This window comes from Echeneis naucrates, chromosome 20 (genome assembly GCF_900963305.1).
Source record: "Echeneis naucrates chromosome 20, fEcheNa1.1, whole genome shotgun sequence".
Lineage (NCBI taxonomy): Eukaryota > Metazoa > Chordata > Actinopteri > Carangiformes > Echeneidae > Echeneis > Echeneis naucrates.
In genome coordinates this window covers 5957475-6029563 of record NC_042530.1, presented here as the reverse complement: position 1 = coordinate 6029563, position 72089 = coordinate 5957475, and the positions used below count along the sequence as shown (strand labels likewise).

Sequence of the window (72089 nt, the reverse complement as noted above, 5' to 3'; positions counted from 1 at the left end):
TGCCTACAGAAGGAGCCATCAGTGTGTATGAAGTGTGATATTACATCGTCTGGAAAAAGACATAATGGAAGCTCAGTCCAAAAACATCCAGGAGCATTGTTGCGTGAGAACATGTACAGCCAGTGTTTTGGTCTGCATGTGAAATGCTAGCAACATGGCTAACATTTTGGAGACTTTAATATTTAGTGGGAGGGTGTCCCTTAATAAATATACTATATTAAGTAGCAACAGAGCAAATGTGAGCTCTTGATGCTGTCGAGTGGTCATATTGAACTAAATCAGCTATCTGGTGGCTGCAGCTTGGATAGACGCAAAAGAAGTAATCATCTTCTCACATAAAGCAAATGTGTTATTTCCAAAAATATCAAACTGCTCCTTTAAAGTCGCATTTCATAACAGCACTATACTTGTTAAGTCCAGATTCAACTCAAATTGGCTGCTTATAGAGCTGAAACAAACGGTCCAGTGACTTTTACTTCTACGCACTAACCAAGTAGTCAAAAGATATCAAGAGTTGAAGTGAAAATTATTTAGTATTAACTGCTTCCACTTTGATCATTCGAGCACTGACATCTTTTATTTTATTGACACAGGTGCAAAATGGAGCGGCCGTCTACGCAACCTGGGGGACACTGGCCGCTCTGCTGAACCTCAACATTTACTTACAGTTTCAGACAGGAGCAACTAGATGTAACTGTGCAATATTTTCCCTGGTGCTGCTTCTGATGGCGCTGTTAGTGTGGTGAGCCTCTCCTGTTATGTCTAATGGAGGTTATCTCATTCTGTGATCTCCTGAGTAAAAGAAACCAGCAATCTTCTGCCTCTGTCTCCCAGGTTTTTGCTGGAGAATTTCTACTTTGATGAGCACGTGCGTTACGTAATGACCATCTACCCTGTGATAATCCTGTGGCTCTCAGGCCTGCTGAGCAACTCTAGCTCTCGTGACAGTTACATTTACATATTTGCAGGTAATGTATTTTGTCTTGTTCCTGGTGATTTATGTAGTAAATTCTCTGGATGCATAATTCATACTTGCATTTGCTCCTCTCCTCCCTGTGCAGCTGTAATCCTGGTTATTTCCTGCATCATATTTGTGACGCGTATTGTTCTGGTCACATGGAAACACCACAAACAACCGCTTTACGGAGACAGTGGACTCAGTATGTCGCCAGTGGAAATTGCTTTGATGCATAGTAAAGTCTTCCTATAAACATTATCTTACGTTTTTTTCTGTCTTTCTTTCTGGATGGAAATGTGATAAACATCAGTTGATTTTATATTTGTAACAGGTATCCTGTGATAAATACAACAATCCAGGTGTAGATACTGCAAATATATACATTACTCTTCACAAATAATTGCATGTATTGTTTTGTTTTTGTTGTCGTTTTTGTTTTTTAACAAATAAATTAACAAACATAAGAAAAAGTAAATCATGTCTTGATTATTTTTTGAAGGGATTTTAAAACCTAAATCTTTTTTTCCCCTCTGAAAAGAAGAATAAAACTGACTGGGCAAATGGTAGACTAATGAAAGAGAGCACTGAGCCTCAGATTGCTCTTGATGGACTAGTACATTGCATGAGAGACTGCCACTATCAATGTGTGAGTTTCTGTGAACGAATGAATGAGATATATATTGCAAAATACTGTAACCAAAGCCATTTTTCCCACATCAATCATGTGAACACAACAAAGCATAACTGTTCACCAACACAGACAGAAATGGAGAAATAACAGTAGCAGTCTCACAAAGACAGACAGACAGACAGACACACACACACACACGTACACACCTTTATATACCCTCAATGATAGGGATTAGGGAGAATTACCTGTGCAATCAAAAGATAAACTGTCACAGTACAGAAATCCAAAGTCCAAAATATTAGACTGTGGTAACAAATGCTGTATCTCACAATTTTCTGAGACATGATGGAGACACCAAAGATGTTTCGCTCGAAGCATGTAGTGATCCATGTAGGGAGCATTGGCCTAGCTGTTCTTAGTCAGGTGATCTTCTTCAGTTTAGTAAAGGACAGCAGGGTGCCCAACAGTGAGTGACTTCACTTCTACACAATGATCCATTTTTTAAAAAGGCTTCAGTCGGAGTTTGAGAGGACTGATTGCGATGGCTTTCTTAAACTGACATGGTTCTTGTGGTAATGTGTTATTGTCTTTTTAACATGATGTTCCTGAACGTAACTAAGAGCCGACAGCAAGAACATACCTTACTGAAGACCTTTGCTCAGCCCAATCATTTTATGTCAAAGCCTGGAGGGAGGCCAAAGCCACCCTCCAGGCTTTGAATATTGTGTCGCTATTACATAAAAAGGGGAGAAATAAAAACAATGGTTACAGGTATGTTATCTTATTAAGACCCTGTCTGTGAAAATTTCTCATCAGTCCAAGAATCAACAGTCTTCTTGGCTTTCAGCTCTGTTTAAGACCTCATTCAGGAATGTCTCTGAAACCTTCCCGCTGGAGGTGACAATGGACTGGTGGTCAGAAAATGACTGGATTATGATTGACTTCTGGTCGATTGCTTGGCTTGCGGAGGCGGTGGTCAGAATTTTTAAAAGCTAGATTTTGCCTTTAAAACTTAACACAGTGAGCGGTTTACACAGTGTGCAGTGAGTCAACAGTTTTACTGTTTCATCTTTAGAAATGTCCTTGGTCCTCAGTCTTGCAACCCAGAAATCCACCCTCCTGTATTTTATCTGATGTGGACCACCATTAACATTGCAAGAGTATGCAGCATGTCTCTATGGGACAGCCAGTGAGTAATTTTTTAGCACACACAACTGCATCAATATTGACTCAAAGAAAACAGAAGAAGGCCAATAAGCATTTAAAGCTGGTGTTTTTTTCTGCAGTGATATACCTGGAGCTGTTTCACTCAGATGGATCCAACCAGTCCTCAGCTTCAACATGCTCTACATGTCCTACTCTAACCTCAACAAGCACAAGTCCTAGTTAGCCATCAACAACCCCAGTGCCATCTTGTGGACAGGATACCTGGTGAGGTGAAATTTACTATTTCGCCATCATCATCATCATCATCATCGCTGATGTGAATTTAGGACCATGTCTGCTTGAACATTGTATGATGTATAATTTGTGGCAGACTCAGAACGGGTTGGCAGCGCTTACCTGGTGGTCTCTCTTGAATGCTGTGCTTGGTCTTGGCATTGTGCTGAAGTACAATGCTGGTGTACCGGACCCATTGGTCAGCACTGGCGTGCTCTCTGTAGTCGCCTTGTGCATAATAACCTGGTAAAGAACAAAAACACTTTAACTATTTTAAGGAATACCCAATCCATGTTGGTTGTAAAGCTTATTTACTGACTGAAAATGCTAATTGCTCCCCTCAGGTTCATGCATCTGTAGTGAATGAATATGTAGCAGTCAGATTTGTCTTTTTCTTCTCACCATTTATGATGCTTCATGATCTTTAGGGTTTCTCATGCTCCTGATGACCATCATGAGTCTGATCACTTTGGCGTCCACATGTCTGCACACCAACAAGTCAAGCAAACCTCTTGCAATGGAGCCCTGTCTGAAGTTTGATCAGTGTGTGACAGTGCACCAAGTGGAGGAGAGCAAGCGAAAACTTCAGAACTGACATCGCCATGAGAGCCTTTCTGCGTCCCTCTGATGGAAAACAAAGACAAACAAGATTTTGAAGAGTTTGGAATTAAAATAATAGTCAGAATATCTGACAAAGTATCCAGCTGACAATCTCCAGTGTGAAAACAGTTATCATTTGCAAATGTGCACTTTAGATTAAATACCAAAAGAGGGCAGCAGATATTCACACGGATCAAACAGAGACTATGACTTGACAAACAGAGCGCTGCAGTACTGCAAGATGGCAGAGTGGCTTACATTAGCATCCCACATAAATATGGAAAATGAGAAGATGCTCCCAAACTGACTTCCATTAACAAAGAATGAATACTTTTAGAGTAAAAGATTAATTTTCAAGAAAAAAAAGACCAAGAAGAAGAACAACAATTGAAAATGTATCTAGTGCACTTCATGCTATGTCGGTCTTTTGGGGCCAAACTGGATCAGATGCACATTAATATCCTAATGTGTACTTAAAACGCATAACATAAGCTGTATCTGGACATGGTTTCAGAAAACAGCAAACACTATAGTAGGGTTTTTTTGTTTTGTTTAAATTGATGAAACAAAAAATTCTACAATGAGAAATGCTCTCTGTGCTCTGATGCTGCATATTGTACCACATGCTCCAATCTATAGGTGCCCTCTTTCTTCATGTGTCTGAAAGAATATCAGAAAAGCCCACTGGCTGTCAGGAAAAGGTTGACTTTTGATGAGTTGAATAGAATCAAACGTGAGATATAAAGATACAAAGGAGATAACAATGAATGTGTCTGTGGATGTTGACCACACAGCTCAGAGTGCTCATTTTGATTTGTGGGGCAGTAAAATAAGATTGTTACTGGGTGGTTATTTTATCTTGCCCAGACAAGTTCAGGTTTATTGGATTTCTAATCATTGATTTAACTAAAACAAACCCCTATTTTGTTTCTGCCTGCTGTTGTCAAAGTGTTGCTTCAGTCTTTGTAGCTTGTCTGCGATCCTGACATTGGCGATTCATTTGATTCCACATTTGGACAAAATTCAGCAAAATCTCCAGCTTCATGACATAGAACTGGTTTGCCTTCAGGGTCATTGCTGAAAAAGACCAATTTAGATCGGGTTGGAAAATCCCTCATTTCAAATGCCATCAGTGTAATTAAATTCTACGTCTATTAGCATCAATTGGAAATGTACAGTAACTGCAGAGCTGCATGCAGTTATGATGCTGTGGCAGCAGTGGGGTCTGCTGTTGTTCATTTATGATAACATAATAACTATGATAAAACAGATGATGAGCCCTTTGGAGGGCATGACTGTATTAAGAGAGAACTGTGGCGAAGTGGAAGAGCGCAGTAAAACCACAAAAAATTCTGATAAGATTCATTTGACCGTCATAATGTAGTAGCTTAGTTAGTTAAAAAAACAAACTTTATCCCAAATTAGGTTGACCTTCTTACAACATATGGGTCCAAACGTTTTAGGTGAGGGCAGAAAATTAGTTTCCCTCATCAGATTACACAAAGCCAATGACATATTCTTTTGAACTTCATTTCTATTATTCGTTCTTTTAAAAAACAAACCGCTCGTTTTTGTGTTTTGTTTTTTTTTTTCTAAACACCAAAAAATGTTGAAGGTAATTCAAACATATCAAGTGATGCTGCACTCTAAAAGTAGCTGCTAAATCCATTAAATTACTTCATGGATGTGACTCCTTCACATATTGCACTATGGTGTTATCACATCATTCCTCCAGAGTACTAAGGCCAAACCCCCCTGGAATAAAGCACTCAGGGGAAATGGCAGATGTGAAGGAGGAAATGGAGGTGTTTTACTGTCTGGCAGTCTTGTAATTGTTTCTACACTCTCCAAAGACTTTTTCCCCCATAAGAGAAATAACCTAGATATGCAAATGCGCATTCCCCAATTAATTTAATTCATATAATTATGCAGAGAAAAGAGATTGGGTTGGAGAAGAAGTCTTACCTTGTGCCAATTTGTCCTCCCACTCAAGCCCCTTCACTCTGCAGGGTACAGCTAAATTAGCTAGGAATTTTAAAACATGCTCGGCTACACAGATGAGCGTCAATTATCTCTAACATTTTAATGAATGGTCTGCAACCAATTGGAATCAGCACACAGTGAGTTAGTGGTAGAAATCAATATAAATAGAGGTTCAAATGAAATGACTCAAAACGTAAAGCTGGCCTCAAGACCTCAATTTTCAGAGGTTTTTAATTGTTTAATTTAAGCTTTGCGCTGGCCTCTGTGCTGTCCTGTGAGCTCTGGTTTGGACTTATGAGATAGACTGAGAGACTTCCAGATTAGACTCATCAAGAATTTAATTTGTGTGATTCTTCATTTGTTTCACTCTGTTGAGGAAAGCATTTGCTTTAGTTGACTAAAGAAGAGAATTTCAAAACTGGCTAAAATAATGAAATTAATGAATTTGCAACATTAAAATCAGAATGGCCTCCAATCGTCCCAGTTTACAGCATTTGTTTATTAATTTTCTTTCAAAATTGGACATCATTAAGAAAGGAACATAATATTTCTGAAATCCAAGCTCCCACCAATGGTAATAACATTTTTAACCAACCTTAGTTTATATTATTTGCCTCTCTAAACCACTCAAGAGAGTGAATGGCTAATGTGTGAAGATAAAATAAACTATGGTCATGAATCTTTTCAATGTTTTTCCTCACTAAAAATAGTTGTTTTATAAATTAGGATTATTTTTTCAAGTGATCCAAGAGGCCATTACATTCATTATCATGTACCAGTTAGATAATAGATTTATATATCTCTCAGCAGTATTATCACTTCAGTCTCACAACTTTCAATATAATAATAACACCATACAGTGTAATTAATACAGATCTGAAGGAATTCATTTTTGATCTGATGGGTCAATGTGAACAGATGATACAGCAACAACAACAGCAAGGTGCTGAAATCTGATATCGTGACTTTCACTGGATGCAAACAAACTTCAACAACCCGCAAACGTGCCACACTGATGCCAACTACTGTAGCTTGGTAAGACAATTACAATATATGTAAATGCTGTGAGTTAATTAATCCCACGACATTAGTTACACTAATTAGCTGGTAATCCCCAACTCCTATTGCTCCATATTTAAGACAAACCCACTCAGTCCAGATGTGGGGACAAAAGACACCACAGAGTGAAATCTAAAAGAATAATTATTACTTTAAATGGATGATTTTTTAAAAACTAAATCTGACTAATTAGTGGTACTTTTATATCTGTATGGATTAGAAATGACAAACGAAGCTTTCTAGGACACAGGCAAACCAACAAGGAACTTGTTGATGTTAATCAAAAGACCAAGACTTTAATTTACACTTTTAATTAAGAGATTCATAATTATAATAGTGAGAGTCCTCTAGTTGTCTCAAAATTACTTTAAAAAGGTAGAAATATAATTCAGTCCAATGAGCGTCCTCTGTCGACATATATTTTCCATATTGTGATGTTTCACTTTATATCGTTTCACTGCAGAGTAACTCTGGAACAATTATTTGACAACACTTGTAGCATGTAAATGTTAAATTCACTGGTTCACAGTCAGCCTTAACGTGTGTAATACGGCTTGTGTGTTAGTCCTGTATTATTGTACTGTGTCAACACAAATAAATGAAGCTTGTTTTCCTTCTACCAACATTGTGCACAGTGAACAATATATGTCTGGTACTGAAAGTGGCGTACAGAGGGCAGAAAATGAACATGCACAACCAGGGGTTCATGAGTGCTATGTTGACTGAATGTTGAAAGATGCATAAATAACAGTGCCTGCAGGAAAGAACGAAACGAAGACTATAAAATAGAAAAACCAAATCAGTATTGTGAAACTGCAGCCTGATGTCATATTTGATTCAGAGATATTGAAATGATGTCAAAATACAAGGACTCTTCATGAACAAACCAAGAAATTGTTTTCATCTGTTTCATTCATTCTTTAGTCAGTATCATCAACTTACTTTCATCATGGAACCAGCAAAAAGATCTGATATAAACAATTTGAACCGAGCTGAGTCTGTTTCCGGTCTTTATTGCTAAGCTACGCTAACCTTTTGGCAAAAGCTTCCTATTTAGTGGACAGATTTATTGTGGTGACTGTATTCTTATCTAATTTTCAGCGAGAAAGTCAATTAGGCTATCACGTAATATTTCAAACTGCTCTAAGCAACACCTGTCATGCATACATTATGAAAAATAAAGACCAGTACAGTGTATAAATAATAAAGAAATAAGTGATGTAATCATGTTTACATCAGTTAAGTCAATATGTTATATTATCTTCTACTGTATGCCCAAGCTTGCACTGAGCCTGAAAGCAGCCTCTCAAAACAAATAACAATAACCTTAAGGGAAATATGCAACAGAGCAAATCTAGCTCCCTAATACACTCTCACACGGGTATTCACATTTCAGCACTTTGCAAATCACACGTGTAAAGGCATAATAACTCGCATACCGGGAAAAATAACCAATGAAAAAAGAAACTCAACAGAAGAGACACAGGAGTTATTATCCTCCCAGGGCAAATGAAGGCCTGAAAGTTAGTTAGAAGATACAGCAGCATGCAATATAGGCCCCACATCCGATCCATTAAAAAGCATTATAACTGCCAAATCCACATTGATAATTACCAAAGAAACATTATGTAACCAAAATGTTAATATAAACCCCTCTCAGCTTAAATCTCACAAGTGAAACTAAAGTTTGTAAGTGTTGTTTCAGTCAATAAACCTTAACATAGGGCTGGTGTCTGAATATGCAAGAAATCCTCTTTTAGTAAAAGTGAAATTAACTTCCTTACTAATTTCTGCTTAATGCTCACAACTGTGTTTTTACATGGTAGAGAGTCATTACAATGTCAAAGGAAATATCGTTCAGTGGAATATGTTTGGGCTTAAGAATACAGTAAACCAGGAAATGTGCTGAAATTGTGTTGAAAGCTGTGACGGCACAGCAGCGTCATAAAGAATGGGTGATGTAACTGTAGACTGCTACACATTTCCAGGATCAAAGGCAAGTTAAACTGAGAAAGAAAACAGGTTCACTTTTCTAAATTCAACACATCACTGGTGGCTTCACATTCAGCCAAAAAGCAGGACAAATCATCAGAGAGACAGAATAGGACAGTATAGCCTCATTGTACGGAGTCTGGCAAGGGATCAATTTCAAGTGTATGACTCATTGTACCCCAAAGGTCCGGGGTCTCTGATTGCAGAAAATTACAGATTAAAGGGCCCTTCATACTGTCGCAGAAGTGCTCCCGACACACCGGCTGCCGTCTGAGAAGTCATATGATATGCAGGGTTGGTGTGTGTTTGTGTGTCTGTGCGTCACGGGAGGGCCAGTGGACTGTGCCGCTTATTTTTCACTAAGTGAGGTGAAAGGAAGATTGGAGGAAAGAAATGAAAGAGAGGGAAAATCAACATGCCCTGACAGTGCGTGTGTGCCAAGCCATCGGAAACAGACGTTAATAACCTCATAGTGCAAATGTAAAGAAGTTCTGAGGCGAAGTAGGACAATATTAGATAAGGAATTCTAATTCTAAGCCACACTTTCTCATTGTGGCACGTGAAAATGCTAATGTCATTTTAAAGAAATATGAAGCTTCAGCCTGTTTTACCTTGGCCAGTCCCTTGGAGCAGTTGACAGATAGCTCCTCTGAGTTTCCTGGCATATGACCTTGAGTGCTTTATTAATTTCCTTATTTTTTTAGGGCAATACCTCGGGCTATTCACCTAAAAGATGAGTCAGGGGATCACTTGAGGCATAAGATCTGAAATTAGACAATTTCCAGTTAAAAAGATTTCAACAGTTCATTAACTATTTCAATTATACATTCTTGTTAAAAAATATTCAAATTAAAATGATCAAATTAGCTTTTGTTTTATGTGTAAGCTACTTGTTTCAATTATTCAAAGGATAGTAATTATTTAAGGTATTTAGTGACATAATTGTTTTGCGTTAAAAATGGGAATAACTGCATTTAATTCATTCAGGTAGAGTAACACTTAAGTACAATGACGGCACTTCAAAGATGTAAATGAAGAAGAAAATACTTGTATAATGAATCTGAAATGCTTTGAAAAGAGACACAAACTGGCCCTCAACCACTTGCATTAAAAGTTTTATTCAAAAGAATGAGGAGCCAATTTGGAACAATCAAATCCTCCCTCGAGAGTATGAACTGGGAATTCATTTAGGATAAAAGACAAGTGGATTCATGTTTTGACAGACATCCATAATGCCTGTCACACACGGAGTGAAATGGCCAAAGATTCATAATGTATACCACGTGGCTCATTGTGTTTTGAAAAGCTTTGTACTCGTGTGTCATTTTTGTGAAGGTGTGAATAAGACTGAATATATTATCTGCATCATGGTAATTAATATACAAGAAGAAAGAGGCCAGGATATTCTTGCCTGCCTGTTAAATCCACATACAAATTGACAGATATCAGTAGAGACCACACGGAAAAATGGCACTTTAAGAAGAAGATGCACACTATGTGTGCATCGACCACAGCTCAGGAGAGGAAATGTAAATATTTGACTGAAAAGGGCATTAAACATAAAAATCACAACTTGCTATTCAATAAATATGTACGAGCAAACAATCAGTTTGAATTGCTTTTATTAGCTATTAATTCCATATGCAAATAATTAGTGACAGCATTGGTATAGCTTCAACACTGCAGGCCATGACTGATGATGGCTTATATAACAAATACTATGAATAACAGATCTGGATCCTTTTAATATTATGCCACCAAACACAAATTAGTGATACTGTAACGTCAGAAGATCTTCTGAAAGATTAAGCTGCTATGAGGAAGCTTTCCATTCCTGAACAATTAATATTTCCTTCTGAAAGGAAATCTGATTATTTCCTGCTCAAATTGTAAAGCCAATAGGAAATAAAACTATAACTATAACTTTTAATAAATGATTCATCTCAGGATTTATGCAACCCAAACACAGCCAAATTCAGGAGAGCACCAAATGTGCACCAGGCCTACATCAGCCAAACAAAACAGGCAACAATAAGACTGATGAAAAAGCTGAGCCCATTATCACCGCCTCGGTCTTCCAACCACGAGGGAGGTAACATTTTATGGTTAGACATAGCCTCTGTGCTTAGTCCTGCTATGTAAATATTAACAAGGAATTTGGAAAACATGAAGTGTGCATAAAATACATAAATTTATTTGTTTCATTTTCCATGAAAATGAGCCATTTTCCCAACAAAGGATCTTTATACCAAGTCCAAAACCTCCAACTTTGGCCTTACTATGATACAGGAGTTATTATGTCTGTTTGCTGGGGTATTCACCCCCCTAACCCTAACCCGCCCCCCTCCACTCAGCACACTTCCAGAATTGCCTCAGGTAGGGTATTGACATTTGGGTGTTTGTTTGCGCTCGCTAGTTTACTTTTCTAATATTATTCAAATGACTCTCAAAGGCTCTGCTAAGAGTCATAAAATCAAAATACTCTGCTTTTCTACCTAACTTTTATTTGACCTTGATGAAAACAGCATCAAGTCAAGAGAAAATGTGAAGGAAAATTTAAAAGGATTTAAGAAGAGACTGACAGGTGAGAGATTGCACTTTACATTGGATGCTTTTAAAGTCCTGAAGATGAGCCATTCAAATAATAAATGAGCAACCAGATTAGATCATATTCAGACATAAGGAGGCCATATGATGTTTTGTCTTTGCTGTAAGTTGTAAAGTAAAGAAACTACATCTAGTGATTTAGCGCGTGAGATTGAAACAACTTTTATCTCATTTTGTTATGGTGATAATAAAGACAATATGCTCACTCTTCATGGTGACTCTGACGTACATTTGAAAGAGAATAAATCAGTTGTGATTAGATGTGACTGCTGTGCCCACTTTTACTGTGTATCTGCCTCTTACGAAGTGTAGTTAGAGGGAAAAAATATTTCCACATGAAGGCAAAACTTAAAGCAATATTTACATTATATGCATTCTAGTGTGTGTACGTGAGGTACAAGTATAATATTACACATTGTTATCCTGTTCTTTTTGCATACAGATTTTTCATGTGGATACATCCAGAGGAGGAACGTACAGCACTGCAGAATGTGAAGTGAGAATATGAGGGAGACAGGAAAACTGTGACGAGACAGGTGGCAGTCATCAACAGCAGGGTGTCCAAGCCTGTCCAACAAAGTTTGAGTGGAAAAACTTGGATTAGATGAGGAACTTCTCAAGAGGAAATGTACTGTGTCTAGCTTAGCTCAATGTTGTGAGCATAATGACTGTAGTGTAAGGACAATGGATATATTATGTCTACATTACTATATTAGCACATTTCAGAGGGAGTTTCCACTTGAAAATAAATGTCAAAGCAAGCAAGTAAGTTTTGTAAAAGCAGGGTCATAATGCAGTTCAACACGACAGCATCAGACCTGCACAAGCATCTCTATAAATGACAGAAATCATATCTTTCTCAGCTGAATAGAGAATCTTTCGGTATAGGCAGGTAACACAGCACACTTTTGATGTAGATTTGGATTTTATCCTGTGCCTGAGGTCATTGTCACATTGAGTCAGTCTTTCAAAAAACATTTTTTTGAGCACACAGTACAAGATGGGAACATTGCTCATGTGCAGGAAATTCTGCTGCCTGTTTACATCCCTTCACTACTCTGCTGACCCACTGAATCTCTTCTTATCCTTTATCTGTTGGGCCAGGGCTGCTTGCCTCAGCTCATCACAACCGAAAACCTGGCTTGTCTGAACTTCCTCTCGCCCTGCCATCTACCAACACCTCGGTGATGCTGTAATTAGATGAGGGCTTGCAGCACGGGCAGATGTCATAAACTTTCAGGGACTAGTGACAGCTGAGCTTGACAGCATCAAGCAGAAGAATTTGCAATTCTAGTTCAAAGGTTTAGCCTTTTCTTCCCCAGCACGTTTAACCTGCAACGTTATTTATTGTCGTGTTAGGAAAGCTGAAAAAAAAAAAAAAAAAAAAAAAAAAAAAAAGGTAGATATTTTGGAGCTACAATTACCAAAGTGGTGAGGCGTACCAAAGAAAGACTCAGTAAATCATGACACTGCTTCATCAGAGCAGTCCAGGATTTAAAACATAGTTTATATATATGACTCGCATCTGACCTTGTAGGATGTCAAAGCAATATATAAAATCCTGGTTAACATTCAGTCACTCGTCGCACAATTTCTGCAAGCCAGAAACAGGGGCACACCAGTAAATTCAAGTGGCAGGTTTACCAGAGAAGTCCCTGATCCACATCCCATTTTCCTCAGTAGTCCTTTTCAAGCACATACAACATGAAACTATAGCTGCTGACAGTATTACATTCTGCTGTTTATAGGAATAATTGATGACCAGCTATTTATGGGGATGACACCAGTCTGCAGGGACAGATCTCTAACCTCTGGAAGGTTAGAGACGTGATTCATAGTAATGTGCCCGAAGAAGAAGGGAGAAAAAAGACAGCCGAGGGTGGAGTGTGATTTTTGGTCATAGCATGAGCGAGGTTAGCTGAATCTGCTCAGAACCATTTTTCTGACGATGGGCTTAAATACAAAGCTTGGTTAGTGCTCACACGTTTTTTTTCTTACACAGGATGCATGCACACTATGAGCCATCAGACTGCTTTCATCTGAGCCTGCTGCAGTGTAGCTTCATCAACTCGGGAGGCAGAACGTCTAAACAGCTGGATGCGCAGGTATCAGCTTTAATGAGGACAGCTTTGAGCTGACAATTTAAGTGGGCTGCATTGGTTCCTTCATAGCCCTATAATTAGCCAGACGTGCTTTTGCAAAGCAGGTTTTGCAGCAATGACTGCAGAAGCAAGCGCTAAGATGATTTCATTTTTTGCATCAGCATCACCTATATTGGTGAGTTAAGGGGAGAGAGAACCAGTAATTGGGGGAGTCGGGAAGAAGAGATGAGGGGGACAACAGCTTTTCAAGTATATTTTGTCTTCAAGCAGGGGATGATGTGATAAACCCCTAGTGTGTGTTAACATGCATGCAGCTGCATATTTCATAGTTAACTAGCTACCTGAAACACAGTCGCCCACGAAAAGCAGGTGTTTGAAGCGAATCCCAGGGATTAGGAAGAAGCACTTCCTCAAACAGGAATAAATACTCTTTGTAACCTCCGATGTGGCTGGGGTAAAGGAAGCGGCAGGTGTCTGTTGTGACCAATTACTGTATAACCACTGGTTACAATGTTCACAATGTACACGCTTGGATTTCAGCTGCCACTGCAGTGGTTTATCACAGGGAGCAGCTACAGTCTTTCTTTTTGTTCAGTGATGACAATGAGCCCGTCTCCCATGCTGCTGAAGACACAACTTACACGTGTTTCCTTTTAGTATCAGAAACTGTAGTTCTGTGACACTAAACAGCCAGTTTACAGTCCAGACGTTATCCTCTGTTAATGATGTGTGATAATTTAGGACAGATGAATGTGATCGTTACCTTCACATGAGACATGATGAACTTTAGGATGCATAAATCTTTTTAAGGTCAGCCTCTGGTATTTACATATCCATGATGTGGGTCTACTGATTGGGGAGGTATTATCTCTAATTAGTGAGATCCAATTGTTTTTAACATGAGAACATGTACTGTAAAGCTGACACTGTGTTTTCTTCCTTTGTTGTGATGGTTTAAATTAATGAATGGATCAGGTATGTTCTATAAACGCGTTGTTTCAGGACAACTCAGGTGTTCCACTGGCTATTTCCAAAGCTCAGGCTGAAGGAAACTTGATTAGAAGTTGCCAACAAATGAGAGTTGAATTACTTAGCGGGAAATACGGCTTCACCTCCGCGGCAGGAGATGAGAGAGGAGCACCGGGGGGAGTTTCATAGGTGGATCCATCATCGAGCTGCAGGACTGAGGCTGATAATGGAGGGAGGAATAATGTCCGACCACAGTGAGCACGGTCCTCTTCTCCGCAGCCCGCCCCCGCCAACAAAGCTGCTTCTCACGCTGCCACTGATCTCCCACATGCCCAGAAAGCAGTGTTTACTGCCCCCCCCCCCTCCGACCGGTGCGTGGTTCATTCCAGCGCTTCTGTCAGCCCGGCGCCTCATCAGTCCGCTCAGAGCAGGAGCAGAGAGTCCGGATGGAGAGGTCCACACCGGGCACAGAGCCTCTCCTGCAGGGCTGCTGATGGGGTGAGTTCAATCCCGGATATGCACCTGTCAATTCTTTTCTAACCTCAATCAGGATTTAAAAGTGAGGCTGTGTCTCAGATGATGTGTAACAAGTGGGCAGATTAGCATAGAGCAGACTGGAAACCTCATGGGGACTCTGGAGCCCCATGGGATAATGTAAATACAAAGTAGTCAGTCTGGAAAGAAACACATATTCACACATGTGGATGTAGTTTTCTCTGAGAGCAGTGTTTGAACGGTTTAAACCCCTTTCTAAAAGAACAACACATTGCATAGATTTGAAAACATGTTCCTCCAAACGGCAAAAAATAAAAGTGCTAAAGCTGCTTATCTAGCACTCAGTCAAAGGTTTGCTTTGTGATGACCTACAATTCTAACAGAAGACACATCCACATACTGTCCCTGCAGGTAACGTGCTTAGGAAAACTGTCCTGGGAGAAAACAGTGAAAATGAGAACATAACAGTTTCAGAAAAAAAGGCTTTTCCCTGAGAGAATGCAATCCATGCTCCCCTCGCTTTAATCGGGAGGTTCTGACAGCTTGTTTGGGCAGAAAGATGAAGCAGAATTGAGATGTCAAATAGCTTTTTTTTTTTTTTTTACCTGATATTGCATCTGGCAGCCTTTAGTTCTTTGTTGGAAATGTTTTTTGTCAGCAAACTGACTGCGGGGAAGAGGGTTTTAAAAAAATCTGAAACTGTAAACAGGAGAGGCACGTACAATATGTAAATATTATAACACAGCATTTACACTTTTTTTTTTTATTCCAGATGACTGCAGTGTTAACTATGGTGCTGCTGGAAATAATTAAAGCAAAGAAAACAGCACATAGTTTGTGGCCACCCATGAAATAATGAAACCGCAGCATCTGGTACGGTGTGGCTTTCCTGTGAGGGAGCCCATTCTGAAATTAAAATGAAATACATTTCCTTGGTCTGGTAGGGACATGAAGATTGCCTGTTAGAACTATCACTGTGTCCTCTTTCCTCCTGCTTGCACTGTAAAGTAAAAGTGCACGGGCCCTCTGATAGGTAATACGACGATAATCACTCTCTGTCCTAGTTTAACGTTTCACACTTAACTGAGGTTCTCAAGCATTCATGTCCAGTGAACCAGGAGGTGGCATCTGCAACTCTCAAGACAGCAACTGACCTGAAAGGAAACCGTCCATTCATGTCTTCAAGCCCTGTAGAATACAGATATAAACGTATGCAGTCATTTTATGTTGACAGCAGCGAACATGATGCTTTCCTGCCTCGAATCCTGTGACTTCATTCTCCCTGCTCTGTTTTGTTTTTCTTTTATTTATTCATTTGGCTCTCTGCATTGTGCGTCTGCCTTTCACAGAGTTCATGACAGCTGCTCTTTCAGACACCTGGCCTGTGATGTCAGCAGAGAAATTGTGGGATAGCTTTGCTGTTTGCTGCATATTTGATTGCCTGCTCCTTTTCTAACGGCTGTCCAATTTCATGGCTATTAGGCTTCTTAATAGGAGCGGGAAGAAGAGAGAGCAGACGGCCCATCAGTGTGCTTGGTTGGACCCTTTGATTAGAGGATATGGTTTGTGATGCTAAGAGACAGTGTTGCATACCACATAAATATGCGGCTGACAGAGACGTGGCTCATATTGTTCTTACCTGTCGGCGTTATTGATGGAGCCCTGTGACTGATAACAAGCAGATCAATCTGACACAACCCGTTGGGTGTAAAAGCTCGCACGGATAAAGCATCTCATGTATTTTAACAGTTTCTTCTGTTGAATTTATTCTGGCAAGAAAATCAACATGTGCTTGTAAATTCCAAAAAAAAAAAAAAACAACATTTGATAGATTTATTCATGAGACAGAATAATGCATCAGTGTCACAGCCAACATTAATGTTATTAAGGATCCAAACAGCTACAAAAATATGATCTTACAGGCAACATTTAAAACAATCTCAATTAAGGCCAATTATTTCAGCTGAACTATATCCATTAGCCAGACTCATTATGGACACGTTCACTGTCATCCAGATCCCCTCATGACAGCGTCACAGGGGAAAACATGAAAAATGAATGATGATATTTAATATTCAAGATAATGGGGGAAACTCCACTTACGAGGTACACGGGTCAAGGAAAGAAACTTTGAGCTGTATTTTTAAGAAGTTTGGAAGAATTGTTAAGAAGCAAGAATTAGCAGAATTTACAAAATTTATTCTGGTCAGAATGATATCTAATGGTGCTCAAATGCCTTTTCATATTTGTAATTTTAGGTTTTCAGTTCATGTGGTAGCTGGAATATATGTAGATTTTTTAGAATATTTGTGGGACTGGGTCACCTTTAAGTGCATACAGATGTGAGATGGATTGTTTCTGCACAGCAGAAGATTGCATAGTACAGGCTTCTTGCTGAGCCTCTCCCATTAATGTACTGATGGAGCTGGCATGTTAAATCTTTTCTTTTGAATCGGAGACAGTCCTCTCAATACGGAGCATTATTATTTACATTAACTAAAAACAGATGCTATGCTTTGTAAACCCTTAAATCCTGTGACGCCATGATTCCTTACAGAAGAATCTGAATCTGGGATATGAAACATCCCCAAATGAGAGCAAAAATGACTTTATTTAAAACAGTTAATTTTTGTAATAGAGGCCTGACTTTCATGCAAATCAAAGGGCAGCAGAGGGCTGATGAAACTGAATATTTATGGTTTTTTTAGACCTAGAGATATCCCAGAGTACTTTTGCCTTTTTAACGGCAGATGAAATTGCACTTGAAAAATTGTAGGCAGGTTGCTTGACAGCTGAAATGAGAAACTCAAGTGCTTTTTACTATTGTGAGCAAATCACTAAACTACTTCTCTTGTGAATAACGTGTGGATCTTCCAAACCCAGCAGCAACCATTTATTCTTTTCTTTCTCCCTGCTGCAGAATGCATCAACTTCCTGCAGAAACCCTTTCTGAATCATCTTGGCGTTTGGCTGCGGGGCTGTGAACAGCTACCATGACTTACCCAAACACCAGCGTACTGGCAGCCAACCGCAGTGGAGCTTTGGACAGCTATGACGCTGGGGGAAACATTTACCGGCCCTTCTCTGTTTTCAGCGTGCTCACTCTAACTTTGCTGGCGATGCTGGTTGTGGCCACATTTGTCTGGAACTTGCTGGTGCTGGTGACTATTTTGAGGGTGAGGACATTCCACCGGGTCCCACACAACCTCGTGGCTTCAATGGCGATCTCCGACGTGATGGTGGCTGCTCTGGTCATGCCTCTGAGTCTGGTCCATGAGCTGAACGGCAGGTTGTGGAAGCTGGGCCGTGTGCTGTGCCAGGTGTGGATCTCCTTTGACGTGCTATGCTGCACGGCCAGCATCTGGAATGTGACGGCCATCGCGCTGGACCGCTACTGGTCCATCACCAGACACCTGGAGTACACGCTGAAGACACGCAAAAAGATCTCCAATGTGATGATCGCACTCACATGGCTACTGTCCTCCATCATTTCTCTGTCGCCTCTCTTCGGCTGGGGCGAGACATACTCAGAGGGGATGAAGTGCCAGGTGAGCCAGGAGCCATCCTACACAATATTTTCCACCTTCGGAGCGTTTTACCTCCCGCTATGCGTGGTGCTGTTTGTTTATTGGAAGATCTACAAGGCTGCCAAGTTTCGCATTGGCTCCCGCAAAACCAACACAATCACACCAATGGCTGAGGTGATTATTCATTTTCCTTTTATAAAACCCCCCCCATGCCCTCCCTCACCCACCCACCCCCATCCTTATATGTCGCAATATCATTATTTTACCTCTCCTGATACATCAGCTCACTGATGCCCCTGACTGACAAATATGGGCTTCGGAGCAATTATCTATTATAATGCCTGATGAGTTATTCATCAGCAGTTGGGGAAACATAAGAATCTGACGTATGAGCATATGGACAAATAATTGAAACCATCCTGCTCATCACTGCAGCTTTGATAATGTGTGTAGGCAGAAGACAGAGGGCTATAAATACCACATCTTTGATGGGCCACTGCACCTTTCATGGTTTTGGTGTTTCTCTAATCAAAGGTTACACTAAGAACTCAATCTATTATGCACACAGTGGCAAATCTGTAATCAGACTAAGCTTCTTCATGCAAATTGCAATTGCTCCAACTTTCCACCTGTCCAGACGATTTGAAATACAATTTAAAACCCCCCAAAACACATTGATGGCCTACTTACTTATTGATTACACTCCTTTTCAACATTTTTCTTTCTCCTTATCAGAGCAATTTATGGAAATTGCTTAGTTTCAGCATTCAGAGAACTTGGAAAACATCCATTTTTATAACATTCCTAGACTGACTTTTATGTCACTCTCCATTATACAGGCAATCACTCTTGAAATTAAATGGAAAATGTTTTATTACTAACTTTGCTTTCCACAGACATACCATATGCGTCTCATTACCCAGCCAAAGTTTATTCTCATTATCTCCCAGCATACATTGAAGAGTTAAGACACGGAGCCCTGCAAAGTATCAACACAGAGCTGTGATATCAACGAGAGCATCGGTGTCGAAGACAATAAACCTCCTGCTCTCATCCATCAACACATCCACTCAAACACATGGGGACATAAACACATCGACTCATCACACCAGAAACACTGCATCGACAGGCATGATTCTTGACCCAGTTGCACAAACAACTTGACATGCCTGAAAAATGATGATGCTGTTTTATTAACTTCTAGCTGTCCAGCTGTGTAGGTCCATGGCTGGACGTTAAACATGTAAAGCACATTTGTGTTTTTTCTCTTGATTACTTATACCCCTTTAACATACAAAAGAAGCAGAGGAAAAATTCACGAGGCATAAAAGAAAAGTAATATCTGCACATCGGGGACAGCCCTCATCAGAAAATCTGGAGATCTTGATTCACATTCACTTTCCTACTTGTCAACAATGGAGCCATCACACAATCAGCTCGGCATAAAGACTTCAAACAGCAAACCTGCCTCCGTCCAAGCTTATAAAAATTTGCCTACCAGCAGCGCTGAACTTAATTGCCACTTCATGCAGTCTTAGTTTAATTCCAAACAGATCAGTCATTTTCTGACAAAGGCCAGGACAAATTTTCTGTCCCTGTCCGACCACAATGTTTCCATCTGACCTCCAGCACTTAGCAACAAGAATAACTATTGTGCTCTGCGTGTTGTGTGTCTCATATTGTAAGGCAATGAATAATTCTCTATTTTGTTGTCTCCGGGTGATGAACTAGAGACACAGGGCCTCATGTGTCAGTATGCAGGTGCAGGCACACACTAAAAATGTAGCAAGACAAAGAGAAATGCACAAAAGCAAACTGCTCAGAAACAGCTGTTGAGGGTTTGTGTTACTTGCTGCTGCGACTTTAAGGAGATCATGTTGTAAAAAATTAACATGTAATGGGAAAGGATAAGAGTTTAAAGCATGTCATCTCTCATTGATCTACTGATGTGTTGTAAAGTAAACCCGCCCTCCCAGCAGTACTACGCTTTTAACTTCATGGCCCCAGCTATAAATGGGCTTTATCCATTTATATTTCCTCATCCATCTAATCAGCCGTAATCTTTGATGACCAGAATCGACTGAACTTGAATCGAAGTTCCTCCATCCTGACATGGTTTCTTGTTTAGAATGCTGGTCTGCGTGGATATTTCATCGATTTACACATTAAGAGGGACAGTTACTTGTTTTTTTTTTTTTATAAATGCTGTTATGCTGCCGGAAGATGTGGATAACTTCATCTGTCTACAAACCAAGAAGTCAAAGTTGAGCCGTGCAGGGGAACATGTAAGAAGAGACAGAGAAAGTCAGCAAACATATGATGTCATTTTCTCTTCTCTTTCCCTGGCTGTACAGCATATTTGCAAAATGCCACAAAATTGGCTGCTGGAAAATAATGCAGATTAGGACATGGCTCAGCTCTGAATTCAAGCTCTGTGCCGTGTGGGTGTATGAAATAAAAGAATAAGCTTTGGATTGTTGATCCACCTGTTGATTCTCTCTCCTGCTCAGCAGCATATAATCCATCTTTTGTTAAGCAGCTAGAAATTTTTCACTTCAGGAAATACTTTTCTTCGGCCTGTATTGTTAGATATTATTTTTCTCCTAATTCAAAATAGGCTTGGCAGATTGATTACGAAATCAATAGAGTAACAGATTTTTGTCTGATTGGTTGTCGCTCAGGTTAAGGACGAGACTCAGCAGCCTCAGATGGTGTTTACTGTGCGCCATGCCACTGTGACCTTCCAGACGGACGGGGACACATGGCGTGAGCAGAAGGAGAAAAAGGCGGCGCTGATGGTTGGCATTTTGATTGGCGTGTTTGTACTTTGTTGGATTCCCTTCTTCATCACCGAGCTCATCGTGCCACTGTGCTCCTGCGATATCCCGCCCATCTGTAAGAGCATCTTCCTGTGGCTGGGCTACTCCAACTCATTCTTCAACCCGCTTATTTACACCGCCTTTAATAAGAACTACAACAACGCTCTGAGGAACCTGTTCTCCCGCCAGCGTTGAAACATAAACGCAGACTTGGCTGACTCACTACACCAGCATATATGCCACACTGTTACTCCTGAAGACAGAATAGGACTAATCTGTCACGCCATCATCCCACAGATGGATGATACCTTTAAACTGTGTCTGAGAAAAAAAAATAACTGTCTTAAAAAATGTGTTATTTTTCTTTAGGTTGTGTGTTCGTTGATTACCACGGTGTAGTCACCTCATAGCTGAACTAAGACAGATGTCTAAGATACTGTATCTGTGAACAGAAGAATAAATTGGTTGTGTTGTGGCAGCAGCATATACAACCATGTGTACATGTTGATTCTCTCGGCGTTTCAGCCCTATTAGGGTGAAAGTCATATTAACTCCACGAAATACAGTTTCATCATCTCATATGAGGCTGTGGGGAATCATTTCAAAGTAGAGATGGAAAAAAGCTTTTAGAAGGCAACAAAATGAACCCCATAAATAACAAGAATAGGCTGTGGATTGTTTTTACTCTAACTTACAACAACAAAGGCTCATCATGGTACAAAATAATTTCAAAGTAAAAATTTGAATTGAATGCAGGAAATAAGGGTTTGTAAGAGCCAAGATTAAATTATGAAATGTTACACGATATTGGTATCCATGACCACTCAGGCTTCCTTCGCAATACATACATCAAATTTCTCATTTCTGATTCTGATCAGCTATACAGCTACAGTATTCCCCCTGCACACACACCCACACTATCTCATACCTTTTATGAGAAGCATTTCCATTTCCAAGTCATTTTCACTGACTCTCAATGGATGCGTTTTTGAGTAAACGCGCCTCAAAATAGTCGCATCTTATCTCAGATTAACTGTTTATAAGAAAACTGTAAAGCCATTGGGAGAATCATCACAACTGTTTCTGGAGCCCAAAAAGTCAGAAATAGGGACATGTTTCTTCATTATACACAAAATCAAAAGTGCAGAGACGACATTCGTTTGAAAGTACAGCGCATAGTGTTGTACTGTAAATGTGGAGGTGTGGTAGTAAGAGAAACTGATTTTAAGCAACAGGGAATATTTGTAATGGGCTCAGTACTTAAAACTTGTGTTTCACTTGGTCAAGTTCTGGCTTTCTAATGCGGGTTTTCATGGTTTTCTTATGATTCTCCTATTCCCTGCACTTCTCACCTTACTTCTTCAAGTGTAGAATAAGTAAGTGAACCTTTACTTTTTTGTGTAATATACTGTAATCCTAGGACTCAAGCATGACAGACTGATTCATAATAAGTGATTTTGCTATATGTAAATTTGAGAGCAACAGCAAGTGTTTTACAGAAATCTCATGAAATGGCCTGTAATTAACCTAGATCTCCATACAAAATAAATTTAGACTAAGAAATACATGTAAAGAGACATATACTAAATCCACAAACTGTAATATTTCAAAACAGTAAGTTTCTGAATACAAGAAAAAGACAGCACTAGTGAAATTGGGCTGTTCTCACTTGGCACTTCTTTCACGTATTAATCGCATGACTTGCTGGTTGACTCGAGCCAATGTCATTCTGCAGGATTCATTTATTTAAATAACTTCTTAATGCTCTCCAAAATGCCCTAGGATTGTCAATTATTCAGCCGTCGCCACTCTTGTCTTGCTCTATGTGACTGCCCATCTCAGGAAGTGCAAAATGTTACAGAAATGTTTCCCATCTGTCCTTGTTTTAATTTCTCATGTTCAAGAGTGGTACCAAAAAACAAAAAACAATGCAATGTACAAGGCTGAGAGGCACTTCTTGGAAAATCATACTTATATTCATACCTGAAATATTTGAATTTTGATGGTCTGTCATATGTAACTGTCTGTTTTTATTTTATTTTTTTGTCTGTGTGCATGTTTTCTTGCACATCAGCCTGGGATTGTAAAACTGACAATAAACATCAACCACATTTGTGCGTCAAGCTTTGACGGGGAAGCGCTTCGCTTTGTGGCTCAATGTGAGTAGCTGTTACTTTCAAAAGCTTTCTTGTCAAACTGCTATCTATTTGCTGCCAGTTGGATACCGACAAACACATACACACACGCACACTGACACACAAGCCTGCACAGCACTACAGAAAGAGCAAATGGGGGGAGAATTAGAGAGAATTAAGGGCTTTAGCTTTAGCGGTGATGATCATTTCCCAGTTACTGGAAGTGATTTTATTGAATAAGCGCTGGCCTGACCTGTCTTCCTTTGGTGCCACTGCCAGCACATGCACTTCAGAGCCAGGAATGAGTCTGTGGCTGTTCAAAGGAGCACATCCATCCGTGTTGTCAGAGAAGACAGCATGCATTAAACTGTGGCTGACTAAACAGATTTAGGATCAGTACCAGCGTTCTCTGGCAAGGCAAACCTTCCCTTTCCGGGTCTTACAGAAATAGATACTGTCACCAATATATGGTAATAGATAGAATTTGTGACAAAATGTGAAAGTGAGGATTTTAATAAGAAACAGGGTTAGGGTTAGGGTATTTAATATGCTTTAAGTCTCTCAACAGCACTGCTTCTATGTATATCTGCCATCTGCATTGTGCTATCTTAGTTTCCTTATATAAATAAAGGCATCTCTAGCATCTCTGAGGAAACAGCAGGCTCTGGTAACACTGGAAGAGTAATGTTTTATGTAATAGATAGAGGGCATGCAGTGGAGAGTAGAGCGGCCAGACGAGACTACATGTCCTCTCTGTCTCGTCTGTCTTATCTTGACAACAAAGTCGGCTCAGTCTCTTCCTGTGTGTGGCCACTTTGACGATGTTACTCCACTGTTGTTCCAGTTGTTACTTTGCAACAGTTCAGTTGACTAAAATTTAAACAATCTGCTCAGCAGGACTGTGCATAAGAGGTGTGTGGGTGACTTTATGCATGTATGAATGAGCTTTCTCACCCTCCACTCCCTGCTTGCTTCTAATTCAGGTTTTCGGGGCAAAACAGAGGTGATGTAGGGGAATGAGAAAATTGGAATTTCTAAAACTCTCTGGAGGAGATACAAGCCGATAAACCTCTCTTTGCCTTGAGACAGCTGCGATGGGCAGTGCTTACTGGATTTTTAAGTGTCTTTGGTCATACATTTTAATACATGAGCTCTGTTAGGCCATATTGAGCAACAAAGAAGAAATTTATTCAAAACTGTGTCACATCTGTCTCCCTGTCTGTCAGGGGCAGAGTAGGCCACTTCATTTTATCAGGAAATCATGAGTTCATGGCAGAGCAGGGTTGTACTTCTTGAGGACTGGCCGCTCATTTAACCCCCTCATGCAAATGTAGACTTAGCTGCAGCTCTCTAACGTTGGCAGAGACCAATCTGAAAAAAGAAGCCAACATGGTAGCGCCAAAGGGCCCTTCCTTGAATGACCTCTTCAGGCTTGCTCCAAAGTGTGTCAACCCTAAAAGATTCCCACTTTAAAATGCTTGACTTTTCAGCAGAAATTAACCTTTTTACAGCCCAGCACAGAAGTGTTTTTGGTCTAGCTTATTTCCAACTCAGAGTATGAACCACTTTAGTGACAGGGGGGTGCAGGATGTGCTCGCCACAAACCGGTATGCAATGAAGTCTGGGTTCCGCCCTTCCTGTTATCCTGCTCTATAACCTATTGGTCACCTATGGGTCCACTTGATTTAAAATCAATAGGAGAGGCTGCCAGCACACAGTTTAGGCTGTAGACATGGTACAATAAGGTAGCTCAAACCTAGTGAGCCAAGCCATTATGGTTATTATTGATAAACGTAAAAATTGTCATGCCAACCGATCGTCATCGTGTTAACCTATCCAATAATAAAAAAGTTCACTGTGGACCAAAGTTGTGGTGACCAACCAACACAACAACTGAGCAGCATTGCCACCTCGAGACAAAACAGTGTACAATCAAATACAGGTGAAATGTTCATTTTCTCCCAGGATTTAAAATCTTCCTCAATAAGCCTGTGAAGAGGGATTTAATACATGAAAGGATTTTTGTATTGCTGCTGGGACAGAGAACTAAACAATTCAGCTGTCATAAAGTTTCATAAATTTTCCACCACATTTTCCAGATACATAAAAGAAAGCATGAGAACTAAATGTTCTCATAATTTTAAATGAACAGCTGCACAATCCACAATAAAACTCCTCATTAGTCAGTGTCAATATATTTTGTGAGTAAAAAAATGCCTTACTTAATAAAGCCATCAAAATTTGGTTGGAGGTTATGGCTACGAGCAAAGTGTCTAAATATCAATCCTTTGCTTATGTTATATCATTTTTTTGTGCTGCCTGTCTCTTCCAACTGCATTGCCGTCATTCCCTATAATGGCTCACTCTGCCAGGTTATGAATAGTTGATGCAACGTATGTGAGAAGCATCTCAAACATATTCACTATGTTAGGCTGCACTATAGCCACTGATATATCAGGATAAGCTTACAATATTTTGAATGGAAGCACTGAGTACCTCTATGGACCTATTAAGCCTTTCTTTAAAAAAAAAAAAAAAGTTGTATGTAACCTTTTCTGATAGCAGTGGTGCTCAATTTGTTTCAAGTGATCCTTTATATGCTGCCAGCAACAAAAATTCTCGCTGGGTTGGACTTTTTTTTTTTTTTTTTTTTTTTTTTTTTTTTTACAGGATTGCAGTGGACTGAAAGAAAAAGAAACTGTTTTATCTTTTTGTTATCTTTTGTGTTTGTCTGAATTTCTATTTTACACTCCAGTGGGGTCGTTGAAACCGATGCAGACAAGGAGAGAGAGCGTAAAAACCTTTGAGAGAAGTTTTATAAAAACGTTGCACAGATAGACGAGTCACTCCGTTACAAGTGAGCTGCTATACAGTGAGATTAGGGAGGTGGGGTTGTAATAAACTAATTCTGGAGAGTGGATGAATGATAAGCGGTGGGAAGGCTCACCTTATGCTCATCGGGTACAGGAGCATGCAAAAACAGATAAGATGCAGACACGGCTTTGCAGAAATAACAAAAAAAGTGTTCAGGGATTCAGTCATTCCCTGTGATTCCCCAACGTCTCCTCAGATCAGTGAAGATAAACCAGCATCACCTCGTGTTCTGTTGCTATGGCACCAAGACAGTGAGGGAGAGCTCTGTACATGTCTGTGAAGATCCTCAGTCACCCAGGTAATATTGGATGTCTATAAATTGAAAACAAATAAACTAAAGTCAATTTTATTTGTTCTTCGCTCAAGGTCCAAATCCAATCCAAAATCAATTCCAGAAATATCTTCAACAAGTCATCTTTCTTTTTCCCTCTGAGGATAACTCTTTCCAACAGGCATCCAATAAGAGAAAAACTATAAGGAGAAAGACTCTTCAGTATGTAAACATAGTTGGACATAGTTTGCATTCAAGAATCCAGCAAAGTTAGAAAGTAAAAACAAATTAAAAAACAATGTTAAGGCAGAATGAAGGCATTTCACTATGCAAGTAAGGCGGTGTGAGGGCAGGACTGAGAAGTGGGGGGGGGGGGCTTGGCATACATGTGTAATACTTTGGTAAGGACAAGCATATGTATTATAATTGCGTCTGTTCCTTCTTTCAGCTGAGCCCGGAGGATGTTTGAATGCATCACTTTGATGTCTGATGATGTGCACATCAGTGTTGTTTGTATCACGCCTCACATTATTCACAGCCAATGTGAGAGCTTCTGGTTTGAATTCCCTTGAAGAAACATTACAATATGAATGAGGTCTGTTCCATGGGAACAAAATATGGCTGATAGCCCTGTCTGATGATCAGAACGACAGTGAAAGCAGTATGACTGTGCGCTTCAGCGGTCTTCTTCTGCCCGCTCAGGATTTCACCGTGAAAACCCCCACCCCACCCCCCAGCTGTATTTACGAACAAGGATTTAAAGCTGCCTTAGAAACCACGTTGACCCGACATTTGCAGCGCTAACAAGTGCCTGCATTAGAGCCCATGTGTTACACCTCAACAAGTCTCGGAGGAGAAAACAGCCTTTGTTTTGCATTCCATCATTGCAGTGCATTCACATTCAAGGGATGTTTGTGGTACATTGGTAGACACCAAACCAACTACATGGCCCTCAAACAGCCCATTACTTCATGTTAAGACCTTGAAAACATGGCATTTTTGGTGTTTTCCCAAGATGAGTCTTGTTAAAAAGCACAACCTTTCTCTCTTGTAATTGCATTTGGTAGAAGAAGTAGAAGAAATCTGTACAAAATAATCTGGTGCAGTTTTAACATCAGTAAATCCTTGTTTGAGATTAAATCTAAATATAATGCAGTGCTCATTACACAGCTGCCTTTGGCATATGTTTTTCAAACGGATAAAGGACAGTTTAACCTCCCTTTGATCTACTTTGCACATTTGTACTCTCACTAGAGCTGAAAGTATGCACAGGATACAAAATGATCTCTTTGTGCCCTTGTAGCATTTTCATTAGAGGGCTTGACAGACTGTTCTGTGCTGAAATGCCAGCAGTGATAACTTTTATTGGCCAGCATATTGCCTGTCAGTTTCCACTTCTGCTGTGGCTGTTTGTGGGAGATTCAAAAGGTGTAAAGAAATGTTGCATTAGCACAATACTGACATCTGCTAAGAAGCACATAACAAATAAATGGTGAACTCACTGTTACTCTATACAGGTGACAAAGATTAAGAAATCTATGAGGTGTTATGCCAGAAATCAAAATCCTGTATTTTTTTCCTACTTTTTAGGCTGCAGGCAATCTGAAACACTATGTATTTAACACCACTGTCTAATTCTGTCCTTTTTTATAGCTACATTTGGTCCATGCCAACTCCAATCCACACATCCCACTTTTCAGTTAAAATGTCTTCATAAGGTGCAGCACTTAGCTACAGGTTTACTCTGCAAGTACAGGAAAACTCAATACAACCTTCATCACAGAGGAGATTCGAGCTGAACTGAGGAGAATGAAAAGCAAATTGTCCACAGGAAATATTAAATAAATGTGCATTTGGGGTACATGTTATAATTAAGGACATCAATAATAAAGGATTTCATTATTTTACATCCAGGAGTTTTAAAATTAGATTATATGCTTTAAATTTTTCATTAAAAGCAATAGAGACAATTAGAGACACAATAAAGAAAATGAGTATGACTCAGTAACTCCCTCAGACGTTATAATCAGAAAAAAAGAGGATCATCTTGTGATGAGATAGTTGGACATAGTTGGGCTGTTCAGACCACATTGGCAATTACCAGCTTCTATAGAGCCTTTTCTGTGTCTGGTCATAGTATGCTGCTTCAGTAATTTCTACATGCATCCTGTAGTTCTCATTATTGATTATTCAATTAAGCAGCACCAATGGGCTGAGTGGAAACATTCAAGTGGACGAGATGTCACATAAGCTAAAGCACGTTTACACACTTCATGGATATAAGTGTTGTGTGGGTGAGTGCAGCTCTGATCAGTGGGAACAGTGTCTGGATAAAATAGGTGTTATTATAGAAGATGAAACAGAGTATGTACCAAGGACACTATGAGCTAATGTAGCCAGTAATGAATGATAAGATTAACCATCATGTAAAAAAATGTTTTGTGTGTGTTCCACTGTCCAGTTGTGTGTTCATCATCAATAATTGTCAGAATAAGTACAGTGATCATTGCAGTACATTTGCTTTTGTGTGTGCTGACAACAGTGTGTGAAACCAAACCAGGACATATGCAGGGTCTCCAGTGATACATATGCTAAACCTCCCAGGACACATTATCACTTCAGCCCAGTATCAGCCTCTGGTACTTATAAATATGAGATAAATCCCACTGATTAACTGGACACTCATTATTCTTTAACAGATCTATTTCCACAGCAGGCTTTCAATCCCTCTCATGTGTAACACATAAAGTGGCATAAATTTGCTGTATTAGCATACTTTCTTCCACATTACAAGGTTAATGGCCATTAATACCAGCAAAGGTCCTCCTTTCCAGCAGCACATTTCCTTTCAAAGGTCTATCTGACTGCACTTTGCCCAGACAAACAGAGAGGCCATATCCTCAATGTCTTCTTATCCCTGGATTAGCTTGTTGCCTGAGGAACATTTGCTAAAAATTCCCAGAGATATTTATACTTGATGCGTACTGGTGATAACGAATGAGATGAGAAACCTAAATATGAAAGGAAAAATGCTTCCTCTAACATGCTGTCATGCACAGACAGCTTCCACTATACAACATTTCTTATTGACTGCTGTTAATGTGTCACTGCAATCAAATTGATTTCTCAGACTTTAACAGAGCTCTTCATGACTGTGTATTTTAAGATCCATTAAGATTCATGATGTAATTTAGCATCATACATAGAATTGTGTGTGTGCGTGTCTCTGCAGCATTATCAGTCCCAATTATGTTCATCAAAAACGTGTGCATGTATGTCTGTGTCTTATTATTTATCAATATCCATTTCGAGCCTTTAATAGACCAGTGCTTTTTTTTAAGGTGGTAGGGCAAATTGAGATAGATGGATCCTAGATCCTAGTGCTCCATGCCCTGCCCAGTAATTTCCACTCAGATACAGTATTTACCTGAAAATATTTAAGCATGTGAGGTGTGAAATACATTTTGAGTGATTTATCAAAATTGATGCATTCAGTGAAAATCTCTCAGTTTAAAGACTGGTTTCGTTGGAGCAGCGTTGATTTATTAGATTGGAGTCCACATCAGTGCTTTTTATTATGTGAGCCATAAATCTAAGGATTTGATGGGCCCCAGAATATTTTTTATTGCTGTATTTGCAAAAGAGGAAGACAGAAAGATGGTTTTATATTACTTACTAAACTATACTACCAAGATCTTCTCATTTTCTTGCAATTTGAGCCATTTAGACACAATAATAAAATTGTATTTTCTACACATGACAGAAATATGAAAAATCCTAAAAGAGAACAGTAAAACAGAGCATAAAAAGCTCCACTGTTCCTTTTAAGTTATGATGTGCACAAACACAGAACATTATAGTAGAATACAAACTAATATCTGTCAAGATTTTTCCAGCCTTACAAAATATTCTGGGCACAGGAGACTGAAGATGCCAGGAGATTCAGTCCAGAGCGCAGCCAATATCTGTGTCAGTTCTAATGAGGCTGTTTGATGTGATTAACTCCAGGGCAATTATTGATCTCTACCACAGGCTAATGATAATGAGATGGCAGACTCACAATGAAGTGCCGATTATATTTTCGATTGTACTCGTTTGTCATGTTATACATATTGTAAGCTTTTTTTTAAAATAGGTATCTTCTGAACTGTACAATGAACATATAATAAATATAAATAGCATATAATCTGGTGTAAGTATTGTTACATAATTAGGACGAAAATACACTTTTACTTTGCTGATAATGTTATTTGGTAGGATGTGTCTGTGTGGCAGTACAGCTTTTGTATTCTGACTCTGGGGCAAAACACGAACACAACACAAAGAAGCTGAGACCACTGAGGTGCATCCTTCACTATTTGGGCTCTGTTCGGTTTCGACAGCCTCTTTAACTTGCCAAAAAAAAAAAAAAAAAAAAAAAACAATCAACAATGTCGTCATGCAAATGCTTATTTGTTTTGTGCCACTTTCAGATGCCAAAAAAGACAATCTGCTCTTTCTGTGTTTGCAAATTCAGTACAGTGGGAGATTCCTCATCTCTGTGTCTGCATCTTGGTCAGCTCATTCAATGAAAACATATTGAATGCCATATAGTTTTTTGATGTTCATTGATTCATGATCCGTGGCTCTGGGAGGTCTTAAATTCCTAATGATGTTTTGCAGACATTTATCTTTATACCATAATAGCACACAAGCAGATCAGTTAAAGGTCCACTACAAATTCACTGTTATGTGGACATAACAAAAGTTGAAAAGTGAAGTACACAAATACTCAGGTGACCGGCCATGTCCCATAATATACGTTTCTGCATAACAGAGTGCACATGTGCTTCTCTTTAATGCAGCCATCCTCTGCTCTTTCTCTCCCCGCTACAAAATATGAGAATAATCATCCATCATCCACTGATAGATGGAGTAAAAAAGAGTCCACAGTGCACCAGTAAATGAATCAAAGGCAGTGAGCTTGAGGTAATCATAGAAAGATACTCTGTTGGTAGATCAAAAGTAGAATATTTCTGCACCTGCCAGTGACGTTGCAGCGTGTGTCAAGGTTCCCCGGCTCGCCAGTGTACAAGGACTACCTCCAGCCCTAAAGATGCAAACACTTGCTGGATGATGAGCATGGATTGATTTTTCGGGGTCTTATTTGTAAGCATGTCTTTTCTCTGGATCAGGGTGATATGAGGCACAGGGGGCAACGCATGGGAGCGAAAACTTCCAGCTTATTATTGGCTGAGGTGATGCTTTGAAGTATTTCATCTGTGCAGAGTGATGTTTTACTTTAACACGGACTCGTATGGTGAAATGGAAAGGGTACCTTCCGCATGAACTCTGACATTTTAACCTGATTTTTCTATTGATGAATTATAGGCACCAATGTCAACTCCCTGATTCTTATTTTTTGTGTATGAGGAAATCTGGACATATTCGGCACCTTGCTTTTTTACTTGTCTAACTATTTCTACTGGCTGTTCTTGTATTTGTCTTATCCCTGTGCAAGAAAGTAATATATATATATATATATATTCAGTTATGTTACTGCAGCAAGCATGAACATTTCAGGTTTTCCTGTTTGCTCCATTCTGCTGATATTGGATGTCGCTTATTCTCACTGACTGGATCTCTTCCTATGCTTTGATAAAATGATGTTTGCCTGAAATTATGGATTTCCAACCCAACAAACTAACTAATAGCAATGACACCAGTGTAGGTGGGGGTGAAAACACCTGTGTGGGCGAGCTATTGTTTGTGCAGGTTTTAGTATGGCTGCAGTCACACTATCATGGCAGCTGGTCAGCCTAAAGATTATACTCCATTATGTTAATATCTCCATAGGAAACATTTTCACATGCACGTCCATTAACAATCCATTTAGGTTACGATTCATACACTTTGAAAATGGTGACAAAAGAAATGGAACTAGTATATAGTTACAAAAATTGAGCTGGTATCATTACAACATAATGGCATGTTCTTTTCTAAGCCTATGACTCCAGAATGCTTATGCTCCAGAGTGTTTATGAAACTTTTCATCCTGCTGGAGCTGACCTCCTTTGCGCCGATGGACGGAACTCCTGAAACAACAGCTAGCTTTGATGCAACTTGCATGAAACGTGGGATGAAATGTTCTGACAGGTCGTAAAAATGTTATTGTGAAACCTCTGCCTGAAAGTCTCCAGTTTTAATTAGCAGCGTATAAGAATCCCATAGGACTTTATTTTCAATTTTCCAATGACTGTTCTTTAACACATTTAATCTCTCCGATCTGTTAATAACCTCTAAGTTGATTAAAGAACATAATCATCTTCATTCGATTTTAATCTATTAAACCAATATCATTCTTGTGTCTCAAGGACTTTGAAAACATCTACACTCGTATATGGCCCTGATTCCTTCTGATGATTGAGGACAGACTGCGCACACGCAGGCACACGCGCACACACACACACACACACACACACACACACACAATGTAACTACCCTCTGAATTGATGGCTGCTACATTTCTCTTCTTGTACGTTCAGATGTCTCAAGTGGGTGTCACATGTTACACATCTGAGTGTCTATTTGACTTGCTGGATCCCGCTCCACCTTCAGCTCTTTAACAACCAAAGGGGATTCTCTTCGATTTGACTCAGAAGAAGCACTCAGGCACTGATGACAGCTGGGACCCATTCAGAGTCTCACTGCAGTGGGGCAATGTAAAAGTCTGGTTTATGAAATGCTGCATTTTGAAAAGCAAAAAGATGTAAAGTGGTTTGTAAAAAAAACATCATGAGGATTTATCTAACTGCTGGAAAAAAACAAAACAAAACACAACTCTCATTTTACCAGTTATACTCAATTAATCAGTATTACAGTCTGGTCATGATGAGATGGGATATTTCCAGCCCAAATTATACTGACGTCAAGCAGACCCACTTGACAGTCAAAGTAGGGTTTTTGATATGTATATTGACTGAAATTACCATCCTTGTTTTACTATTTCATGATTTCATTATCTGCAATTAGATGACAAGAGAACTTTTGTAATAATTGCCTGCAATTATTAGGTAGCCGGCTCCCATTAGCATTTCGCTTGTTTCATGATTATAAAGTGCTCCATAAACCGCCAACAGTAACAGATCTAAGAGGAACAATTACCTTTAAAGGGATGATAATGACAGCCTGAGCAGAACACAATTTACCTGCCCCTGCAAACAACAGCACACTCTTGGCTGCATAGCTCCAAGAGGATATTGAAAACAGATCTCACTATCTAATGTGGTACGCAAAACACAACATTGTTCATGTGGCATAAGCTTTAGTCCCTTAAGGAAGAAAGATCACTTTAAAACACATAGTGGATTATGAAGGGTACCTTTAAAACATTGTTTCTGAAATTCATTCACAGTCAAAATACACTCGGGAGTCAGCAGTGAAATGGAGAGTCACAGCTCTCTGACTTCTCTAGCTACAAGGTGTTATCACCAACTATGCCTGTTGCCTCGTTGGTCCCTGCTGGCAAAATGAGCTGAGAGCGATCTCATCTCATAAACAACCTTTGGACAATGAAAGTCCCTTAGTGCCATTTTTGCCATTTTACTTTCCAATTTACCAAGCATGGAAATGTTTAATTAGTTTGCCTATTAGATGCCTCTAATTCTGAGAAAGTTCGCAGTAGGTGTTCAAATTCAAATTATTATTCAGGTTTTTAAATCTTCTTTTGTGACTAAGGCTGGACGTGTTTTTGTTCTGGTGCCATAGCAACAGAGTCTTATATCTGTGCAAATGTGAAAGAGGAACTGCGTCACCCGACTTAATTTTCTGGTTGGTGCAGTTGGCTTTTCTCCTTCTGCTGGGTTTAAACAGGTGCTATAATGCAGTGGTACATCCAAAGACTTGAGTCAGGTATGTGGAAGAATACAGAAAGCCCATAAATGTGGAAGAGTTAGGAGTCAGTATTTTGTTTGTCTGTTGGCTGTTATGTGGCTGCCATCTGCTGGTGATTCTTGTGCAGAATCAACTCGGTTGTGGTGGTACCTCCACTTACCACTGGGTGGTTACTGTACTACTGCATTTGCAGACCTTAATACTTGTTTAAGCGCTACCTTAAACTTCCACTAGGTTTGTGATCATTTTTCAAATATATCCCAGATAAAGGACCATCACCATTTTATTCTGTTAGAGATATGTCTCAGTAATTTGTGCTTCTGTCTCTGTCCAACACCAACTGGAAAGGGAAGCACCTTTATCAGTGATACAAGTAAAAAGGTATAATAACAACATATATGTTTGGATCAGAAATCTGACACTGATAACTGCTGAAAGTGTAAAAAAATATATTTTTAAATGCATAAAGTACATCTTAAAATCTACTGCATATATTCAATAAAGTTCTGGCTAAAATAATACAGTAATCATTTCATGACTTCATAAGGAGATGATGGAGCGTTACAAAATTTATGTGGCCTAATAATACTGGTTAATAATGAAGTAATTCCAGAGAATTAAGATCCTAACAGCTGAAGCTAATACCCACTGATCAGTATAATCCCTGATACAATGATACAATGTGATATTATCCAGATGCTCATTACATTAAAAGCTTTCATGACGTGTTGAACCTCTGAAAGAGGATATTTCAACCAAACATGACAGCACGCCAGCTGAATATTTTGTTTGCTACTTATTTTCCATCAGACTTCCGATTGTTATGTTTGAGTCTAAGCAATCTTGAGAACAAATGAGTATAACACTCATTTAATATAATCTTTGAGCACATCTATTCAATAGCTGAGTGAGCTATTTGGACCTCAAAAGCTAGCCCCCAGTGTGGAACTAATTTGAAGAGCGACGCAGTGATGCAAGGCTGAAGAAATGACCTAAAACAAAAGAAAAATCACATGCTTTCAATGCGTCAAGGCTTCATCTGTGACAAGTGCAGGGCAGGCCAGCGAGGACAATGGTGGGACAGTTGTACAGAACACACTGTCTAAACCTCCAGCCAATAGTGACTGTCATCATCACATGATGTGAGGGAGTCTCTCGATTTCAATGGGGCATAATCAAACAGTGGGCTGACTCTGGGGCTGTTTGTGGTGATTTACTAGTGTGAAATGTTTTTCTGTCTTTTGTGCTTGTATTGCTAAGAATGCTTTAAAAAAAAGAAAAACCATTTTGTTACTGTGCTTGGATAAGTTTAATTTGTTTTTCACTTTCAGTTGAAATTTAAAAGGAACTAACAATACAGTTATTCTGTTTATATAACTATGCCACGTTGGCTCCTCTGTAAATAATATGGTCTGAAATAGTAAACAAGGTGAGTTAATTTTTGAACTTTTACATGGTTTCTCCCCTTACTAATCCTCTTTGGCAACACTTTATTTTTCAGCACTTCCCCTGATATGAGGCCACACTATGTTAAACATTAAGCTATGGCCAGAGGCTTCTCAGGTGATGATGGTGTGATCAAAAGCAACTGGCTTTAAATGAGAGGAGAAAAGACTGCAGTGGCTCTAAATGTGCCTTGATCCTTTCTTATAATGTGCCAATAAGCTTCAACTGACCTATAAATTTAGTTACTGCTGTATTTTACCTTGAATAAGTAAAGTAATGGTTTCACTATTTATTTCAAAATATGTTTATTCACATTATAACTTTTAAATTCTGCTTGGACCCAGTTAGTTCAATTTAGTTTTGCCTGGAAACTTAAAAAGAGCTTTCATGTTCAGAAGTGACCAAATCTGCCCACCAGCACTTTTAAGGTTCACTTTTTAACATGCAACTGACTAGACTCAACATTGTGAGTTCAGCACAAGAAGTCCAACCTGTTTAAATCTATACAAATACAGTGTATGCATAAAAAATTATAATTCTGCGGTGTTGATTCTGTACAGTGCACACAGAGAGTTTGTTCAAAGTAAACGACTGAGCTAAGTCTTGCTATGATGATCTTAGGGCAAGCAGTCAAATAGTCTTTGGTCGACTTTATGCCAACTTCAGTTAACCATCTTCTGGCTTTAACACTCAGTTTACAGGACCTATTCTTTGAAGTGAAGCAGTTTAAATTGAAATTCTTTAAAGTGTGTTATTGTATTCATTTTAGACAACAAAGTCACTCTCAGCAAAATGTGTGCTGCTTAATATAATATCACCACCACATAGCCTTTTCTGTAGTTTCATGTGTTCAAATGTTTTACGCTGAAATCACCATGTAAAAGTTGCTGTCATCATGAACAGCTTCAATATTTTTCTGTGCATTACAATATTCAATTCTGTGTCCTGTTCATAGTTGCTGAGTAGATTTTCCCAATAAAACATCACTGCACTATTGCAAAACAAATTTCAAACAGGCTCTCTGTTGCTCTTATTACATCCCATTCTTCCTCTTAGACACTCACACAGAAACATAAACGTTCCCACTGAGGGAGCACCACTGATTGGTTGAAAAGAACACCTGAGATTATAATGGATGCTCATTGGCTGTTGGAACTGTGCTGTTTTGTCAGCGTGTCTGACTTGAGCGGAGCGTAAACATGTGATATATACAGTGACAGAGCAGCACTATCACACCTCCGCGTGCTCTGCAATGAATGATACTTTTTATAGAGAGAATATTCAGTTTTGTCAGAGGGTTTAATTCTGCATTATAAACGTATAAATTTGGCGCATGTGCTGTTGACTCACCAAATCGTTACAGAACTGCACAAAAATCATAAAATACAGCCATTAAGTGCACTTATCACACTGGGGCATCTCCTTGAAACAAAGATAATACATTGAAGTGTTTTCCTTTAAAGAGAAATGGCTATCAAGAGGTCAGCAGCAGTAATACCCCGCAAGCCGCAGCTGATAAGAACAGAGTTCGGTGCAGTACAACAGACTCATAATGAAGGCGAGATACTAACCCCAAGGAGTGTTTTGGGGAATTGGCTAATTTCTCTTTTTTTGAGAGTTAAATGAGAACAACTTACATATCTGCACATTGCACATTGTATATGTACCCGCAACAAACTGTCTATTATCCCAGACACAGCATGAAACAGCCAACTGTGTCTAGAAATAATGAAAATGTGCTTAACAGTCCCTCTAATCCTGATTAATTAATACGTGAAATCTAATGTATTTTATCGGGGCAAAAAGTCAAACTGTAAAAGTGTCAATCAAACACAGTTTTCTGCCTCTTTGCTAAGCGAATGTGACCTATAGCTGGTTCCAGCTACATATCTTAACCAAGCAGCCATGAGAGTACAGTCAACTTTCTTATCTAACTTCATGCAAGAAACCAGACAGGGGCATTTTTTATGTCGAACCATTTCTTTCAACACCCACATTAAATTTGGGTCACTGTCCCTGAAAAAAAAAAATGTTTACACTCCTGTAAACCGTAGTTTGTTTGTCTTGTAGCTCTGGTTGAGGATCTGTTTATCATCCCTTAAAACCCACATTCTTACTGTTTTGGCATAATGCACCCAGAAAATAGGGATGCCGTACAGAAAAGGGGAGTAAGATCTGGCTATAGAAAAAGGTGAGCTGCTTTGAAACAATTTTGGAGCAGAGCGCTAAAGAACAAAGGGGCTGGGAGATTGCATCCTGGTGCCACACCCTCAGGCTGTAGAGTCAAGGCCTTTCTAGTATCCTTTGTTAAGCTACTTGATACACTCCATACCCGAGAATCCCCTTTCATCTTTCATGGCACAGTGAGAGAGAGAGAGAGGGAGAGAGAGCTACTGAAAAGGCTGTGTCTGTGCCCAGAAAGCATCGAAGCAATGGAAAGAATGAAAAGGAAGAAAATAGGGCTGGAGAATTTTGATAAAAACTGTGGGTTATTAATCTAGTGATAAAAAGGGATGGATGCTGCAGTTGCATATGATGAAAATGCAATTTTTATTAATAAGTTACAGAATTTAAAATGATCTCTAAATGTATGGTATCTTGGTACTTAGCAAGCAATAAACATTATAATGTTTGAAACCTGAACTACAAGAAATGCACGAATGAAACCGTAAAGTATCCAAATCCAAAAGTATGGATTAGGATGTTTCCCTTCATAATTTCATACAGGATTGAGGAACAAAATTGTCAAGCCTGAGTTTGATAGATCAATTTACTGGCTGTTCCAGCAGGCTTTTCCTTTAGCAATAATTCAATCCCTCCCAGTCTAACAGCATAATCTATGACACGCTTGATCTGCTATTCATTTGAAGTGTCGAAGCATCTTGTTTTATCTTCTGATGTGGCTGAGACCTCCTCGACGCCAGCACCAGCACTGCTGGTTGCTAGGAGCTATTTGCTATATGCCGAGTCATTTTCATGGTTATTATACCCCTGCATAAGCTGACATAGGATTGTGATTTCAGCCTCCACATTAATGCACATGTTAATGTCAGCACTGGAAGCAATCTATATTCCCACCATGGTGTTGTATATTTTAAGATTAAACTTGTTTTTCGTTTGTTAAGATAACAAGATATTTAACATATCTCATGTGGAAGCCATCCTGGGGCATTGATATTCAGCTATAGATTTTTTTTCTCTCTGGATTAATACATATACATATACACATGCAAGCAAAGAGATCTGCACACAGAATGCTGTAGGCTTTTATCCCGAGGCGTCTGGATTGTTGAGAATTACAGAGAGAGAAACTTATTTATTTGGGGAACATACAAATGCTCCTTCCCAGAGACAAGCCTTCAAAATACTCAGGCAGGGAGCAATGCTATTGTTAGATGGCGATGTTGGTGTAAAAGTAATGGGCCTCGGGGAGCCCCCGGTAGGTGCACCCTTCTCTTTCTGACCTGCTTCTCCCCTTTGTGAAACTGTGAGACTGTGGTGATTTATCAGCATTAACCACATGGTCCAGTGATATTAGGAGCAAATATGACCGATGTCCTTATCTGTGGATTGCAGCAAAGTGAACGTCTCTGAGTGTCATTTTAGGTGAGGATCTATGCCATTACATCCAAGCATATTTTTAAAAAGCTATGAAATGTGTGAGGAAGAAAAGGAACCTGCTCAGATAGTAATTTCCTCTTGAACAGTCTTCTCATCCTGTAGGACATGCTGTATTTGTTCAAGCCCTCTGCTTGAACACAACACTAAGCACTCAGAAATATGACGGGAGGACAAATGCAAACTTTTCAACCCTCAATATACTTTCATGCTTGACTTATTTAGTACAAAATATTGAAACAGCTCCAATGGCATGCAACTGTGACATTTATATTTAACCATTCAGCTATCACAGCCATTTAAGAAATGGCATTTTCTTATTCAGTTCAAGTGGAACCGATTTAAACTTGGTCAATTTGAATGTGCTGCCTGGAAACTGTAACTTATGAAGTGACTTATATGCCCATATATAATACTAACATTCAAAAACTCATTCCAAAACTGCTCTAGCAGAACTAACAAAGCCACTTTATCTATTCAGTTGTGGGATGACATGGTTAGTCATTTATAAAAGTCAATGGAATAAAGTACCTTCAACTCTTTCACATTACTGTTAGGAGGCACAAAAAGACTACAGCTCTGCTGGTCAGCTATGTGAGGCTGTGCTCATTCACAGGAATGCTTTAAGGTAAAAGTTAAAATCAACATGCTAATGCATTTGTGATGGCAATACTAAGGAGCTAATGCCCAGACATTCTCACATTGACTTTTTGATTGTTGCAAAAATTAAACTGTGACAAGTTTATTACATGTTGCCTTAAATGCAGTTTCAAATACAAGCACATCTTTTATGATTTTTTTTTTTTAAGTTGGAATACAGTTGTCAGTAAGTATCAAGCTGATGCTAGACTATAAACCAAAGCACAGTCACATGACTTCAATGTTGCCACTCCTAAATGTCCACTTTGTAATTTTTAAGTTTAGTGCAATAATTTATTGCACTAATTAAGTTTAGTGCACTAACCCGAAGTTTGTAATTCGGTTTAGTGTCTGTCCTCTTACAAAGAACTAGTTTGCAAATGTTCAAGTACAAGTACACAAGGCTGTCAAAATGGACTGGGAAGTAGCTCAGTGTTGTGTTTGGTATGATAGCAACTACTACATTCATCTCCTAAGTTGCTCTTTTGTTGAAACATAAAACCTTAAAGAAACTACATCTGGTTCATCTATTGTGTACTGATGTTAAGTAAAGTGGACAGTTTAACAATAAACGAAATATAGCCAAATTTTACTGCGGGGCTTTGTTGTTGACATGTTTGTACCAAGAACAACAAACATGAGCCAAACATGTGGTCAATGTCATCACAAAAATTTTCAAATTTAAAAAGCAGTTTTGTGCAAATTTTTGTATGTTGAGCTATTTTACTGGATTAGTGCAGGTGAATTACCAAAAACAGTAGTACTTTATATCGTTCATGTCTCAAAGTGGACCAACAGACCAGCCAGCCGACTGCCACTGTCGTCCCTGGAGCTAATTCACTGAAATGGTTCAAACCCATGACTAAACGATGTCTGACGTGCCAGCAATGCTTTTATATCTGTTTTCATAAATAAAGTTATTGGGTGCTTTTACCAATATTCCCAGTAATTGGAGCATCATTTTTCTTCATGTGGCACATCAAATCCACCATAAAAAGAAGAGATCAATTCAGCAGTTGAGTGAAAGCTTTGAAGCTGAATACTGGCTGACAACCAGAAATCGCTCTCCACATTGCACAGTTCTACATTGTAGCACCACATAATTACAAAAACAAAAAAATGAACACAATACCCTGAGACACCAGCAGCACAGTTAATTACACCAAAAAAAGGATTTTAATTAAACTTAATTGAAAAGAAATGCTATCTGATTGATACACTCTCTGGTTTTGTTTACCAAATTTGCTGTAGGTCATGGAGCATCGCTCAATTTTGCAAGCCAATTTGCATGAAAAAAGATGATTCACCCATGGCTTTACTCTCTACAAAGTGCCAGCAGCTGAAATTAAGTAAATATGATTTCGTTTGGGACTTCCTGACAGTTAAGTAGAAATGATAGAAACATTTGTTAATCCCTGTGGAGAAATGGTCCAGTAGAACTTGATAAAATATTTGCATGTAAATCAGCTGCATATGTTAAATCGTGTGGTTCATGAAGAAATAAGCACTGTGTTCCCTGTGCATGTCCGCGAGCACACGGAAAAGGAAAACAAGCACCTATAGATATGTGCTTTTTGCTGCACGTAGGCAGCAGACATACATTGGTTATCACACTGTCCAACAGACACCTGGCTGGGTCACACAGGCGGTTGCAAAACAAGTTTCCATGTTGTTGTCAGTCAGTCCTTGAATGAATAAGTCACCCGGGCAATGACCCTCTTCCCCATTCACGTTATCATTGGCTGACGTGTGGGGGCCCGATGTGCCCTCCCCGCACACTCCCTTCTTCCTCTCAACCACACCCACCAAAGTTCAAAAACTTTGTGCAAACATCAGAAAGAAAAAAAAAATGTGCCACTAACCTCATTTCGCCGATGCTACACTTACGTATGAAAGGCTCCTCTTAAACTGGGGTCAGTCTGTGAAAGTGGAGCCTGGTGGAACAGTTAGAGAGGAAAATATCTCAGGTTCTCACTTTAACCTGGCAGCATTGCTTTAACATTACAGCTCTAAACCCATACTGAACTTCTTCTTTTGTTTATTTTATTTTATTATTTATTTATTTATTTTTTTTTTTGTGACATTTGCAACTTCACTGTCATTTTTGCAAACCACTTGCGTTTCGTTTCACTTACACATGTTTTGCTTCCATTTATGGTGGCAGCCTGTTTCCACTTTCACTTCAGCTCCCGGTCTGTGAGGAGGGGGGGGGGGGGGCGGTGGCGTGGGGTGGCGCCACGTCATATCAGCCGCCGCGCTCTGATTGGCTGCCGAGTCTCACCCGACACAGCTGTGATTGTTTTCTGCAGAGGGAGCTCCCGGTTCGAGCTCTGTGAGGAGGAATGGAGCAGCACCGTGCGTGTGTGTCTGCCTGCCAACGATGATGTGAACGAAGCTCGATCTTTTTTTTTTTTGAGGGGGTGCTGTTGTTGGTTTATACCCGGACGTGAATGAACAGGAGAGGAGCTTTCTGTTTGGACCAGACACCGAGGACGTCTGGAGATCAAGGTATGGAGCCTCCATCACAGCTTTTCTCACTGTAGCACTGTTGTACTTAGTTGGTGAGTTAAAAGGAGCCAGTTTGATTTTATTACTCTTTTTTTTTAAGTCACATTTCCTCCCTTCCTCCCTCAGCCACAAAGCGCCAAATGCCCGGACTGGAGGATCGCTGCTGGAGCTGCTCCTGTGCGTCAAGGGTCGAAAGCAAACATTCGTCGTCGTCGTCGTCGTCTGGAGCAAACTGGTTGGCGTCCAAAGCCGAAGAAATGATGTCCATCATCACCTCAGTGCTCAGCAACGCCTACGGCTCCCTGCACGACGTCCGGACGGCCAACCTGATCCGCCGGGGTCTGGTCCTGTTCACGGTGGGGGTCTTCCTGGCCCTGGTGCTCAACCTGCTGCAGATCCAGAGAAATGTCACCCTGTTTCCGGAGGAAGTCATGACCACTCTGTTCTCCTCCGCCTGGTGGATCCCGCCGTGCTGTGGCACAGGTGCAGGTGAGTGGACAACTACGGTGGCCGGGAGGGGGGGGGGGGTCTGCGAAATAGTTGTTGGAAGGCAGGTTATGTGGAGTTATGTGGACAAAGGACTGTGTGATGGGGAGGCGGCTTGGTGCTGCAGAGAGAGCGAACTACAATGAAAAATGATCAGTTATGGCTGTTTAAAGCTTGCTGGTCGCCTGTGTGGTTTATTTGCCCCACACGCCACAGGACGGAGGAAAATGGGGCATTTAAAACAATAAGCACTCTCCTATCAGCAGTAGTTGTGTGATCAGGAGGTCATGAATCATCCGCCGCTTTTGTTTTTGGCGGCTCTTACACAAGCTTCCCGCTCACAGACCAACCGGTTTTTAATCGGGATAATATTATTATAAATAATAATAAAAATAATAACGACTCGGTGCAGATGGTTGGCATTCTCGATCGCTGATTGGTCGCAACAGCCGGACACGAGGTGAGCTGCGCGCTCATTGGTCAGTGTCATAACTGGTGAGCTGAGTGGGCGGGGCTATTAAGGCCAGGAACCAGGAAGTAGGAAGATTAAAAAAAAACAAAACAAAACATGAGCTTTTACTTTGTGCTCCTCCCACCATGTGCTGCAGGGCTGAAAACAAATGTCATGTTACTCCATGTTTTTACTGTGTGCTTTCTTTTAATGTCTGGGTCTTACTACAAGGTAACAGTTCACCTGATTAAGCCATAACTGTCTACAATAAATTACTAGAAGTAAGTTTCATCATTGAATAGCCACACATTGTACAGTACAGTGTTTTCATATATACATATTTGGCTGTCAGAGGAATTCAAAGGAAACTGTCAAACCCCCCAGTATTTTCATCTTGCAAAGACAAGGAAAAGAACACATTCATTTTGCTGTAAAAGTTAAATTAGGTTTCAGATGGTTTTTAACGTCAGGCAATCAATCATTTTGTGACCAAGTGCTTGAGCTCAACTATGTGTGAGGTTAACATCACAGACAAAATGTCGAATCAACTCCACAAAACAATTTGACAAGAGCTTGGCATAACACAAAACAGGTAGTTAAAAAGAGAGTCAAACTAAACCAGTTTTACAAAGCAAATTAAAAAAAATGTTTGGTTTTGAGGGGTATGAATGGTTTACTAATTATGGAAACGCATGTTCAGCAAATAATCCCGCAAAGCAGCTCCATGATACAATTTGACATCAGCCATTTCCCGGAGTTTCTGCTTATCTTGTGTAATTTGGGTCTTTGTTCCCTTTTGCAGCTGTTATTGGCCTGCTCTATCCCTGCCTCGACAGCCATTTGGGGGAACCACACAAGTTCAAGAGGGAGTGGGCCAGCGTCATGAGGTGCATCGCAGTGTTTGTTGGCATCAACCATGCCAGTGTTGTATCCTTTCACAAAGAGCTCATGTTGTGGATTCTTTTGACTGTGGTCCTTCAAGATGAATGTATAATGTAAACAAACAAATTTTTCCTTTGCTGGTATAGAAAGGATCTGAAGTAGCAGCATGTCCTGCTTTAAACTTGACATTTAAGAAGTGATGGAACTTGTTGTTAACAGATCATCCAAATATTTTGGTAATTTCTAATCCTAAAATGGAGTCACAATGTTTAGCTTTGTCCTTAACTACCCTGTCACACAGAAACTAGACTTCGACAACAATGTGCAGCTCTCCCTAACGCTAGCAGCGTTATCCTTGGGTCTGTGGTGGACCTTCGACCGGTCCAGGAGCGGCTTTGGCCTGGGCATCACCACTGCCTTCCTAGCTACTGTGATTACACAGTTGTTGGTCTACAATGGAGTCTACCAGTAAGTCATGAATACAAGGAGAACAATACATTTCCCATTTTTCACTTTTGAGGAAACAATACCGATGTTGTGAGCAATTGTTAATCGCAAGAGCTTTGTCATCACTAATTTCTGGTTTCATGTTACACCCACAATAAAAACAGTGGTGCTTGGTTTAAGTGTGCTGTATTCAGGGATGAAAGTCTTACCCTAGTGTGAAGGAAATGGTGGATTTACTCCCACCTGTCTGATTCTAAAAAAGATGTGACACATAACACAAGAAGTGTTGAGTTATCTTTCTGGTATTCCCCTTATCTCTTGGAGCCCAATTAACAGCTCAGCCTACCAGCTTCAGTGGCACACAGCAGAGAAAAAGGACTGTTGCCCATGATAGCAGTTTCAAAAGGCAGTCGCAGCTCCTGTTGAGTTTACGAGGTAGAAACGGACTCCCCCTAGAATGTCATGTGTCAGAGCTTTCTCTGGCTTTGTCTTTAAGGTGTATTTCCTGCTTGTCAGAATTGATGCCTCTAATTCCCACATTTGCCTGAGGGGAAAGATGAGATGTAATTTGCTCATTATAGGATAACTTGTTTAAGTCTTGAGGGAATTCTGTTTTTGTTTGACCTAACAACCCAGGAGGTCGGGTCTCACACTATATACACTTTATAGAACTGCATAATCAAGCATATTTTATTTATTTATTTATTTATTTATTTATTTTTGCTCCTTTCTTTCAGATACACATCCCCAGACTTCCTGTACGTACGCTCCTGGCTCCCATGTATTTTCTTCTCAGGTGGTGTTACTGTGGGAAACATTGGACGTCAGCTTGCCATGGTAAAGATTTAAACCATTTATAGGGGAGGGAAATACATATATACACTCAAATTAACACAACACATACAAGGTAAAAGGTCAAACTCCTTCAAGGGGGAGTGCTGTTGCTTTGCTGTGCTCTTAATCTTAAAGACTTGACTCAAGCTTGTCATAATTTGACACCCTCTAGTCAGCATTAAGTTAGACAGCTGCTCGTACGTTTTTACTTAAGAACATTTGCATCCCTCACGTATATGATATTTTACTGAGTGGATGTACTTGCAGTTGTGTACACCTGAAAAGTTGAAAATGTTATAGGCTGGCGGCTTTATGTGTACTTTTCACTTGAACAGAGAACAAACCAGTTTGGCTTTATCATTTTATTGTTTTGCAGTCACACAATTTTCTGGTCTTTGGTCATGATTCCTTCAAAAGACTCCCCTGAACCACACATGCTTTGTTTGCACTTATTTAGCTGGAGCATGACAGCAAGTAGCTCTGTCATATGAGCTAAAGTTCCACAAATAGCACTGGACGCCCCCCTTTACTTCATAATTATCCCATCAAGTCAGCTTTGATGTCTTCATTAAGCTTCTGCCCAGAAGCCTCACCTCATTCTGTCTGTAAAGTAAGAGTCCCGTCACTCCCTCAGTTTGACTCAGTCAAAGCGTGAAAGCAGATTAAGAGCTGTTGTTTTTCACAGTCGTGGCGAGACACAGAGCCAGTCAGGACTCGGCCGTCCAAAGGGTCATTTGCTACTTGTTGTTTTTGTTTGTGATGAGGCCTGAAGAATGTTGGCACAAGTCCGCGCTTGTGGGTTTGTCCTGTGTTTTTCTCTCTTTCACTCCAGTGGGTCAGTTATGAGGAACATGAGACTTTTTTCCCCCTCAAAATGTTTTTCTGTCGGTGGCTTGTTTATCTTTTTTGTTGGGCTTTAGCCAGTCAGAATCAATAAAATTGGTTTTGGGGCACTGATCGCACAGAAAGACAAAAAAAGCTAAACACTCTGTCCTGTCCTTTTTAGATCAACAGAATGGCTCAATTTTATTTGTACTGAATACACAAACCACTGAGATCCTCATGTCTGAATATGTTTAAACTGTTCTATGAAAAATATTTTTTGTTTTAATGTGGCTATTATTTGGTGTTCCCTTGGTAAGCAAAGGATATTGTTGCCTCTTGTTATACAAAATTTCAGCTAAAAAGAAAAAACTAATCATCAAAACAACCAGGAACTGAGAGGAAATGTTCCCTCATTAAGCTGCAGAGGAATTGTCCAGAGTGTGGTTTCATTCTCGCTTGAGTTTACAGGAAACTGAATCTAACCTGTTCATGTGTTATTGTGGTCTAGAAAATTAATCACCTGAGGCTGTTAAAAGTTTTCCTGCTTCCCAGTCAGAAAACTTCTGACCGGGATTAAATTATTGGTGTTACTTTATGCATATCGCTGCCATCAGCATCCACTAAATACTGCTTTGTTTTGTTTGTTTTTTTTAGTGTACTTGCAGATATTCTGACTGGATTTCTTATTGCCGCATGAATGCATTGATTGATTTGATATTAACAATGGACTTCTCTGGTTTCCCTCAGGGTGGTGTTGAGAAACCCCACATGGACTGAAGAGTGGAAAAGCTGAAAACCCGTCGAAGGACACCCAATGCAAAAATGGATGAGTTATTTGAAGGATGAGAAGAATTATAGGAGAGATAAGACTCATTGTTTTTGACTTCATCCAATGTTCTCATAACAAAGTGCAGGTCAGAAAAGCCCCTCATCTAACGTGCCATCTTCTCCCCTCCTTATGGCCAAACAACCTCTCCCTTGCACCTCAGTTATACTCCAATAACACTCAGACTTCCTGGCCTTTTTAGCGTTTGTTTTTTGAAGTGGACTGTTGGCTGGTTTTGTTTTCATGCTGGAGGTGTGTATCCTGCAGTTCATGGAGGGGAAGTGTGCATGTGTGTGTGTGGATGTATCTTAGTCTTAGAGAATACATGCAGGGGGTACTACAATGTCGGGGTTTTTTAATCAGTCTGAATTTACTACGAGTATAAAAGGGAAATGTTGTTCGAGTGGGCAAAAATCACTTCATTTTCACATGGAAATGTATGAAGAGGCTCCAGTGGCACCGCTGTAGCACAGGGGAGATGCATGTTCCCAATGAAACCAAATCAAGTATTTATTTTGTGGATTTCGAATGACACCTAAAACCAAATGTACTCTATCACTGATAATGAATGAGAATTTCCCATTTTGAAAGAAATAGTTTGATACTTTGATGTGTTGGGAAAACACTTGGTGTTAATTTTTTCACAGTGAGTTCAAGAAGAGGAGATCGATGTTCAAGTGTCCATGAAATGAAGCGAGACTTGATAAATGATTGGAAGTGCCAATTAGTTAACTACCAGTCTGTACCAGCTAATATTTACTTGTATATGAGGACGTCAAGAGAACACATGTACAATCTGTCAAGACATTTAGAGCAGATACGAAAACAGTTTAAGTTCCTCAAGTTGTCTTTGCTTGTGAACAGCTGCTGGTCAGTAGAAACACATCTTGAGACCTTTCAGTATCTTGTTGTTTCTGCTGCTATTTTGTTTTTATTCAAGCGGCATGAGGAAAGTCACCAAGGTGGTTTTGAAAGAATTTACCAGAACTACTTTTGCAAGCATCTGTGGCTGCTGCTCAACCGGTTTAAGGTACTTTGTGACCACATGTTAAATGCCTTTGATTCCCTTCGAGACAAAGGTATCATTACAATTATTCAACTTGGAATTACATCTTTAAACCAGTGCTGACAGTTTGGGAACATACACCAATTGAACGAGAGGGGAGGACATTATTACTTAAGATTTGCAATCTGTGATTGCCTGTGTATTATAGAATGTAGTGCTTTTGTCACTATAACAGTTTAGTTTTTATCATTTGTACAAACATAATGACATTACTGCTTGTATGTATAATGGCTTGCTTATGTAATCAGACAGGTGTATTACCATACTAGACCTTCAGTATGTTAGTTACCAATTGGGGGTCTAGAGGATTAAGTGCAATCAGAGTATATTCATGAGCCAATTATTCTTTCTTATTTATTATTATTATTTCTGACAGGCTTAAAAAAAGTATAACTTGTTGTAAGCATATGCAGTGTGGATACTTCAAAAAAAAGCAATAACATTTTTTTGTGAACAAGAATTGTGTCAGAGATTAAATGCCTTTAGAGTCAATACAAATGACTCTCACCAGAGAGACAATGTTTAAAAAAAAAAAAAGTCAAATATTGTGTCAAACTGTTGTAAAAATCTAATTTAGTAGCATTATCGAAGGAAACCTGATTTATTTTTTTAAAGACTATTAACAGCAGATCATGTCAGGTCCATCTGCTTATTTTCAGGTGTACTAAACTGAAGAGGAAGCTTTATTTTTTTGAGGTGGTGAAGCACCTTTTGTTTCAGTGTGTTAGAGTGTCTGTGTGTGTCTGATATTTCATCTGTGTATCATTTTTTGCTACCTTGGATTTAAGTGAAAAAATAAAAACACCTGATCAGGACATTGGTGTATTGTCATTATCCACACTAATGGGTGAATTGGTGAATGGTTGGGGATTTGGACCCGGACGTGTTAATATTGATGGACACATTCATTCAAAAATCTCAACACTCTTGGTTCACTCCCAGCCATGAAAGCCTGATACCAACGTGTATAGTTCATTTGGGTTTTAGCCATTCATCTTGCCATTGATTAGTAGACATCAGCCTAATTACATGTCTCAACAGCTTCAGTAAAACAATAGCCCTCTGAATTTTTTTTTTTTTTTTTTTCCTTTTCCTGGTGTCAAATACGGCAGCAGCTCAATTTGACCGGAGCTTTCTGGGTTGCTGATGGTGGCATTTGTTGTGTCTGCTGTCACGGCCAAGTTGAATAGACGGGGACAGGCTTTTGTCTACGGCCTCTGTCAGTCTCCAAGCCTTTATAATGTCCTCGCTGCCTCTGCTGCTTCCTTCTCTCACTCCCTCTCTCCTCCCTCCCTTCTCAGAGACCCCTATCCACCCCCACCAAAGAACCCCTGAAACTACCATATCTACCCTCTGTGTGTCACTGGGATCAGGAGGAACTGCCCCCTCCCCACCCTTCTCCTTCCTCTCTCTACCCCCTCTCTGAACACGCCTTTCTGAAGGGCAGACTTCTATTTATACCTAGTGGGGGACTGACAGTTAACCTTTTGCACCGGGGGGGGGGAATTTCTGGGAGTGCGGCCAAAATCTGTGGGCTATTCTGAAACAGACCCTCATTCTAGAGGGCTTCTTATACGTCTATACATCTATCTGTCTGTCTATCTCTCTCTCTCTGACAGGGCAACGATCCAACGCCACACGCCACTTCTCCTTCTCTCTCGCTTCCCTCTTCAGTGTCCTCCTCTTCTCAGGCTGAATAATTGGCCAGACTTCAACCTTCTTTCATTTCCAGCCCCAGTAAACTAAAAGACTCCATTAGAGCACCTTCTTATTGCCAAAACAACTCTGTCGCTCTCTCCTCTTTTCAAGGCGAGCAGACTATCTGATCTATTGATTTGCACCATCTATAGGTTTGCATGGTAGGCAATTCAATTTGAGGTCCTTGCAGCACCTCTGTGACATTGAACGTACCTTCAAAATGTCTTTTGCTCTGCTGATTTGACTCTGGACTCCCAGTAAACATACAGATGTGTTATCAACATTTCAAAGCTCACTTGCATGTGTATATTTGAGCACATTTCGTCCCCCGTATATTCCAATCTTGTGTCTTTTCAGAAATTGTGTCTCTTCAGTGGAGTATGATCATGTTAAAAGATGAAAGTGTTTATCTGAGGAAGGAAACGCAATAAATAAATATAAAGATAACAGAGCTCTGCGGTGCATTCCTCTAATCAGTGTGCATAAATGCATGAATGAAACCAGTGCTACACTTCTCAGATTATCCACATCACAGTGGCTACAGATACAGAATAATGCAATTAATATGCATGTATAGACTGGTTTGTATCCGTAATGTATATAAAGATGCATCGTGTCAAAAGAATATGGAATGGACGATATAGATGTTAAAGAAAAATGCTGTAATAAGATGAAATATAATTGTACACCAGGATACTGTAGGTTCTTTGTTTGAAAAATATATCTCCTCTTCAGTTGCCTTTGATCTGACCCATTTAGATATACTTCCTGCTCGAATTTGAAATTTTAGCATGAAGAAGTAATATCTTTATGCTAATCAATACAATTGTTGATTTGTATGGGGAACAAATATTTATAATACTATACTCAATACTGCCATATATTACTATGTTACATTATTTCACAGTTGAGTCGTGGTGGAAAGTAGCTAAGTACATTTATTTGCTTTCCCATTGTACTGATTCACAATTTTAAAATAGTTGAGGTATTTCATTGTCCTTCTTATTGCACTATTGATTTAATAAGTGCGGTTTGATAGTAACTATTCAGATGACTCATAATAAACAAACATCTGAGTGAAAAACACAAAGCATTTCATGCAAGAATGAAAGTGAGATTTTTGACTTTTCAGCTTTCTTGATCTTTAATGGGCTTTCCTTTCGCGTCTGAGAAACCTATGAATTTAGAGATTCCACCTCCAAACTTCTCAGATGGGCCATTTGAAATAATGTTTGAGCTCTGCTTTTCTACCATGTCCTCACAGCTGCTCATATATACTTTACCTTTGATTGAATAACATTTTGAATGGAGGACGTTTGCTCTCTTATAAAAATGTTTCCATTGTTTGCTGGTAGTTTTACTGGCATGATAGAGCTCAACTCGGCTGTTCCTGGTCCCGTCCTGGATGTCGCCTTCTGAACACAACTCTCTATGGTTGACTTCCTATCCCAAGCATTTCATATCTCTCAGCCACCTTGACCCACGTGACCCTGGCCTTGATCGAATTGAACCTACACAGCTTGTTTTCATGTTTAGAAGTAAAATAGATTAATAAAGGTAAGACGGGGAGACATGAGGAAGAGCAGGTACATGAGAAGATGACGACACTTGTTTTGCAGGTCTAGATCTTGCAGTATGGCGTGAGATTACTGTGCAGTCTTTGCGGTGATGGCTTTTGTTGCCACCAGATGACAGTATTTATCCTCTGAGCTTGTCTGGACTTTAGTGCCATGACATCTATGGACCCCTAGTGGAGAGCTGAGGAACGCCAACGTCCTGCAGCACCTGATCTTCCAGTGCAGTTTTAATCTAATCATACAACTACTTTTTCAAAATTTGACAGTATAAGGTGGTGTGGGTTGGTGAGTGGTTGGTGCACATGGCACATTATTGCAGCATCCCAAGATTGATTCCCATCCGGGACCTTCGCTTTAGATCGTTCTCCTGTCTCTTGCCCTTCCTAACTGAAATAAAGGCATAAAGAGCCCCCCAAACTAATTAAAATACATTCTGACAGCATTGGTCTCCAGAGTCTTTAGAGGACACACACATAAATATGATGAATTGTATTGATCTAAATTGTGTAAAATAGATATTAAGGTAGCCTGTGTACATTTTTCATACGAAAGGAGAGCACTAGCAAAATCATATATCAGTAAATGTTTGTTAAAAGTGCATACTTTTTCAAAGGCTTCTTAAAAACCACTGATGAACATGAAAATTCAGATTCAGGCAGATAATTTATTAAACAGTGGCAAGAATATTATTCTTGGAATATTTATCTTAGACTGCAGTGAGCAGGCAGAGTCACATGCATGATAGAAAAGGTCAATGAAATGGATTGAGTGTGGAGAAAATCGTTGCACACTCTTATTTCTCTGCCAAAAGGTCTTCAGTGGCATTAATGTCCTGCTCTCTGTGATATATAATGAAAGATTGTGTGTGTGCGTGCATGTGTGTGTCGTTTAGGTCTACTGAGTCTTCATTACACCAGAGCTGGGTCCACTCCTGTCCTCTGCCCTCACTCGTTGCCTCTCCCTGTGCTGGCCAGGAATAATGAATTGCCAGTGGATGCCATGGGGGCTGACTGAGTGGCTCAGAAGTGGACTCCATTTTAGTTCAAATTACCTCTCAGATCCCATTTAAATGGCAGTTTCAGGCTGTTCCCCGCCTCCTCCACGTAGTCCTATCTGAGGGTGAAACGATCCACTCACACCCTTTCTTCATTTATTCATCTAAGTACCTGTGATTCTGGCAATATTTTTTTTCTCCCCCTTCATGGTCAATCCTCTGGTGCTGTAGATTAACATCACGGGACTCACCAGGATGGAAACAAAACATCTACATAAAAACACAAGGGAAGGCACCATCTTTAACAGTGTAAACAACAGTGCATGCCTCAATGGGATTTATCAGTTCAGTCAGCATGCTCAGCCTTGTGTGCCATTCCTGTCGATTCCTCTTCTTCTTCTGCAGGACAATAATAAAATGACAGCATAAACCTCAGGTGATGGCACATTATGCATGCCATCCAAACAAATCCTTCCCAGTGTAAATTAAACACATCCAGTGCATCTTACAGCCCAGATCAGACTCTGTAAATCGGCCAGGGTAATAATAACAACAAGTGAATAAAAGGTAATGGAATAAATCAAGGTGAGCATTTCCATTGCATCAACATATAATCCTGCGAGGGAGACAACAAAAAAATCTGCAGATTGTAGCAACTCAAAAACAGGGAGCAGGCTCTCAGTGTAAGCCACAAGTCAATATTCATATTCATCCTTCAGTTTCTTATATGAGTTGACTTTTCTTTCAGTCTCGATTCAGATCATTTACTGACTGATCTTAAGGTAAATTTTATTTGGAGGATTTGGGTTCCGGCTTTTAATATTGGAAACACATATTTAGCTAAACATGAAACATGAAAAATAATGATTCAGTCATTCTGTTTATGTATCACACCAAAAACTAAGCCTGCTGAACAAACCTGAAATCACAGCTCTGAAGTCTATACATCAACGTTCATGGACTACACACTTTGTTAGCGTGGCCTATATTCATAATAGAATGAATAACCCAAATCATGCCTGCAGTTCTACTTAGGATGCACTAAAGGTCGATGTTTGTCATGTTTTAATTAGTCTTCATTAGTAGGCGTAAGAGACATTTCTGGGAAGCAACAGGCACGCAGCCTATTCACCTCTCTGCTGAGAGATGCACAAAGTTGGCAGGCTTAAACCATCTGGGAAAGTTAGTGCTCCTAAAATGGCCTTTGACAGCTCGCCCCCCCCCCCCCCACTCCCCCTCCTCTGATAAGCGACAAATTCACAACATATTCGCGGCTGGGGGGTAAAAACAACTCAGGTGCACAGCACAGGGAGGTGAAAGGGACTGCGTCGCACATGGCCCTTTCTGCTGGGGGGGTCCAGCACTATTTTGGCGAGTTAAACGGCGCAGGGCGCGATGCCACACAGGGAGAGGGGTCGGATGGCCGCATATGACTGACCTCTTCCCACTATAATTAAAGCTGCAAGCTGGACCCGGAGACATAGCACAAATGGTTTCTCGCTTTTGGAACAAATTCCAAACTGAAAAAAAAAAAAAAAAACTCCGGAGAGAGAAAATAGCTTGGATTTTTTGACCGATTTCATTAATTATGTAACTTTTGACCTGCGTGCATGAGGTTTTCACGCCGTCTGCCTTGCTGATTTGATATTTTGAGCACTTTATTGAAGCTGAATAAGGACTAGAAAACGTATTTACTCCACTAATCCGGTTTAACCCGCACTTCGGATGACCTGAGCGGACATTTAGAAACCTGCAGCAACCTGTCTGCCTTTCCACTTGTTCCCCACTCCTCAGAAAACGTGAGACAGGTGCAGGGGGGCATGTGGACGATCCAAACCCTGTGAAGCATCTTGCCCCCCACTACCTAAAAAAAAAAAAAAGGACCAAAAAACTTTTTAAGGGCCTCCGGGTTGATGTGATCTGAATAAGGGTGTGTGTGTATATATATATATGTTTTTTTTTTTGGGGGGGGGGGGGTGTTAGTGAACACCAGGTAGACTGTGGACTCTTTTATACTCCCCTGGCTTTTCTTTGAGGTCTGTTTAAATTTTCATTCATAAATGCCCCCCTCCAGATACCCCACCCCCCATGTTGCATGCTAGCCTATTTGTTCTGTATGACTGAGAATGTAAACCCATTAACCTTACGGAAATAGCCACCACGTGTAGTTCATTCTTTGCTGTCACAAGTTAAGACGTCCCGACATGGGAACAGCTGGAAGACCAGGGGGGCTGCAGAGGTCTGCCGTCCTGACACAGCTCAGTACCGTGAAGGCAACACGGGTCCCCTGCTCCTCCTGCGGACCAACTTCAACACAATTAAAGAAGAAATCCATTACTGACTCTTACTTTGAAATGAGAGCAAGTTCTATGAGAAGTCGTAGAGAAACACACAGCCCCCCCCCCCCACTCAGTAATCTGAATCCTGTTTCCACCCCCCTCATCTCCACTTTGGGATCTAAGTAAATCAACAGAGGCCTAGCTTTAATCCAGCCATATATTTTTTCATTTCAAAAGAAAATAAAAATGTTAGAGTCACTCGATTTACGGATTACTGTTGGAGTTGTTTTCACAATTTTAGCATTAGTTCCATACAGGACAAATAATTAGTCATATGAATTTGTTGTTATTTTCAGTCAGTCAGTCAGTCAGGCGGTTTAAAGCTGCCATGATGGAGCTTTAAAGGACCGAAAAACTCCACAAACTGACCGCACACAGCTCATAGTAAGGATTTATTCACTAATCATGAACTGAATTTACACTTTATTTTCTGAGACCAGACATCTGTGACAAATTGACTTGATTTTTCTATTCTGCTTTTAGTTTTTGTTTGCCACACATCCAAACATAAAGCATGGCTGCAGAAACTTAGCTCCACTTAGTTTAGTCACTTAGAAAGCTTTCTTTTTCTTTTTTTTGTAAACAAGCTTTCTTTCCAAACATACGGATGTGCTTCTCCTTCTTCATGCAAGAAATTTTACTTTGAGACTAAATAAATAGCACTGCTCTTCCGAAAAGTGAGCAGTTCAATTGAACGTTTTTCTCATATTAGTGGAGCATTCAGGAGTTTGCTGACTGCAACTCAACTGCATTCAATTAGGCTTCGTGTAATTTATCTGAGGCCTTAATTGCGCTGAGGGTGGTGCACTTGTTTGTGCTAAGCTCTGTTTGAGACTTCTTCTCTTTAAGAACAATCCCAATTCAAATGAGACTTATCTACGCCAGAGCGATCAGACGGATTAAGAGTTATTAAAACCTATAAAGGGCTGAAGCCAGGAGATTCTGCGGCCTCAAAGTCTGCTGCGACTGCACAGGATTTCTCTGTAAACACATTTCCACCACGGACGAATTATATAGACATCATCTGCATGATGGATAAATAATAATAAATAAATGGGATGGAAATACTTTTTGTCAGGTTTTGTCAGGTTTTGTCAGGTTGATAACTACTTTTGGAATAAATAATAATAATAAAAACAAAAACAGCCGGAGGTTAACCCAAAAATATACAAACATTATAAATGCAGTGGTTTTTAAACCAAATTTCTTCATTCACATATGTCTACCATGTTTGGAAACAATCCCCCGGACAAGAAAAAAAAAAATCCTGGCAGAGAAAGAGGCATTGGGAACAGGTGAAATTCCCTCCTCAAATCCTTCAATGAATTTTCGATGACTCTTAATTCTGGACTGATTGATTTTTTTCCACAATCTTTGTCTAACTCGGCTGCCATGCTGTTGGCTGACCCGGGATGGAAAACAGGAAGGCAGTGCGCTTCCAGCCCCCCCCCCCCCCCCCGCCCAAAAAAAACAAAAACGTAACAAAAGAAAGAGAAATTCATACAGGATCATCAAATAGGAGAGACGTGCTTTCAGTGTTTGAAAGGCACAGGAAGCCGGAGGATTTGGTCCGACCCCTGCATGGTGACAGAGCTGATATCTTAGGGCGGGAGGGAAGGGGGTGCTGGGGCTCAGGGTGCATCTGCAGAGGTCCCACCGCCCTCTGATCTGTGAGCTGGCACACATCACGGCGTCCATTCACAAATCCTCCTTCTGAGCGTCACCTTTTGTAGTACTCCATAGTAGTGAGTGCTGGTGACGTGTAAGACAATCCTACCAAGCAAAATACAGAGGAAAAAAAAGGTTATAGGAACTCAAGGACAGGGCACATGCGCACAATGCGTACGATTTATTATAGTAGTGGGGGGGGGGGGGGGGGGAGTGAGTGCGTGTACGTGAGAAGGGGGGGGGGGTGTTAAACTATAAGTGAATATGAAATAGACCCAGTTGCTGGATTTATAGGCTGCATAGATACAGATTCAGGCGCTCCGATGGTAGCCTTGAATTGTAAAAAAGAGGGCAGAAACAGAGGATATTAACCCTTTTCCTGCAAAGCTACAGAGATGCTCCAGTGCTTTTTAAAGCAAACGGGAGAACAGAGAGGAGAAAACTGAAGTATTCGCCTGTTTGGCGATTTGGCGAAATCTGAGAGACATGACTGGTGCAATAATCAATATTTGCTGCTCCCTTGAACAAGAACTGAATATATTTGTGGCCAATAATAATTTTATTCAGCCTATGCTTTAACCATAAAGCGGTACTCTCAATGTTGCTAGACTTTCAAAAATATTAAATAGAAATAATGCATATTGATTAGATAATCCTACCTCGGCGAAACTTCAGTTTAAAACAAGATTTTTCTAAAAGTTCCCATCATCGCTCAGTGATCTGACGGAGCTTATGAGATGACATGAGTCCTGTTTAACCAACTAAAACAAATAATACCTGAATACGAAGTGTGCGTTTGAGCTCCAAGTGTGAAATGATGGAAGATCAGACACCTCCGAGTCTGCAGATTTTTTTTTTCCTTGTAATTTCTTTGCACAAACAGTCTAATCTGGGCAGTTTTTGCCAAAATGCATAATGTACACACAACAAAAAACAGGCCTATACGCACGCACATAATACAAGGCTGCGTGGCCTGTTTGATACACTTTGCTGGTTATTTGGACAGCTTTTCACAATGTCACAAGCTAGAAAAATGAAAAATTTATATTTGACTCATATGCGAGTTTCCCCGTGTCAGAGGAGCACAGGCCTGGGTACAGACAAATAAAAACATTGGAGCTGAAACCACAAAAGCTTCATTTTAAAATAATGTTTTTCTGTGCAAATGAATCATGGAAAAAAATAAAAAAATAAATAAAAACGAAGGACGGAACAGTCTAAAGACTAAAAATGGAGGAGCTTTATTATCTCCAACACCTAATAACCACTATAGAGCACAACAACACACGAGTACACAGCAAATGTAACAAAACAATAAGGCATAAAGCTTAATATGACTCTCAGCTGAAATAATACAAAAACACTTAAATCAGCTGTACGGTAATGTGTTAATGATGCCATACCACCACAATATTTTAACCCTTAATGGACCAGGAAATGTGTTTTCATTCACGCCCAGAAAAGTAAAGCGCACAGTCTCAGTCTCACTCGTGTGTCAAAGCAGAGAAATTGTCAGTAAGTAAAGCAACGACACTGAGGACAGGGATGAGCCTTTCTACTTAGACAGGATACGGTACTTATTTTTGGCTTTTCATCACCACAAACCAAAACGAGCCGGTCCAAAGTGAAGACAATAGTGAGTGAAAAACCCCACAACAGTGGGGATTATGTGCTTGTGTAGTATCCACTGCAAACTAGCTAGTTTTGAAGCTGGATAGCCAGTTTTTGCTTGTAAAGACTGCAGCAGGCTGATATGCCTTAATGTTTCACCTTACAGATTTATTTATTTATTTATTTTGTGTGTGTAGTTTTTGTGCTCAACAGGACTCATTCGTCTGCGTATTTATTCTCTTTACACAAGTTTCGGTTCGAAAACGCCGCTTGAAAACGGAAACTAGTGAGACAAAGTGACAAATATGTGACTTTTTAACGGAGATTTAACATTTTGAGGCCCAATTACAGACTAGTTGTTGTGGATTTTTTTTTTTTTTTTTTCAGTGCGCACACGCTCTTATTATAATGCAGAAGCAGAAGGTGTCATTTCCTCCAGACAGCCCTGTTTTGCTGGGAGGTTAGAGGCCAAGCCCAGGCGGTAGCGGCCTGTCTGTGCCTCCATTGTCTGCTGCTTATTTAGCGCTCAACATTAATCTGCGCTTCCCCTCACAAGTGAGAAACAATCGCAGCATGAGAGTGGCCTGTCTAATTACATCTTTCACTCCCAACTTTCACTTCAGCAGCCGACCAGAGAGCCTGGATGGGCTCTTTGTGGTTGGGGTTGGGGTTGGGGGGGGGGGCAGAAGGGATCTGAGAGGTGGAGGTGGGGGGGGGGGGGGGGGGGGTCGCTCAGGTAGATTTGGGATGAGGCAACGTTATCAGACGGTAGTAATTCACTTTTAATTGAAAAAATAAAAAGATCCACCAGAAACCAGAGATGTGCAGGCGTTAGAGCTGTCCAGACGCGTTTGAGCACAAATCCAGATTAACTCCAAACAAATATTTTAGGTAATAATACTTCCACAATAATTGCTTTGCAATTTGCACAAAGCCTATATTTAAGTGGTGAAAAGTCAAGGATGTGATTCCCCCCCCCCTCCCCCGCAGGACAAAACCTTGCTAAGACTTGAACTTAAATTACAGGGTTTATCCAGCCACGAACACAAATTAAAAACAATGGTTGTGGGCCACAAAACCAACCGCCACATTGTCCAGAAACCTCAACCTTTATAGCAAGTATGCACAGATCCAAGAAACCACCAGCCTATCCATGTCATAACGGCTGATTGGCCACTGATGCACAAATAATCACATTGTAGGCTACAACAAAATGTGCTCTGAATGAGCATTAATTTGAAACATTTGGATCAGTTATTCCCACTTACAGGCAGCTGCAGGAAAATACGGTGCAAGCTTGTAGTCATAATAATAATAATAATAATAATAATAATAATAATAATAAAAAAGGGATCTGACTTTCTAACCGAATTGTTCAAAGGCTGCTCAGCCTCGCTGCTCCTCCTCGAAGCCCCAGTGTGTGTGTGTGTGAGTGTGTGAATGTGTGTGTGTGTGTGTGTGTGTGTGCCTTTTTACACACGGCCCCGGTTCAGACTACAGCGGAGAGCCGGCTGAGCCGTCCCTGCAGCCCGGTGGCGTTATGAGGGCAGAAACAAACTTAGTCTGGTCAGCGAAAGTTGCTCAAAGTTTTGTCTTTGGCGCGACTCAGTATCCGGAGCAGCGAGCACAAAACAGTTTGTTTGCATCACTGATTTCTTTTAAAGGGATATGGACCCAGTTCTTGGTCGACCGCAGGGTCACGACAGGAGAACAAGAGAGCTTCAAAAATACTCAGCACACATCAGCTGTGCGTTTGTTCTGCGCACGGACGCGTCTTGGACTGTCGCGTTTCACGTTTAGTGCGTGTTGTTGTCAGCAGTGAAGCGACACGACACATTGGACCATCCTGTAAATCAGAGAGATTGTATATCATGATATAAAACAGGAAAGTCTTGTTGTCGCTGTGGGCTTAAAACATACAAGAAATCAGTTTTGGTGATCAACTTTTTTTTTTTAACCCTTTTTTTTTTGAAAAGTCACGTTAGTCCAGCCTCAGCTCAAAACGTGAGTACAAGACATTCAGCATTTCTGTCCGCCTTCAACCTTGGCCAGCACACTGACTTCGAGTCCCTCCCAGTCCGTTTGACCTCACAGGTGTTGGAATAACCTTTAATGCATCCATATTCAGGGAGATTTTCATCTCAAACTGATCTTCTCACTGGTGCATATTCCTCTATTTTATCACGTTGTCTTAAAGATTTCCACGTCACGGCTCCCCAGATACACCCACACGAGGCCATTTTGCTCTATTTTAGGGTTGGGTATAATCTGGCTTCATATGCAGATTTTTTCCTTTTATTGGTGCAAAAATTCAGATGTACAGGGTTTCTGAAAGTGCCTAGCATGAAGCGTCTTCCAAACTAAAATATGTTACAGCGAACAAAAGTAAAGTGAAAATGTCCTATTCCCCGTTTTCTTGGGGGTCCCTCTCTGCCGTGGAAGCAAGGAACCCCGGGGGTCCCCGCAACCCACTTTGACATCTGCCTTTGTTTTTATATTTACGGACAAATCAGCCGGTGTGCACCGCGTTTTTCCTTTGCAAACTTAAACTGCAGTAAATGAAGTTGCATGTTCATTAACACAGGTGAATTATTTTGAATATCCGAGGGCATGCACGGGATTTAAATTAGATTTCGTCTCCGTTAGTCCAGGACTCTTTCCCTTTACCAAAGCGAGGATGGGCGTTTGTGGACTGCGCTGGAGTCTGCGTCACGTGGCCTGGTTTCTGCCACCCCATTGGTCCAAGGCACGTGTCTGGGAGGACGGTGGGAAAACGTCACTCGGGGGGCTCGTATTGAAAATAAGAACAAAACTCCAGAGTGAGAGTATTAGAGCATCAGTTTAGGAGCCTCTTTATTTACCCTTAGTTTAGTTTAGGTGTAGGCATTACTGAGCGCACTCAAATCGGATAACTCTAAATTGGACGGTGCGCAAATGGCACATGTTTTAGCTCTGCGGTGTCAGTTGTAACCCGAGATTGAGGGAATATATGTCAAAAAGTATGCTTTTCTCAGAGGACACTGTCGCAAGGCTTTGCATGGTGTCCAAGGCACTCACTAGTATTTGAGTTTTGTTTTGTTTTTTTTTTTATTTCACGCGTGCAGTTTTTTTTTTATTCGTTTAATTTCCCTGAAGTTCTTTGTGAAATTTTATTGCAGCGGAGAGAGCGATAAAGGGGTTAAAGAGAGTAAAGCGGGGAAAGTGAATCAGTATGGAAGAAAATGATCACGGCAACAGAGACGTGGTGGAGCGGCAGGAGTCGGCGGATGAATCCAACAGAGCCATCCTTCCCCTGCTGCAGGCTCCGGGGAACCTGCAGATCCCTCACCGGGTCACCAATTTCTTCATCGACAACATCCTGCGGCCGGATTTCGGCAAGAGAAAGGACGGGGGCGCAAACCGCGAAGAGAGCAGCTTGGCATCGCGGGAGAGCCACAGCAGCCCCGCCGCCCCTCAGACCGAGCCGGTGGGGAGCACGGTGCCGGCGGAGGGGACCTCCACCCCGCACACGGTTACCGCGGCGAAGAAGCCCGCTATAGCCGACGAGGAGCCCCTGAAACCCCGCGGGGAGAACGGAGACCAGTGCCTAAGCTCAGACTCAGACAGTTCCCAAGCCAGCTCAAACCAGGCCATGTCTCAGCCCATGCTGTGGCCAGCCTGGGTCTACTGCACCAGATACTCGGACAGGCCTTCTTCAGGTTGGTGGCACCGTGCATGCCTTTTACTCTACCGTGTTCTGTGTAACCTGAAATACCCCGTAACACTGACCCCGGATGGCTTGACCGACTTCTGCCGAGCAGGCTGGAGCGAACCGTGCAGCGCACCGCGTAGCGAGAATAAAGCAAAAATAAACCCATCCGACAAAAAGAAATACAGAAATATCACTGAAGACAAAACACAAATGCAGAGATCGACTGCATGCACAGCGTATCTTTTTGCAATGCAGGAAGAGAAATATATTTTTGAAATGGCTTTTTCATGAGAGTTTTGCATGCGAACGTGAAAGAAGAAATATTTCTATTACAACAGGAAGACTTTGTAAAATATATATACACACAAATATATATATATATTTAGATTTTAACCAAATTGGAAAATGAAACCATTTCCTCCGCGTAAACGCTCCCTGGGTTATGAATGGTGGCTCATACTGGGTCCTACATGCAGGCTGTAGTAAACAGAAGCGCGTTGACAGGCTCCCTGTCTGACAGACAATCTGCTCAATAATATTTGGTTCGCTTGTCATGGCTGTTTTTGCTCCTCGGCAGCGATAGACGAGTTGTGTTTTAGATGAATTAAAAATGAATGTGTTCACAATGGACGCTCCCAGTGGCTCATGAAGCTTATATCCCGGCCGGCACTGAGCTCTGTCGTATTATTTCTAATCTTCATTTGGAGGAAAACACCTGCTGTAACTTTCCAGCCCACAGCAAGGTTAATATCTAGTGAATTTTGTTGTTGTTGTGTCCATCAAAAGTGGAGTACAACTTGTTCTCATGCATTATGTAACGCTGTATAGAGTGGCGCAGGCGACTACTAGTAGTTGTAGAGCTGCACAGTTTTTATATGGGCTGTTAAAAAAATAATAAAACAGACTGATTCGTCAGGGAAGAAGTTCAGCCTATATTATGTGATTTTAATGTTTGTTTGTTTGTTTTTTTCTTGTTTGGAGGTGAGGACCAAACATGAAACCCAAAGCTCAGACAAACAGGCCTCGATCCAGATAGAAAATGAATGTGTAGCGATCCAATGTGCTGCTCAGATTCTCTTCACGTTTAATCCACCGAAGAGCTTTTCAAGTGGCTCACAAAAAATAAAAGCCTAAATTAGACGTGTTTTAAGGGTTTTTATTTCCTCAGCTCACCTGCAACACCTGCAACTGAGATGTGTCACTGAGGTTTTCCACTGTCCTATTGGATAATAATTCCTTACTACTAGTGTGTGTGTGTGTGTGTGTGTGTGTGTGTGTGTGTGAGAGAGACAGGGAGAGAGAGATGTGTACATACGTACGTAGCTTATGTGTGTGCAGTACAGAAGAGAGCTAGAAACAGGGAGGGAGGGGAGGTTTTTGCTTCTTGGAGGTTTTCTCTGGTGGACGTGCCAACATTATACAATCACTTCTAGATTTTTTTTGTTTTGTTTGTTTTTTTTATCCAAAATGTTTTGGGGTATCAGATAAACCTAATGTGTGATTTTTTTCTGACTACAATAGCTTCTAAATACGATAATATAATTGCAGAATATGATTGATACTCATTATCAAATTTTGGAGATTAAAATAAGTTTCTTAATCTGCAATTTTCACAGAAATAAACTTTACGCAGCACCTTTAGGTACATAATTGCTCATTTTCCTAGAAAAAGCAGCAGATTAGTATGTTTATGGAATATTTGAATTGGAAACTATGATTTTTAAAAACCATAATGAAATAAAGATAGATTTTACAAGTTTTTAATCGAGCAGTTCGCCTGGTGATGTTTTATTTTTGCCCATATTCATGAAACTGACGAACCAATGTCTCTGTGTGTGACCCCTCCATCCCCAAACCCCCCCCCCCCCCCCCCCCCCCGTTCCCCACACATGCACATACACTTCAGGGCCAAGATCTCGCAAACCAAAGAAGAAAACGACCAGCAAAGAGGACAAGCGACCACGGACGGCCTTCACAGCAGAACAGCTGCAAAGACTAAAATCGGAGTTTCAGACAAATCGGTATCTGACCGAGCAGAGGCGGCAGAACCTGGCGCAGGAACTGGGCCTGAACGAGTCCCAGATCAAGATCTGGTTTCAGAACAAGAGGGCCAAAATCAAGAAGGCCAGCGGCACTAAAAACAGTCTGGCCTTGCACCTGATGGCACAGGGACTGTACAATCACGCCACCATCACGTCGAAAGACGAAAAATCAGACAGCGATTGATTTTCCGAGAAGTAACAGCGGCCTCCTGACGAAAAAGAAGCTATAGTAATCCTATACACTTTGTTTTTCCATAGAGATATCACAGCAAAACTCTTGCCAGCAGGATTATTTCATGGCGACACAGCTGATAAAATACCACAAAGTACTAAATGCTGACCCACTAAAACACAACAGCCAAACAATGGGTCCAAGACAGAAGCATAAGAAATAATTAGGAAGAGTCCAGAGTCCCTGCAGGAACAGACTGATCTCTGTAGGCTTCTATAGGAGTATTATAGTGATGTTTCGTTACAGGGGAGGTTCAATCAAGCCTACAATGCAATAATTTCACCGAATAAAGGGCCAGTGTATAGAGTATACCAGCATAAATTGTTTAAAAAAATAACAGAGAGAGATATTTCTGCAATATCACGTCTATAAAAAGATGCTGTATAAAGGTATGTTTTCGTTGTTTGTCCCCCCCTCCCCTCCCCACGCCCCCCCAGGAGGTACAAATGCTTACACCCTTCATTTTTCTATAAGCCTACTGCTATCCATGATTGTCATCATTTTACATTTAACTGGCACTTGACGTTTCGATCTGTCAGTGAAGTTAACGAACTTAAGTCCAAAGAATATTTTTCTGCTGCATCCAGGCTACTGTGAATTTAAATAAATGCTAACACGATTTTATTTCCATGCTTGTTGGTTTCTTTGGTTGTGTTTAATGTATAAAAAAATACGCACAGGAGATGTTTTGGAGTCTCACTGGCAGACCTAATTGGGCAGACAATGAATTTTGATACGTTTTTTAAAAAGAAATTCGCAGGAACAGTTTATTATTGAGAGAGGTAGCGATTTTTTCTAACACGCCACTTCACTAAAATGCTGACTTCAGCCTTGTTTCTATGTATGTGGTCGTCTCATAGCCTTTAAACAACTATTATGCGCGTATTCCCTTCGTTATACCAATGCATCAGTGCAGCTATTATAGTTTTAAATAGCAATATGAGTCATTTTTTTGTAGCTAAATGATTTCAATGCTATAATGCTGCCCATAAAGTCACAGAAACAACTCTGTAGCATAAAGACAATGATGACAACCATTTTGCGCACTCTTGAGTATAGACTATAAATGCAGGTTATTGGATGTTCTTGTTAAATCTTTCTCTATATACATTTCTATTACATATCCATATATCATAAAAGAAGGCAAATCCGTCAGTGACTGTATTACAAATGTTGGAAATCTTATCGTTGTTGAAAGGACTTCATATGTGTATTTATATAGATTATATTGAGAAAAAAAAAATCTATCCAATGACCAGTGTTGCTTTAGAGTAGATATCTGAGGTGTTTACACTGCTTGTTTATCTTGCAATAACTTCTTTTGTTCTTTTTTTTTTTTGTGAATGAAAATAGTTTATGGGGCCTTTGCATGAAAGCTGCAATTTGTTGTACTTGGGCAAATAACTGTGTTTATAAACTTTGGTCTTTATCGACGAAAGTATGACCACGCTAAGTTTTAGACTGTATCCATACCAAATTGTGGACTTTTTGCCTTTCAAAGTGTTTTTGTTGTGTATCTGCAAAAAGTGTGTGTGAATTAAAATCCACCAAACAGAAACACACTTTGCCTTAAAGTTCAAGTGTGAACTTTTTATGAAACAGAACTGTGCCGAATCAGAGAAGCAGTATTACTTCAAATGCAGACTATTCAAGTTTAATGCCTTTATGAAAACTGCTGGTACGACATTATGAATTTACTCATCAGCGTATATCTATCTATATATGAACATGTTTAAATAAAATTACAACACAGAGTTGTAGAATACAATGCTATTTTTCATTTTATGTTGAAGTATTCTTTGGTATAAATGTACATAATTTGTATCATGTATTAATTGTGTAATTAACTGCCTCCTGAAAACTGCAAAAGAAGAGTAAATAAAGCTTGAAGATTATACACAGAGTTTCTGGCATGTTTATATAAAACTAAATTTGAAAAAGTAATCTTAAACTGCAGAAAAATTAGCTGAGGTCTGGTTAAAAGCAGCAAACGCGAATTTCTATCAATTTTGAGGTCTGAAAAAATAAACAAAAAACCCCAACAAAAACAAACAAAAAAAACCGCAAACATCCGATTGCATTATAATGGACAAAATTATCCATAAGTGAAATACATCCGATAATACTTTTAAATAAACGTTGCAAAGGCAAATAATTCCAAATTAGACCCGAAACATTATAAATTGGCACTGCACAGCAAACACCTGCTACTTCTCTGGGCAGTTAAGGATCAGACTCTTGCAGGATAAAATTCACGGAGTTTGAGATTAAAACATTAGAAAAGCATCAACATTATGCAAAGGAAAGCCTTGAACAATTCCCAGGCATGTTTCCTCAACAATGCCTTATCTGCATTTCCATACTTGCACCACTAGTCTTTGAACGCCATGTCTAACGGCCAGTGACTACCCATTAGAGCAGATAGGGCTGCTCCCAGCAGTGTCTTCGCGACGGTCAGTCCTCTTTGCCTCTTCTGAAAACAGCCTGTGCTTCTATCACAGGGCAGAAATGGAGTCGAAAGGAGGGAGGGAGGGGAAGGAGGAGGAGGGGGGAGAGAGAGAGAGAGAGAGAGAGAGGGAGGAGGAAAGGAGAGAGAGAAATAGAGAGAGAGAGAGCAATGAAGGTCAAAGCCTGTCATGGCTGCAGGTGGCTGGTTTCCCCCTCCCACCCTGCAGTAACCCATTCTCCACACACAGCTTTCTCACTCAAAAACTCGTACGCTCACTCTCTCTCCTTCACACACAGACACACACACACTCACTCTCTCTCTCCCTCTCCCTCTCTCACTCACTCACACACACACTTACTGACTTGGTTTTATTATATTCTTGCCGGTCACGCGCACACATACAAACACACACAACCACATTTCATTCATTTTTGTTCCTCTCCGCATACGCACACATACCCCTGTTGTTTTGGTCCTTCATTCAGCGCATCAATAGGAACCTTCATCAAAATATTCAGAGGCAGAGAAGCTCCCTGAAGTTCAGATAGGGACACCAATGCATGAACAATAGCTAAAGCTGTAAGGCTGCATGGCCACATTCAGCTGGAACAAAAGCTTTCATCTGACAATCATTCATCTCATCTCTGACAGAGGGAGGTTCAGGTGGCCAAGTGACCTCAAGTGGTTGTTGATCACGGCTCTAATCTGCAACCGACAAGTCTCGTGTTGCTTTCAGAACATGAATATGAGACAGTATGAATCATCTGTAATCTGAGTAGATGACAGAAAAATAAATCTCTTCCACAAATCTAAAAATGTTCGGAATAAAAGTCCTCTGCTGACAATTTCAGAGAGCTCTCACGCTGTGAAAAAAATAAATAAATAATGGAAGTGAGCGCAAGATACATCAGGAAAGTATCAATGTCTACCTCTAAACACAAAAGGGCCCCATCCTGCTATGACCTCTCCTACCATCCTCCCCCTCCCCTACTGTGTCATTTACCCACAGTTTTAAAATGCTTCCTATGGCCAGAGTGGAATCTGCTCAGAGGTGCCTGGGCTTTGTGGCGGAAACATAATTAAAGTGGTGAAAGATGTAAAAGGTGAAGAATGGGGATGACATCAGGCCAATTTCACACTTTGCACTCGAATGGCTAGGTCCAAGCAAGGACTCTTGCCTCACAACATAGATCAAAGCTCACTGTCTCCGCACCAGTGCAGGCAAAAAAAAAAGGCAAAAGGACACCTAACTATGCTAATCCCCAGGACGAATATATTTTAATCTTGTTAGAATACAAGTTAATGCCGTGGCTCAGGGACTGAACTTTTTGGCAAGAATGAGAGGTAGACAGAACTACTTTTACCTTTTCTACATGAGGTGCCTCTGTCGGGCAATGGATAAACAGCCAGAGTCTGAACAAACTTTTGGGCAAACTCAGCGTATTATACAGCCACATACTGTACAGGCTGCAGATAGCAGTCTGAAACGACTGAAAAGGCGAGCAACAGTTTTCATGAAGAACCATGGAGAGAGAGAGAAAAAAAAAAACAAAAAAAAAAAAAACAGAAAAACTAAAAAAAAAAACAAAAACTCAACCCCAGTAGCCGTGTCAGTGACCCCGCCTGAATCCCCACTAGGGCACCTAACATGCAAAGGAAATGAGTATTTTGTGGACTGGTTTGTCCCCTCTCACATTGAGCACTCCTTTCTCAAAAGCACCTTGGTAACCCTTGATCTCTCATGTATGGAAGTCAGGGCACTGGGGCCTGCAGAAGTTGACTTGGCAGACAATAGCGAGCGGATGCTTTCTGGAAAAGTCACACCCAGGCAACTCTCATTTCACACACCGTGTTTGACTGACCCTTGAAAAAAGATGCAAGACTTTTCACTAAAGAGTCTTTTTGTTCACTTAACGAAATTCGAGAAGAAAAAACATTAATGTCCGTTTTCCCCCCTCATACAACCACCACATCTGGTTTCTACAGTGGACATTTTTCTGCTAGGAGAAGCTGAATTAAAACGTGAAATCTTGCATTAAAATTTCACACTTGTTTATATTGTGGTTTCACTACGTTGGCTGAATTGTGGATGCGTCTCAAAGAGATTACCCTTCTTTTGGACAAAATGTGGAGACAATGATGAGAGAACAGCGTAGGACATATTTGCTCAGAAGGAGTAGGTGTTTGTAAAGAATCAGCTTATGTTACATTTCAGATGATGACACGATGCATCTGTTGTTTCAGTTACACTTCGACTTCAATCCTGATATTATTTTTTATTATTATTATTTTTTATTCCCCAGGCTGTATTTCATACAACATTGACTACGGCTTTGGTGTAATTACGAGGACTCAGAACAGGTCACAACTCGCCTTCAAAATTATGCACTGATCTGACAGTTACTTTCCAGCTAAGTGAAAGGAGACAAAACAATTCACATTTCTTTGAATCCGTGTAACAAACATTTTTTTTTTTTTTTTATTTCATGTTAGTGCTTAACAAGCGTTGTACCTAATGATTATTTTCACTATCAATTAATCTGTTTCCATTTTTCATTTGTCGATTAATCATTTGTTCTATAAAATTAGAGGACACTGAAAAATGCCCAGAGCATGAGGTAACTTTTAAATTGCTTTTTTTGTCCGACTTTCAATTACAAACCTAAAGATATTTTACTCACAATGATATATTGGCAAATGGCAGAAAATGTTTCCTCTTCCAGTGTTTAGGAACTTTGCTTGACTAATGACTTGAGCCTTTATCAATAATCAGGATTGTGTTAAATACTTGGTTGATGAATCCATCGGCTGATTGACAGACAACACTAAATATACTGATAGTACATAACACTTCACTTTTTCACTTGACATAACATTTTCAGATTGTTTTCCTTGTCGTATGAGTGATATGGAAACAACCCAAGGTAAACATACCGTTATTTTACCCATACATTTCTGGATCCTTTAGTTTGAGATTTTACTGAACACAGATTAAGATTCATGTCAGCTGATCATTTCCATTTCCCCCAAACTTTATTATTCTAAACACACATTACATGATTGAATGCACATATGATCCAGTTAGACAAGTTTCAGGTACTTAATAGTACAATAGTAGTAGATTTTCAGTGGAGCACTAAGTATTCTTGATCATTCATCATAATTGTAAAGGAGGTTTACAGTTTACATATCTGAATACCTGAATGACAATCTTGGGAATTTTGAGCAGTACCTACCTTTCTCTACCCTTTACAACTGAAAATAAAGGTAAACTACGAGTATCTGCAACCAAACAGTGCCTCAATAACAAACAAGCTTTTAAAGCAAGTAATGACTGCACAGGTAGACACAGATATTCTGCTTTTCTCTGACATCTCTTAGATATCTCTAAGATATCTCATACTAAGCTCCAACCCAGTATTTGGGTTTTCATATTGTATCTGTAATGGAGGAAAGTCAAACATTGTTGACTAGCTTCTAAAATAAGTATTGAGTTCATTCTTAACAATTTCACAAAGAGTCAAACATTCAGTACTCTAGTGGAAATAGAAAGAAGCGCAAAGGTATCAGTTGTAATACGATATGCTGCATTACAATTTCATAAATCATAAGGGAGTCTGTGCAATGAAAACTAGATCTCTTGAAGAGAAGAAGTCAAGGTGATTGTGTGTCTTGGTGCGTCTTAAAAGGCTCTCTTGCATTCTTCTTCTACATACTAAATTAAGATGTACAATGTACAGTCAAGCCAGTTCAGGCCTCTTTTTTACTGAGTTTGTGTTGCTTGCTGACACACAGCTAGACAGGGTCAAGGATACATCTGACTCACCTCAGGCCCCTTGCTCTCCCCAGGGGCTGGCCTGTCACTCACTTTGTGGTTACGCATCATAGCTGACAGAGGCACAAAGTAAGAGGTCGATGCTGCATCAACAGCAGCAACATCATCACCAAAACCCATCCTTAGTATGACATCTTCCTCCTAGTCCACCAACTCTCTACACTGTGGAAAGGAAGGGGTGGGGAAAAAAAAAACTGTTGCACCAAGAGGCAATAATAAAATGTCATTCACTTTGAGTAGGAAAACCTAAAAATAGAAGATATGGACGTTTACCTTAAAATTCTCCACGCTGCTGCCTGGATATGGAATGCCTTGCAAAAGACTTGTTCTGAAGTGGCAGCCAAACCTGCAAAGGTTTAAAATGATTGGTTTTCTAACTTAATTTCAGTTGGTTTATTGTGACTGAACACACACATCTATGCTCCACAAGTCATTTGAAATGGGTCTCTGGCCCACTGAAATAGCACTGGGTTGGTGTAGTGTATAGCCTTTAATTGGTATTAGTTAGATGACATATTAAGCACATGCATAGAGCTGTTTGACTGAGAATGGGTGTTGCAATGATCATAGCACTTTTTTTCCTTTCTATATTAAAAAGGAATATACACTGAAATACTGATCTGCCCCACCTTGGAATACAAATGATGCCGTGGCCGGCACCACCAATACAAACTAAGATATACCATAACTAAGACATACGCAATATATGCACAACATGGCTGAGGACAATCTTAGATGCTACAGAGCAGAAAATTCCATGATAATCAGCCAGCGCTCGTTGTGTTGAGCTGCAAATGATAATTTCCAGAGCAAAATGGTTGCTCGCCAAAGAACAGTGTGAGGACTTTAAAAATGCTAACACTTTCCATTTGAATGCAGCAAGTTTCATCATAAATATCAAAAAGCACAATTTGGATAGATGTTTCCTAGTTGGCTGCATTTATACTTTGAAAAAAGCGGTGCCATGGACAAATGTTAAATTTTTAGCTTCATTTATGTTACAGGTCTGTAAAGCAACATTTGGTTCTTTACTTCACCACTTTGTGGCCAAAAATAGAGCACTCTCTAAAACTACAGATTTTGGATGAACCTGCAACAAAAGGGGTCTCACTGGTTTCAGCACCATCTACCTGTCTAGATATCTTTAGATTCCAATTCGCTCTCAGACGGCCGAGTACACCAAAGATAATCATCTCAGTTTGAGATGGCATACAAGGAGAACTGCGGCTCAGTCGACTGTGCCTTAGCACACAGTAGTGGGCGTTTCTCTTTCTCCCTCTCACTCATTTTGCTGCATGCTGCCATTTTAACTGTTCCTGAGTGGCAGGAGAGAGGGCGGGGTTGGTAGTGGCGGCCATGATGGGGGAATCTCTTGAACCACTCCTGAGGAACAGCCTCAACATCAAAGCCAATTCACACATTAGGCTATGTTGTGGTTCAGGCCAAAACCAGGGACTCTGGGTTTAGGATGTATTATGCCTTGTAATAAATAGGAATAATTTCTTTGTGTATGGGCAAGACATTTCTACTGAGAACATTAACATTATCTTATTTTGGCAGTCTATCAGTATTGAGAAATATTCCTACTAAT

General features: G+C 40.2%; 3 protein-coding genes and 1 long non-coding RNA gene across 5 annotated transcripts; 3 read left to right on the top strand and 1 right to left on the bottom strand.

Annotated features, from left to right (window-relative positions):
• Positions 1-17829: 17829 nt before the first annotated feature.
• On the top strand, positions 17830-21377 carry htr5ab (5-hydroxytryptamine (serotonin) receptor 5A, genome duplicate b). 2 transcript variants are annotated; one of them, XM_029529487.1, is made up of 2 exons: positions 17830-18537; positions 21045-21377. In XM_029529487.1, the coding sequence occupies exons 1-2, from the start codon at positions 17830-17832 to the stop codon at positions 21375-21377; spliced, it is 1041 nt and encodes a 346-aa protein (XP_029385347.1). The 2 variants fall into 2 exon arrangements, with proteins under 2 accessions (XP_029385347.1, XP_029385346.1); XM_029529486.1 differs by having other exon boundaries at positions 17830-18542; positions 21041-21377.
• A 4939-nt stretch (positions 21378-26316) lies between these two features.
• Positions 26317-42221, bottom strand: LOC115061212 (uncharacterized). Its single transcript, XR_003842318.1, has 3 exons — positions 42173-42221; positions 41900-41971; positions 26317-26503 (listed from the first exon to the last, which is right to left on the bottom strand). It is a non-coding gene; the product is annotated as an uncharacterized LOC115061212 (long non-coding RNA).
• A 97-nt stretch (positions 42222-42318) lies between these two features.
• insig1 (insulin induced gene 1) lies at positions 42319-48952 on the top strand. Its single transcript, XM_029529033.1, has 6 exons — positions 42319-42545; positions 42672-43034; positions 44285-44409; positions 44666-44832; positions 45549-45648; positions 47218-48952. The coding sequence occupies exons 1-6, from the start codon at positions 42488-42490 to the stop codon at positions 47245-47247; spliced, it is 843 nt and encodes a 280-aa protein (XP_029384893.1). The 5' UTR covers positions 42319-42487; the 3' UTR covers positions 47248-48952.
• Positions 48953-61460: 12508 nt separating this feature from the next.
• On the top strand, positions 61461-64166 carry en2a (engrailed homeobox 2a). The gene is made up of 2 exons (XM_029529475.1): positions 61461-61947; positions 63847-64166. The coding sequence occupies exons 1-2, from the start codon at positions 61461-61463 to the stop codon at positions 64164-64166; spliced, it is 807 nt and encodes a 268-aa protein (XP_029385335.1).
• The last annotated feature ends 7923 nt before the right edge of the window (positions 64167-72089 follow it).

Excerpts from the sequence above, each read along its gene's own strand:
- insig1 (XM_029529033.1), top strand. The coding sequence starts at position 42,488 with ATGAACAGGAGAGGAGCTTTCTGTTTGGACCAGACACCGAGGACGTCT. Across the intron at positions 44,410-44,665 it reads GCATCAACCATGCCAGTGTT|AAACTAGACTTCGACAACAA; the intron begins GTATCCTTTCAC and ends CCTGTCACACAG. Across the intron at positions 44,833-45,548 it reads GTCTACAATGGAGTCTACCA|ATACACATCCCCAGACTTCC; the intron begins GTAAGTCATGAA and ends CCTTTCTTTCAG.
- en2a (XM_029529475.1), top strand. The coding sequence starts at position 61,461 with ATGGAAGAAAATGATCACGGCAACAGAGACGTGGTGGAGCGGCAGGAG. Across the intron at positions 61,948-63,846 it reads CTCGGACAGGCCTTCTTCAG|GGCCAAGATCTCGCAAACCA; the intron begins GTTGGTGGCACC and ends CATACACTTCAG.
- htr5ab (XM_029529486.1), top strand. The coding sequence starts at position 17,830 with ATGACTTACCCAAACACCAGCGTACTGGCAGCCAACCGCAGTGGAGCT. Across the intron at positions 18,543-21,040 it reads ACACCAATGGCTGAGGTGAT|TCAGGTTAAGGACGAGACTC; the intron begins TATTCATTTTCC and ends ATTGGTTGTCGC.